This window comes from Punica granatum, chromosome 6, assembly GCF_007655135.1.
Source record: "Punica granatum isolate Tunisia-2019 chromosome 6, ASM765513v2, whole genome shotgun sequence".
NCBI lineage: Eukaryota > Viridiplantae > Streptophyta > Magnoliopsida > Myrtales > Lythraceae > Punica > Punica granatum.
In genome coordinates, this window is record NC_045132.1 from 3,413,100 (window position 1) to 3,483,160 (window position 70,061).

General features: G+C 38.7%; 8 protein-coding genes and 2 long non-coding RNA genes across 15 annotated transcripts; 2 read left to right on the top strand and 8 right to left on the bottom strand.

Annotated features, from left to right (window-relative positions):
• Positions 1–7,563: 7,563 nt before the first annotated feature.
• LOC116209912 (phosphatidylinositol N-acetylglucosaminyltransferase subunit H) lies at positions 7,564–10,289 on the bottom strand. The gene is made up of 5 exons (XM_031543669.1): positions 9,838–10,289; positions 8,872–8,956; positions 8,702–8,756; positions 8,170–8,308; positions 7,564–7,996 (listed from the first exon to the last, which is right to left on the bottom strand). The coding sequence occupies exons 1-5, from the start codon at positions 10,015–10,017 to the stop codon at positions 7,895–7,897; spliced, it is 561 nt and encodes a 186-aa protein (XP_031399529.1). The 5' UTR covers positions 10,018–10,289; the 3' UTR covers positions 7,564–7,894.
• On the top strand, positions 10,071–13,843 carry LOC116211059 (two-component response regulator ARR17-like). The gene is made up of 6 exons (XM_031545253.1): positions 10,071–10,165; positions 10,845–10,915; positions 13,216–13,292; positions 13,396–13,473; positions 13,591–13,661; positions 13,759–13,843. The coding sequence occupies exons 1-6, from the start codon at positions 10,071–10,073 to the stop codon at positions 13,841–13,843; spliced, it is 477 nt and encodes a 158-aa protein (XP_031401113.1).
• Positions 13,844–15,190: 1,347 nt separating this feature from the next.
• On the bottom strand, positions 15,191–16,264 carry LOC116211060 (receptor-like protein EIX2). Its single transcript, XM_031545254.1, has one exon. It carries the CDS (start codon positions 16,262–16,264, stop codon positions 15,191–15,193), a length of 1,074 nt encoding a protein of 357 aa, XP_031401114.1.
• Positions 16,265–16,997: 733 nt separating this feature from the next.
• LOC116210032 (receptor-like protein EIX2) lies at positions 16,998–21,167 on the bottom strand. 2 transcript variants are annotated; one of them, XM_031543824.1, is made up of 3 exons: positions 17,980–21,167; positions 17,821–17,907; positions 16,998–17,262 (listed from the first exon to the last, which is right to left on the bottom strand). In XM_031543824.1, exons 1-2 carry the CDS (start codon positions 20,931–20,933, stop codon positions 17,877–17,879), a joined length of 2,985 nt encoding a protein of 994 aa, XP_031399684.1. In that variant the 5' UTR covers positions 20,934–21,167; the 3' UTR covers positions 16,998–17,262; positions 17,821–17,876. The 2 variants fall into 2 exon arrangements, with proteins under 2 accessions (XP_031399684.1, XP_031399685.1); XM_031543825.1 differs by having other exon boundaries at positions 17,821–17,887; positions 17,980–21,165.
• A 3,118-nt stretch (positions 21,168–24,285) lies between these two features.
• On the top strand, positions 24,286–24,492 carry LOC116210033. Its single transcript, XR_004157398.1, has 2 exons — positions 24,286–24,324; positions 24,428–24,492. It is a non-coding gene; the product is annotated as an uncharacterized LOC116210033 (long non-coding RNA).
• A 4,241-nt stretch (positions 24,493–28,733) lies between these two features.
• On the bottom strand, positions 28,734–31,993 carry LOC116210404 (receptor-like protein EIX1). Of its 2 annotated transcripts, none has more exons than XM_031544271.1 (3): positions 29,692–31,993; positions 29,533–29,599; positions 28,734–29,019 (listed from the first exon to the last, which is right to left on the bottom strand). In XM_031544271.1, the coding sequence occupies exon 1, from the start codon at positions 31,963–31,965 to the stop codon at positions 30,175–30,177; it is 1,791 nt and encodes a 596-aa protein (XP_031400131.1). In that variant the 5' UTR covers positions 31,966–31,993; the 3' UTR covers positions 28,734–29,019; positions 29,533–29,599; positions 29,692–30,174. The 2 variants fall into 2 exon arrangements, with proteins under 2 accessions (XP_031400131.1, XP_031400133.1); XM_031544273.1 differs by having other exon boundaries at positions 29,533–29,619.
• LOC116210405 (receptor-like protein EIX2) lies at positions 31,982–32,717 on the bottom strand. The gene has a single exon (XM_031544274.1). The coding sequence runs from the start codon at positions 32,680–32,682 to the stop codon at positions 32,008–32,010; it is 675 nt and encodes a 224-aa protein (XP_031400134.1). The 5' UTR covers positions 32,683–32,717; the 3' UTR covers positions 31,982–32,007.
• Positions 32,718–36,859: 4,142 nt separating this feature from the next.
• Positions 36,860–40,371, bottom strand: LOC116211603 (WUSCHEL-related homeobox 13). Of its 2 annotated transcripts, XM_031546057.1 has the most exons (4): positions 40,037–40,371; positions 37,978–38,514; positions 37,532–37,587; positions 36,860–37,316 (listed from the first exon to the last, which is right to left on the bottom strand). In XM_031546057.1, the coding sequence occupies exons 1-3, from the start codon at positions 40,269–40,271 to the stop codon at positions 37,574–37,576; spliced, it is 786 nt and encodes a 261-aa protein (XP_031401917.1). In that variant the 5' UTR covers positions 40,272–40,371; the 3' UTR covers positions 36,860–37,316; positions 37,532–37,573. The 2 variants fall into 2 exon arrangements, with proteins under 2 accessions (XP_031401917.1, XP_031401916.1); XM_031546056.1 differs by lacking the exon at positions 37,532–37,587 and having other exon boundaries at positions 36,870–37,316.
• Positions 40,372–47,034: 6,663 nt separating this feature from the next.
• LOC116211650 lies at positions 47,035–51,762 on the bottom strand. Its single transcript, XM_031546112.1, has 4 exons — positions 51,379–51,762; positions 48,547–50,205; positions 48,271–48,442; positions 47,035–48,009 (listed from the first exon to the last, which is right to left on the bottom strand). The coding sequence occupies exons 2-4, from the start codon at positions 50,161–50,163 to the stop codon at positions 47,357–47,359; spliced, it is 2,442 nt and encodes an 813-aa protein (XP_031401972.1). The 5' UTR covers positions 50,164–50,205; positions 51,379–51,762; the 3' UTR covers positions 47,035–47,356.
• Positions 51,763–57,304: 5,542 nt separating this feature from the next.
• Positions 57,305–60,934, bottom strand: LOC116210350. Of its 3 annotated transcripts, none has more exons than XR_004157475.1 (4): positions 60,025–60,934; positions 59,693–59,948; positions 58,567–58,740; positions 57,305–57,839 (listed from the first exon to the last, which is right to left on the bottom strand). It is a non-coding gene; the product is annotated as an uncharacterized LOC116210350 (long non-coding RNA). The 3 variants fall into 3 exon arrangements; XR_004157474.1 differs by having other exon boundaries at positions 59,693–59,917; positions 60,025–60,933; XR_004157476.1 differs by having other exon boundaries at positions 59,693–59,893; positions 60,025–60,932.
• Positions 60,935–70,061: the final 9,127 nt, after the last annotated feature.

Consider the following 70,061-nt stretch of genomic DNA (forward strand, 5'->3'; position numbering starts at 1 on the left):
AATCTCTCATGTCGGGCCTGCTCTTGATAGAGCTGCCTGAGATGCACGATCATATCGTACGCTTTCATGTTCTCGTGTTGCTTCTGAAGCTCCGAGTCCATGGTGACTAACATGAGACATCCGACGTTTACGGCATCATCATGATGCTTACTATAAGCATCTTTCTCAGCTTGGGGGGCATCGTTAGGTGGTGGCGCAAGAAGAGGTTGCTCTAAGACGTAGAGTTTCTTTTCTTGGGTGAGAACAATTCTCAAGTTTTCAATACCAACCAAGGAAATTATTCCCTGACAGTTTGTCCTCATCAAGGATAGATCGCAAACAGAAAATACTAGAAGTGCTCCCTGCCATGGTAACTACCACAGAAATATGCAAAATAAGTATTACGACACAACAATATTTAATGAGGACTTTATTAAATATTGCTCCCACTATTTATATCAAATCAATAACCCTCACCATTGATTCAGAGAATATCATTCTCATAGTAGCTCAAGATCCATATCTCACCAAGCTCTGAGTCAGCGAGGGCTGATTCACCCAGAACTGGCTATTTAGGTAGGGAACTCACTTTCCCAATTGCATCACATGCAACTCTTGATTAGTTGGGTGAATAACTCCTTATTCAAATCTATCTTATAGATCGATGCCCAACTACATGCCTCTGAACTCCTAATCCTATTAGGCTTGCTCAGTTAAGTCCGGCCCACTGGTAAACACCACGTCTTACTAGGATAGATGATGGCATCCTGCGAGAGCAAGGTCTACACACTCATCGATCTTGGTCTTGACTAGCGTTACACGGTGGAAGGATAAGGACTTAATATTTTGAGGGATTTTATTAATATTTAATCAATCTCACCATACACTATTATGTAACAATTACATAATAGTCCAAACGCATAACTATTATACTAACACAACTAGGACATTGTCCATGTCTAACAGTCATGCACCGCAAATATCAAACATAATCACACCAGTACCAAGCATAAAATCGTATTTTATGCTATTATCTACTCGGATTCTAACTAGCTAGGCTCTGATACCAATTGCTAGTTTCACGGGGCGCAACGGAAGCGAAAAAGGAATAGAAATTCAAAATTTCCTACCCGTGAAACTAATTCCAAGACCTACTAGAAGAATAAGAGTAAATAAAAGCGTACCTGGAATATTTAAATTTGTCGACCGAGTGTCCCACGCGTGACGCCTCTACCGGTATCCACACCGACTTTGTCGACGAGTCTTCGAGATCGGCGATGCTAGCGGCCAACACTCGAAAGAAACACCGATGCAACACCCGAAATTTTAAGACTAATGGGGTTAATTCAAATTGAACAATTCAACTTGAATTTCCCCACATTAATGCACGTACACACATATGTATGTATATGCTTATGCATACATATATATCACATATATATGTATATATATAGCACACGTATATCTCTGTACATTTACATGCACACATATATATAAGCATAAGGGGGGAGACTTTCAAGTCTCTTTACCGATGTGGGACAAGAGGAATTAAGAATTCCAAATTGCCATGTGTCCTCACATGGATCGTGCATCAATTGTGTCTATTTAATCTAATAAATCAAGTCTAATTAATCGACAAATTTAATCTCATTAAATATCCGATTAATCGGTCGCACCATAAATTATCTAATCTCTATTAGACAATTTTATTATTTCAAAATATCTCGTCAATTTAGTCGTAGTGTGTGACCCTGTAGGTTCCCAATTACGTTGATAATAATATCGAAATCTCTATTTCAATATTATAAACAGTGAGCGGCATCTAGCAATGCATCACTATTTCTCAAGTAATCGGAAAGTCAATTTCTCGACGAACCTCGTGACCTATATTACCGTGTAATATAATCCATTGTCCTCTATATCTCTATTGAGCCCAAGGCATGGTCGATGACATCCTTGTATGGCTCAATATCTCTCTTTCTTGGTTTACCAGGTAAGTCTATCAGAACAAATGAGCTCGATATCGTTATATCGACTCATTTGGGTATGCATACACTTTTAGACTTAACCACCAAGTGGCCGTGAGATATCGCTCCCGTTTCGTAGGAGGGACAAATCCTATCTCGGTCACTCACATTCCTCTCCATGCTCTGTGATATACCCAATAACTGTCTTTATAACCAACCTGTTACGGTGGCGTTTGACAGTATCAAAGTATATGACATTACATGTAGGAATCCATGGTGACCTCAAGTCAAAGGACCATTACACTATAGTCACTTTGAGATATGCTAATGACAGTCACGTAACAACCCATGTAACAATCTCATGGCGGATCAGTCCAATACACATTACTCTTAATGTATACATGTGGTGTGATTTGATATCTCCATATCCATGACCTATAAGATTTGGTCATCAATCAACACTTACACTAGTCTAACCGTATTATCGTTGTCCTAATTAACGATAATACTTTGACTATGGACATTTAGGAATAATGTTCAGTAATTATAGGATCTCACAATCAAGTCACACTTGATGCCTATTGAACCTACTATTCCAAGGACATTATTGTGTAAAATCATATTTAGCGCAATCTACACAATAACAGATATGCCTCGTAATATAATGAAATACATGTCATATTACAGAACTGATGATAGATTGCATCTAGGGCATACACCAATTCCCAACAATATCTTAAAGGAATAGTGAACTATATGTATGTTATCAAGGAAGCGATTTGCGCTTAGAAGGATTCAGTGATGTTGATTGGGCAGGAGACTTGGATGGGTGCAAGTCGACATGTGGCTATGTCTTCTTACTCGATAAAGGTGCCATTTCATGGAGTAATAAGAAGCGGTCTTGTATAGGCTTACCCACGATGGAAGCGAAGTACCTGGCATGTTCATCAGCTGTACGCGAAGTAATTTGGTTGAAGAGGTTCTTGGAGAATTTGGGAGTTGTTGTACGAGCATCAAATCCTGTGACCGTGTATTTTGATAGCATGGCTGCGCTTGCTTATTCTAAGGACTCGAAGTATCATGGTAAAATCAAACGCATAGCATTAAGATATCATTTTGTCAAAGATGTTGTGGCACAAAAGGAAGTGGTCCTAAAGCACATATCTTCAAAATAGATGGTAGCAGATCCATTCATGAAGTTGATCACTAGGGATTTATTTGTTGTTCATGTTAGATCCCTAGGATTACAGAGATGTGAATTTGCTCATATATTCAGTTGACAAATTTGTAACTTACAGTCTATTTTAATTTAAGATTATTTCTTGCTTTCATGATTCAGCATAAGATTACTACTAGTACAACTAAAATATTTATCAATAGGCTTTGATTAGCTTTCTCATGCAAACAATCACCTTTGGCGCTGATAGAGTGAGCAAAGATGAGACATAATTAAACCAAGGCGCTGAAGAATGAACTTGTTTGATTTCTTTTGATGTCACCTTGGCCAAAACCCAAGGCAAGGCTTGATGTTAGCATTTAAGCCGACATAGATGTTTTTCCACCATTTATGAAGCCTATATGGCGCAGTCGAGAGTGAGCATATTAGGAATCGAGCTAGGCGTTTATAGGGCGACTAAACTAGGACATGTATGGTGTATTGAGAGACATACACTCCATGAAGGAGAATGTTCACCATAACATGTATTTCATACTGCAGGTGCTCATAAATTGACCAACCAGGAAGTAAGTGAGTTAATCCATGTTTCCTTACTGTGTAAGTCCTGGAATTTATATGTTTGATTTTTTATATTTACTCTTATGACTAATGACTATGCTACGAAGTGAACAATTGACGTTCGCTACTTTAGTGTGCTTCCTATGGTCATGAATGATTCGATCTAAAAGGCATTGCTAGGAAAGCAGTTGACTTGAATCTAAATTGCATTAGGAAAAAAGAAATGTAAACCGATGTAACACCTTATTAATGTGTATTCACTGGACGAGCATTTATGCTATTTACTTATGAGTTTATGCTTAACTGGGAATACGTATGAAGTTCAAAAGAGTTAAGTATCGTCTTTGACGGATTAAGAGATATTGGATTCGGTGTAACAAAGCATGCCTATGGTATATGATACATCTCATTTGTTTCATTCATAAGAGAAGGTTGATGTCTTCATTTTGAACCCTTTTAGGGATTTCTAATTTGAAGCTCCCAAATGTAGGTGTATTCCCTCGTCGCACAACTCATTTGTTTGTACAAACTCATGATTGGTAGGTTAGATAGAACTCAAATATTCAATGCCCTTTATGTATGAGTGGGAGATGATGATATATATACACTTATTAAAGAACATGAGTGACTCTTAGAGTAGTCACACCTAACTGATTAGTCACAACCATTAGAAAGATTGTGACCTTTATTGGATCCCTATAAATAAATTGGTTCCCCTAAAAGCAAATGTGATGGACGACGAAAAACCCTGAGTGTCCTACCACATCTATGAGAGAGAGCATTTGGGTTGTGAAAGCATGATTCCGGTTCTAGTAATCGGATTCCCGACTAGTTTCTATGAAGAATATTCTCGAAGAAGGAAAGCCTTGCAAGAATTCGAAATACGTAATTCCAACCGAAGATCCTGTGAAATTTTAATTTATCCGCAAAAGATACGCCACTATCTATTTCCTATTGTGCGTACCACGATAGTAAGACTCGTGTTGTATCCAAGTTTCATTCTTCTAACAAGTGAAGATGGGTATCATATGCAGTTGGAATGTATAAATATCACAAAAAAGAAAACTATAAAGAGATCTTTTGTAACAATGTGTGAATTATATGGTTATAGGACACAACACAACCATTAGAAGGGAAAACTTTGGAGAGTGAAGGTAAACTATTCTAACAATATGTGGTAGATGATTATACTGCAATTGAAGGAGAACGTTTACGTCGGGTTTGAACTAATAAAAAACAACTACTAATTGAACTATACAAAGGAATCAAAGTTGTTAGAGATCATAATATGGATGGCAACCTCAGTTGGAAAAGGAAATGTCCTTCCATCATCATTTACAGGAAGTCCACATTATACGATTCAAAATTATCAAGAAATAGGGCAGGGTCTAGGTAACAATTTAAGGAATCGGCAAAAACAGGTTCCAGTTCCAACTCCACTGTACATGGTACCCGAACATGTACGTGGACCTAATATGTTATAGTAATTTGAATTTCATTTTGATAAATATAATAATGTTAAGTTTTATATCTAAACCAAGAGTCACTAATCATCCTACCTACCTCTTCTTCCTCTTCCCCTTCGGCCTTCCCCACTCGCCGAGACTCATTTTATTGTGGATGTTCAGTTTTATTTTGTTATCATGCATGAATTTTTTTTCTTTTTATATATTTTAATTATTGTGTTTAAAAATAAATAAATAAATTTATATATATATATATATATATATATATATATATATATATATACAGATTTCAACATGATATTCGAAAATTGTGTTATAATACAGGTTCCGAGTATAATCCGATTCTAGGTCTTAAAAGGAGTTTCAAAATCTTGTAATCGATTACTTACAAGATAAGGACAGGATACTTTAAAAAATAGGGAAAATTCCTGGACATAGCACAGTTTGAAAACAAGTATCACAGTGTATCATATTTTGAAAAATTAACATGGTGCATCACGAAAATTTTGAAAATTTTCGCCGTGCATCATTTCCGTCAACTGATGGACGAAAAGCTGACGTGGCACGTTATTTGGACAAACGGTACCGATGTGGCCATGCTTACTCATCATCTAGGTTCCACTTGGCCATGAAAATATGATGCACTGTGAAAATTATTTTCAGATTGTGATGCATGGTGGCATTTTTCCATTTTAATATTTGTTTGTTAACTTATTTCCTAAAACGAAAAGGCACTAACAACCATATACAAAATGCCATTTTTTGTAATATTCGGCACAAGTTTGTTGATCGATCAGAGACATGGCCTCCATTGTCGGCTGAGTCACAAAACCTCATGCGGTGTGTTTCCCTTGCCCAAGACAGGGCCACATTAACGCAACTCTCAAACTCGCCGTCGAGGAAACCAGGCACTTATCTAGAGTTAACCATTCGTCTGTAGTTGAACTCTGTGTTGACGAAAGTGATGTGGAAGCCCTTGCAAGAGCTCTGAGAGTTTGAGAGTTGCGTTAATGTGGTTCTGACCGGGGCAAGGGAATCATACCGCATGAGGTTTTATGGCTCAGCCGACGATGAAGGCCATGTCTCCTAATCGATCAGCAAACTTGTGCCAAATATTACAAAAAAAATGGAAGAAAGATAGGAACAAGATTGTTCATGACATGGAAGTTTGTATATGGTTATTAGTGCCTTTTCGTTTTAGGAAATAAATTAACAAACAAATATTAAAATGAGAAAATGACAACGTGCATCATAGTCTGAAAATAATTTTTACAGTGCATCATATTTGCATGGCCAGGTGGGACTTAGATGCCGAGTAAGCACGACCACATTGACACCGTTTGTCCAAATAACATGCCACATCAGCTTTCCATCTATCAGTTGACGGAAATGATGCATGGTGAAAATTTTCAAAATTTTCGTGATGCACCATGTTAATTTTTAGAAATATGATGCATTGTGATACTTGTTTTCAAACTGTGATGCACGGTGTCATTTTCCCAAAAAATATAGGATACTCGGACCAACACATCCAGACCACATGTAGTTCTACGGTGTCTCTGACATTGATGCAATCATTTTTGCGGAAGATATTTGAAATCACCAATGATCCTATTGGTTATGAAGTTGTCGACCAGCCAGTTTATGATTCATGGCCCTCGTGGAGTACTACATAGTATTCCCCACTATGATTGATTCCAAGTGCTCAAAACATTATCCCAAAAATAATTTTAATGAGGAAACTTCCATTGATGAGAATGGATATGCAATATATATGCAGAAGAAAGAGATGATAATTAAAAGGACTATAAGCGAGGGATATTACTTGACATCAGTTTATAGTGCCCCGTAATATTTCTTTATTAGTAAAAAAAAATACCAGGCACACATTAAATTGAAATGGTGCAATCTTTCCCGATCAATTAAATTTGCAAAGTTTCATTGGAAGTACGAAAACTTTTGTTGTAACAAACGTTCAAAAATGTTAATCAAGTGCAGAAAGGAGAGAGCTCCAGTTCTGAGACATCAACAACCGATCACAGCGAAGGGAGAGCGATCTAAATTCTGAGCAGAGAGAGGGGTGAGAGAGAGAAGAGGATAGGGAGAAGGGCAGGAGAGAGAGAGTAGATCATTTTTAATCTTCTTTTTTAATTAAATTTGAGTGAATTCTTTGATACAAATTTGTGCCAGGTGGAATAATATCAAACATGAGAGTTGCCACATCAAAAAATGCTGTCAGCAAAAATTAACGGAATGCAATTGATTATAACTTTTTTAAACATTTCGAATCAAATTGTTACAAAAAATAAAAATAAAATTTGTACTGCTGGTGAAATTGTACAAAAGTTTTTATACCAATCGTGTAATTTTCCCTATACTGACAACATTATCTTTTTTCTAATTCTTTTTGGTTGTCTTGGGGATGGAAGAGGTAAGAAATAGATAAAACGGTGAAAGGAAACATCATCCCAAATGTACAACATTTATCCGAGAAAATGGTAAACCCTGCCACAAAAGCTTTCCAGCTAAATTACTCCTTTGCAGCAACAAACCAAAAAGAACAGGAAAACCAAAATTTCTCAGCTTCATCTTGAGAATTCCGATTTTCCGAACTTGGGAGAAGAAATAAACGAGAGGATTTCCTCAAAGCTCAATTGAATCTAGATCAGAATTCTGAAAAAATACGACCACCACCGATGAACATTCTATGTACGGGTCTTGAACCATTTAAGCATTGCCTAATAATATCAACCATCGGGCCCACATTCTTCCAAGCCACCTCCTTCGTCAGCGGCTGCACAGAGAGCCTTCCAGATGGGGATTAGCATTTTCAGAGGCGAGCGTATTTCCTATGACAAGACCACAGAACTGTAAGATAATCAACTCATGGTGCACTTGCTATGCCACATTATATGTACACGCTATGTTATTCCGTTTCATTCCCTTATCAGAAATCGAATAGTCAATTAAATTAGCATGTCAAATCAATATGCTATCCAAATTTACTTGAGCTGGCTCGTACCTTGAATACCAGCATCAGCTGTTCTTCATCTCGTAAAAGCAGGGAGAGGCACCAGTAACAAGTGACCGGTGTGACACATTCTTGTAGCACAGGTTTCAGTATCTTCCCCATTGGCACGAATCGGCGAATGATTCTCCCACTGAACAGAACATATAAAATTAAAAGCCAGTTCAAGGTTTGACAATATTTCTGTTGTATGCAAATTCCCGACTAGATAAGTGAACCTCTCAGAGCTCAACTTTTCACGTGGATATAAACTGAAGTTTGCTTCGTAGTTAGTTGAAATTAATAGCAGTCTCTGCTCTGAACTGAGAGAGAAATGCCATAGAAAATTTTGGTCGTGCTTTTGCACAGCTGTTCTTTTACAGTCAGAAAATTCCCGACTAAAATACCAGAACTTACAACCATAAAACACTCAAAACACCTGAAACTGCAACCAGAAACCGTGAACACTCTGACATCGTATGGCTCAGATTCAGGACTGTGACAATAATAAGCTAGAACATTTGGGACATTAATAAGCAGAAAATACCTTCTGTAATGAGTTTCGAGCTGGACTCCAAATGTCGGCATAATCAGAACGGACTCTGAACTAACAAAGAAGACCATATCAGGTTAGATAGGGATGCAATCGGTCCTGAGCCCCTAAAATGAAAAAAAAAATGGCAAGGGAAAAGGAAAACCATCTCCATTTCTCCTGACCTTTCTTGACAGTTCTCCAACACAGCTTCATCATTAGCAATGCACCCAAAGGGATGCCCCAGACTGCAAGAATATTTGGTTTCTCCTGTTTTCATGCACGAAGGTTGCATCACAAGTGAGTTGATAGAGAATAATTCCGACGGAGAAGGAACGAAGCAACTCAAAAATAATATCTACTTTTAATTCATTTCCACTGAATTCCCGATATTAGAAAGATGGGGTTTGTTATGGGGCTGAGGAATTATTAAGCAAAGTTCACGTGTGGGAGTCAAGAAATGTTTGGAAAGATGTTTGCTCATTGACGGGATGAGTGGGCGTGTTTCATCCGTATCCCCATCCCCAATAACAACATCACTATATTTCATAGGGAATTAAGCGTGTAAAAAGCTACTTTCTACACTGAGACAGCCTAATCTATGCTAAAATTCAGACAATAACTACAGAAGATTGGTGCATATAACTAAATCCACCACCAGCCGAAGAGAAAATAGGAAAAACCGGGACTTCATCGTAGAAGTAGATGAACTGACAATCCTGTCTTACTGCTCAGAGACGGACTAATTAAATTCAGGATCAATCCAAACCAGGTGCGAACTTGCACACAATCACTCATAAAGCTTTGCCCCATCTCAAACTTTCAGATGCTTTTACCAATGTGAATACCAAAACTGGATATACCTAAGTTCTGTGTTGTCTCGTACGCGAAATTGAAGCGGAATTTGCTTCCCATTAAGGTCAGTCCGCCTCTTAACATTCCGGAATTTTGCCAAAATTCCTCTATATTCGCTCGTGCCATCGCAGTTTCCCCTAAATTCTATCAATTCTTTCCCTCCAAAGTCACACCAGAATAAACGAACCTATGCATCCAAAATTTTCCGACGACAAACATCATACGAGAAAAAACTGCGAAACGTCATCAAAACCAACAAGAAATTGAAGAAATCAGAACACAGACAGAGGCATTGCCTTTGAGTAGAAAGCGAAGAACGCATAGGCTGAGACGAGGGCAGCAAAGAAACAGGCAGCGACAGGCTTCGCACCGCTTCTCCGGACCTCGACGTGGTGCGCGTCCAGTGGGCTAGGTGAGGATTCTTGGTCGTGAATGTAGTCATACTTCGCATGTACACCGGACTGCTTGTCACCCATTAGGACCCAGAAGTCGAATTTGATCTCCCGGCGGTCAAATCGCGGGAGGAGTGATGGGAATGGTCGAATCGCGCCGGGAATTCATCGGCAGGATGGAGATAGAGCGTACGCTACAGAGAAAAGTATCAGCTGACGAGACGAATATCAGGTGAGTGACGGATCGGCTGCTGAACTGAGAAGCTGGAATCGAGCCGAGCATCAATGGCGGATTGATTCTCTGTTGCAGGTTCTTCAGGGTGGCTGGCAGAGGCCGAGTGAGAGATGGAGGGGAGGAAGTGGAATTGCCTTTTTCAAGAAAATTCTGTTTTGACCCCCTAAAGTTTCTCATTGGGACAATCCAGACCCTTATGTTTCGTGTAATATCGATTTTGCACGCCATGTATTTTCAACTTTTGAATTCGGTACCATTACACCCTGGAGTTTACTTTATGCGAATTTGCACCATATAGACTCCCCCTTTGATTTTATTGCGAATATTGCGATGAATGTCCAATGTTTCAAAAATCGACTAACATTGTTAAGATGCTCACATCACCGCATGCAAATCTAATCATTTCTAAGTGAAACGGACGAAGCAGGATTTTCAAGGATTAATTGTGTATTTTCATTTACTCGTTAAATTGCGTCGATCAATCTAGAACATCAGACAGATAGGAGCTTATAAAGCAACTCCTCACATCTTCATGTGACTTCTAGAATAAATCATACAGTTATGTGATTTCTAGGATAAATCATAAGGTTATGTGATTTTGGTCCTCCATCTTTATGTGCCTTCGACAATTCGCCCAACGCTTGTTTTTCCTAGGATCTCGTCCTTAAAGTTGTAGAAACTGTTGGAGACTCCCGACCCCACATTCTAAGCTCATTGAGAAGCTCCTCCTCAACTCCTCCTGCAAAGGTGATAGTCTATCTCATCTCATCTCATCCTCTCTGTAGTTACAGCTTCAAGAAACAACAGAGCATACATTTCATTCGATTTTCCTGAGCTAGAGTGTCTTGTTCCGAACTACTGTGCTTGATATTGACTTGCATGTAAGGAAATTGTCAGGATTACTGGGGGGAAAAAAGAAAAAAGAACCAGAATCGATTTTGAGCTTTGAGCTATGGCGTAGTAGTTCTCCATGCAAGTACGGAGAACTCTGCTTTGCCCAGATAAAAACACTAAAAGCAGGAAGGATAACTACGTCAGCGTACCAAGGAAGCGGTAAGGATGGCTGAAAATGTCTTGTTCTATATTTTTATATTTCTTACTTTTTATATCATATATAGTTTTATAGGAAAAATGACACTAACAGTCCTAAAAGTTAATCATTTTTTGACATTGGATTCTAAAAGTTTAATTTCGAGAAATCAAATTCTAAAACGTTTGTAAATGGGAAAATAATGGTCATTTCCTTCATTACCTTTCACCTAGCTATCTACATGGAAAAAACATAGTTAATTTCATCCAGATGACCGTTAAATCGATGACGTGGCGCCTGGCCTCCCCGACTAGACCCGAGTGGAAGACCTAGCCACCATTTCAACCTGGCTTGAACGCCGACCTAACATTACCACCAACAAAATCGGATTCCCGCTCTTTCCCCTTTTATGCGTGCCGAGTGATTTTATCGTTTGCCATTTCTCTAAAAATCTTCGAGCATTTCAGTCCATAATCGATCATTATTGAACCCGAATCCCATCAGTCCTTGAATTCATCGTTGGTTTTTGCAGTAATCGGGAAGGTGGGATTTTGGCCCTCGCCACGACTTCCTCTTTTGAAGGGTGACAAAGCTCTGTTGCTGTGCTCCTGCTGAGCCAATTACCCAATTGGGGATTTCGTGTTCTTGTCTCTTTTAGGCATTGGAGTCATCCTGTGAAGCTATCGACTTCGACGAACTGAACTTCCATTTCTGCTGGTTGTAGCTCCTTCCAAGGAGCTTTGAGTTGGCTCATGGTTGTTTCGTTTTCTTTTGGGTTCAAGATTTGGTGACGAAACGAATTTGGGATTTCACGGGGACTTGAAGATATCGTCTTTGGCTATCAGTTGAAGAAGAAGATGGGTTTCTCTCTTTGTGAAGGTGTCGATTGATTTAGCTGTCAATGAGTGCTTGAAAGCGGGAGACTTCTGAAAATCTTGTTTTTCCCAACTTTGTGTGATCTGAGGGACACTTGTTTCTCTTGCTACCTCCTCTCTCCTCCTCCTTTGTTTGTTTCTCTTGTTTTAGCGCCTTCTTCCTATCGAAGAACAGTGCTTTTTCTTTCTCAGTTTTTTAGCTTCATAGATCCGAGTTTCAAGTCGGGTTGAAAATGGTTGCTGGGTCTTCCACTTGGGTCCAATCAGGGAGGCCATGTACCACGTCATCGATTTAACGGCCTCCTGGACGAAATTAATGTCGTTTTCTTCATTTAGGCAGCTCAATGAAGGGCAGTGACAGAAAGGACCATTGTTGCCCCATTTACAAATGTTTTATGACTTGATTTTCCAAAGTTCAACTTTTAGGACCATTAGTGTCATTTTTCCAATTTTTATATAGAAACAAAACAAATCGGGTTCTCGTGAACCGGCTTTCGAGCCCACATGGTCCATTTGGGCTCGTATTGGAATGAGATCCCGAGCCTAGAGCAACGAAGCCCTACACGACCTTAACCAGGGCTGCCGGATCGCCAGTCGGTCCGGTTGTACCTTGCTCGGATTTTGGTAAGGAGAGAATCAGCAGCACTGACTTCACCAACTGAAAGTACACTAGAGATATATATATATATATATATACACACGAGGATTTAAGGCTGCCATTAATGGGGGAGATCCAGTGGCTGATTCTCTTCCCCTGCCGACGGCTACATTGTATTTATTCACTCTTCCATCTTCAGTAACAGCTTCCCTTCCTTCCACTGTTGCAAACACTATGGATGCTTCTCTTCCCCTACTAGCATATCTGCAGGGCTGCATTTACTGGTTTGATGTTACAGTCACTTAATAGCCTCTCGGTTTTCGCATGCACATGAAAATGTGGGCTCATGAATTTCATCGGACACGTATTAAATGCCGGTGGCCTGTCCTTCTCGACGTCGACACATGTCCATCCATTCTTTAATTTTGTCATATGTACCGTAGAATTTGTATTCAATGTTTGGTTTCAAATGGGTTGCTGTGAAGTGTCTCGAAAAATGTTATTACCTACCTGACAATCGGATGTTGTGAAATTCATCATGCAGTGACGACGGCAGATAATGGGCTCAGAGCATTGGAGTTGCTGGGCTTGAAGGATGACCAGCCCAACTGTTCGGCAACGGTAAGCATTGTAGACAGCTGACTGGTACGCGATTTATGCAATACTCGAGATAGAACCATGTGCTCTGCTTTGTTTCGCTCTCTGATTGCGAGCTCTCTTTCAGGGTTCAAAGGTAAATATGATCATCACGGATTATTGCATTCCCGGAATGACCGGTTACGAGCTACGCAAAAAGACCAAGGTAGAGATGATATATGCAACTACTTTTCACTAAAACGCCCGGCGCCATTTATACATGTTGAATCAATGTAATATGCTGATTGTGGGAATTTTCATTTGTTTTTATTTTGTATTGCAGGGTTCATCGATTCTAAAGGAGATTCCAGTTGTAATCATGTCATCCGAGAACGTCCCAACTCGTATCCACAAGTAATTAGCGTCTTAAACCCATGACACTCATGCGAGCTTCCTCAACTCATAATTTTTCCTTGACACAACCTCTAATCGGTATTCGGTTCCCAAGCAGGTGTTTGGAGGAAGGAGCTCAGATGTTCATACTGAAGCCTCTGAAGCAGTCAGATGTGAAGAAGCTGAGATGCCTTATCTACTGAACTTTAGAGGCTTAAAAGGTTCCAGATCTCCACTGTCCGAGATGAAAAAAAACTCGTAGTTGTTAGTTAACCTTGAAAATTAGGTGAATTTGATGCAATTAACAAGATCCTGACTAGGTGTGAATGAATCTTCTAACACATGATAATGTGAAGGTTTTCGCTTCTCTGCCGAAAAATCTCTCTCTCTCTGTTTTTTATTATTATTATTATAAGCTAGTCTAAACTTAAAATAGCGTGAATGTGATCCATCTAAGAGTAAAGTACGGGGTCGTCCAACCCTAAGGAACTGAAATCCACTCGATTGCATACAGGTGGCAGTTGGTAGTGGTTGATTATGAGGGTATTATTATTGTGTTAACAAGGGCAAGCTTTATATAAAAATTCAATTTTATATAAGATTATGTGTTTTTAATTATTGAAAATCATAATTTGTAATTAACAAGATTATATTATTAGATGTATGACTACTAAAAAAAATTTCTACTAAAGAAGATAAAAATGTAATTTAATGATATATTTTTCAATTTTAAGGCAAGCCCATTGAGTTAGTACAATGAAATAAATTTCTCAACAACTAATAAACGAACAAGAATAGTCCCACATCGAGTATCGAATATGCAATCTCTTGATTACCAAGGAGGGCATGTGCCAATGCACTATACTCTCTTTAATTAATTTAATAACATGTTAGTAATTGACACATTTATTGGATTTGAAATGTACCAAGAATACCTTCACCCAAAAAAATGTACCGAAAGTGCCATATATAAGGAACTTACTTTCATGTCTTCTTCTAGTAGTAGTATTTTCTAATGACGAGACTAGTCACAATTTGTGAGTCTTATTTCCTATATAATATGGTGATGGATGCAGTTAATAAATCATACAAAATATTATATACAGATATTACATCTTAGCTTAATGCATTAAAATTCTAAAATTAAAAGTCAGAAAAACTAAAATTTCAAAAAATCTTATTCCAAAAATATAACAAATATTGTAAAAGTTATCTTGTGAGTAACCAAATTTTATAAAAAAAATATTTATTTAAAATTAAAAATTAAAAATTGTAATTATCAAATTATAAAATTTTAGATTAATTTTTTTATAAAAACTTAAAGATAGAGAAACTTTCATCGATTAATCTGAGCCTACAAACTGTTTGATTTGAATGATAAATCAAAATCTTTTGTAGATTATATTAATTCAAAACATTGATGACAAAAATTATTATTATTATTTTTTATCAGACGGCGGGCAAAGAGATTGATGGTGGTAGCAGCAAAGAGATTATCACGAACATCTGATAAAAATATTATTTTGTGTGATCTTTCAATAAGACATAGCCTAGAATAGTGGAGGCCCGCAGAGTGCACCATTCCCAAGATATGATTCATTTGTAAATGTACTCAGCTGGGCACCGGAGGGAATGGGACCGGACAGTTGATCAAACGACAAGTTCAAGTAACTCAGAAAGCTTAATTCGGATAAGCTCCGTGGTATTGGGCCTGAGAGTTGGTTTATGGACAAATCAAGGGACTCCAGATTCTTCAAATCGGCAATCTCTGGAGGGATTCCTCCCCAAAGATCATTCTGTGACAGGTTCAGATTTTGAAGATTGTAGAGCCGTGTCAACCCAGTCGGAATATCTCCATTTAATCTGTTATTTGAAAGGTCAATGGAGAAAAGATACCGAAGTGCTATGGTGTATACTTGGGTTATGCTCTTTAGATGAGCCTCAACTCCAAACTCATAATGGTCTATCACAATAATGAGCACTGGGTTGGACATGGCGATGAAGTTGTCAAAGCAAAGGGGGATGCTTCCAGAGAGGTTGTTGTGCGCAAGGTTTAAAACTCGAAGGTGTTTGAGTTTGCATATGCTCATAGGAATCTCCCCATAGAAGGAATTAAACTCAAGATTCAACACCTTGAGCTGAACCATGCGACCAATCCAGGAAGGGATTCGACTAGCCAATTTATTTCCACTCAGATCAAGCACATCAAGATCAGTAATAGTGCTTAAGCATTTGGGGATACTCCCACTGAAGGCATTGCCGTGTAGCCCCAGAAAGGTCAGCTCTTTCATAGAGCATAAGGATATTGGAACCAGGCCACTAAACTGGTTGTTCCCCAAGTTTACTCCTTCCAGTTGACGTAACCTTTTCCAACACTCTGGAAATGTCCCAGACAGTTTGTTATTTGAGAGGTCCAAGCCTTGTAAGGACTTCATAGTGCACAAAGAAATTTCTCCACTCAACTCATTGCTAGACAGATACAGGATCTCGATGTTAAAAGAGATGTCGTAAAACCAATGGGGGATGATATCCAATATGTTTGCATTAGACAAATCCAGCACATGAACGTTCCTCTGTGCTCGAAGCCATGTGGGAAATTGAGGCCCAACTTTGCAGTTTGACATGTAAATGGAATTAGGAGGTGTGAGCTTCAAGGTGATTGTTTATAATTTATTTATTTGTTTCAAGTAGTAAGGTTATATTCTAAACAGACAGTGGATCAGGATATTAAGGATGCATTTTGACTCGAGCAGTCAAGTCGCTGTTTCTAGAATTGTGAATCAGCTTGCTGTGATTGATGATGTAAGGTAGGAGAAATGTCTTATTATATACTCGTTGGAAATTTTGTGTAGATTAGGCATGGGGAAGCTGTGGGAATCATTGGCCCTTCAGGCACCATTCTAAAGATAATGGCTGGACTTCTTGCTCCTGACAAGGTTAGCAGAGTGGGTTCAAACCAGCTATTGCTTTGACTTTGGAAAGCTTCAGTTATCGAATCAGTTGGTTTCTATGAGCAGGGTGAGGTTTTTATTCGTGGTCGGAAGAGGGACGGCTTGATAAGCGATGCAGTAATTACCTGAGAAGCTGGTATCTTCGGTTAATGAAGCACCTTGGAGGTTTGACGAAGGGAAGCATAATCAATCCTCTGAAGAAAGAATCCAGAGAAAGCGCACTCATCAGGAGCTCTCTTGGCCACTCAATGTCCAAGGCACCAACAAATTCATGGTGTTGCCGGTCACAGCCCATGGTCAAGGCTCTTTTTGCAACTGAGAAATATACAAAAGCCGAGAAAGAGAGGACTGCCCAAGCCTTGGCTATTGGGCACTGCTTCTTTGTTCTGTAGTCATTCCTCATCTATTGTTTTGAGTTACCAGAAATTGCTTTTCATAAAAAGTTCTTGGCTTAGATGATTACAAAAGGTGACAACTGTAGCGACGTGACAACTGATCAACAGAAATACAAAGAACATAAAGCTTTTTTTGCTGACGAAACAAAAGAGAAGCCCTCACTTGCTCACTTATACATAAGATCCTAAACATTACATCACGATGATTAGCCCACAGTGCAATTGCCAGAGTCTTCATAGATGAACCGGGTCTTCACTTCGGACTTCATTTTAGTGCTGAATATCAGACATGAGATGTCAATAGTGAGTACCTTTCGGGGGACTGAAAATATCTTAAGATCTTAGTGCACCTATGTAAAGAAGAAAACATGTCTACGATTACAATTGTCTTTATGCCTGAAGGCCCCTGGGATCAGTTGAGACTCTAAGATAATGGACAAAGCAAGCTTTTAAAATGATGAAATTCCAATCTCAGTGCACATCACCCAGATCTATATCAGGAATAATTAACTATGGATGCTTTCATTACATGGTGAGGCATCCGCAATAACTCGTAAACTAAATATCAGTGCAAGTCTTAAACTATACACAGAACGCAAAAATAGCTTGGTTTTAGACCACTGGGGCTTCACTGTGATTTTTCCCGAACTAAGAAGATTTCAAGCTTCAAACAGGAAGGACTTCAAACTTTCTAGTTGAGCTAAGCTAGAAGAAATGAGTGTGACATTTTAAAGGTTTATTGCAGCAGAGAAAGCCCCCAATGAGAGAAGTTTATAACCAGAAAATGGAAAAGGATGTAAAAAAGAGAGAGAGAGAGAGAGAGAGAAGCAGTACCTGGAGGTACCTTTGTAATAGCTATCGTTGCAAGTGCTTCTCCTTGTTGGATCTTGTCAGTTGTCACCTGCAACATGGCCCGAAGGGCTGGTATAATATCAGAACTGCTAAGGATTTGGGAATGGGGGTAGAAGGAGCGATGGAGAGGCAAAGACTCACCTGATTGGGTTCATTTTGCATTTTCGGGTAACTTTTTGCAGCTTAAGCTCTACCATCACAAGCAATTGGGTAATAATTTTGTCCGACCAAAGAAAGAAGGACCGCCTCCAAGAATGCTTGAAGTATAATGAGCAACAAACTCCCAAGAATCCAGTGGCAAAGCCCGATGTAATGCTTGCATATAACCAACGGGCATAGGACTCATCTTTACCTGCCGAATCATCACCATGTTGTTTGTGAATATCGTCAGATTGACCATGATCTCCCGAGCAATTCTTTGACAGTGGAGGCCCGCAAAGTGCACCATTCCCGAGATATGATTCATTTGTAAATGTACTCAGCTGGGCACCGGAGGGAATGGGACCGGACAGTTGATTAAACGACAGGTTCAAGTAACTCAGAAAGCTTAATTCGGATAAGCTCCTTGGTATTGGGCCTGAGAGTTGGTTGATGGACAAATCAAAGGACTCCAACTTCTTCAAATCAGCAATCTCTTGAGGGATTTCTCCCCAGAGATCATTCTGTGACAGGTTTAGATTTTGAAGATTGTGGAGCCATGTCAACCCAGTAGGAATATCTCCATTTAATCTGTTATTTGAAAGGTCAATGGAGAAAAGATACTGAAGTACCTTGGTGTATACTTGGGTTATGCTCTTTAGATGGACCTCAACTCCAAACCCATAAGGATCAAACATAACAGAGTACTCTGGGTTGGACATGGCAGTTAAGTTGTCAAAGCAATGGGGGATGCTTCCAGAGAGGTTGTTGTGCGCAAGGTTTAAAACTTGAAGGTGTTCGAGTTTGCATATGCTCATAGGAATCTCCCCATAGAAGGAATTAAACTCAAGATTCAACACGCTGAGCTGAACCATGCGACCAATCCAGGAAGGGATTCGACTAGCCAATTTATTTCCACTCAGATCAAGCACATTAAGATTAGTCATAGTGCTCAAGCATTTGGGGAAACTCCCACTGAAGGCATTGCCGTGTAGCCCCAGAAAGAACAACCCTTTTATAGAGCATAAGGATGTTGGAACCAGGCCACTAAACTGGTTATTCCCCAAGTTTATTTCATGCAGTTGGCGTAACCTTTTCCAACACTCGGGAAATGTCCCAGACAGTTTGTTATTTGAGAGGTCAGAGACTCGTAAGGACTTCATATTGCACAAAGAAATTTCTCCACTCAACTCATTGCTAGACAGAAGCAGGATCTCGATGTTAAAAGAGATGTCGTTAAACCAATGGGGGATGATATCTGATATATTTGCATTAGACAAATCCAACTCACGAACGTTCCTCTGTGCTCGAAGCCATGTGGGAAATTGAGGCCCAACTTTGCAGTATGACATGCAAATGGAATTAGGTTGAAATGGAGCAACCACTTTTGGGTCAATCTTGATCGCCAACTCATTTGAGGAAATGTCCAAATAAGTCAAGCTCGAGAGATTAGCCAAGTGAAGTTCGGTCACCACTCCTTTCAAGAGATTGTTGGACAAGTGTAATTGAACTAGATTCGACAGCTGCCCGATGCTTTCTGGGATTCTACCCGTCAATTTGCTATTACTGAGAAACAAGTACTTCAGAGAGGATAGCTGAGGCAGAGACTCTGGAATTGGACTCTCGATTGAGTTTTCCGAAAGGTCAATATACTCTAGATTCGACAGCTGCCCGATGCTTTCTGGGATTCTACCCGTCAATTTGTTGTCACTGAGAAACAAGTACTTCAGAGAGGATAGCTGAGGCAGAGACTCTGGAATTGGACTCTCGATTGAGTTTTGCGAAAGGTCAATATACTCTAAATTCTTGAAGTACCCAATTTCATCCCCCAAACGACTGATTTTATTCCTCCCGAGATCTAAATATCTCAACGTATTCTGGAGGCAGCTGAAAGGATTGCCTAATGCAATATCTCCAGTCAAGTCGTTAACTCTCAATTGCAACTCAACCAAGTGGCAGAGATTGCTGAGATTCTTCGGCAGCTCACCTCTCATGGAATTATCTCTGAGATCAAGGAAGGCGAGCTGATGGAGATTATTGATGATCTCAGTGGGAAAGGAGATGGCTTCTCCAGCAAAACTAGAGGCGAGATAGAGGTGTCTGATGGAGCTTAAATTAAGCAACCAATTAGGAATTACGGAGCCTAAATCATTTCTACTCAGATCAAGAAACTCCAGAGAAGTACTGACATTCACTTGCAAGGCTGCTGGGTCAACATTTGGAAGGCCACACAGAGCTAATCCCAAGAATTGAAGAGAAGAAAGCATGGACATTGACTGCAACCAGCCTTGGGCGTTCCTAACGGAGATGCCAGACAAGTCGAGGTGTTTCAAGGAAGGAAGACCTGATAACCATTTAAGGTTACTGACTGTTTGATCATTAAAGCTGTTGAGATCAAGATACTGCAGATTGGAGAGGTTCCCGAGGTGAAGGGGAATGTCCCCAGCGAAGAATGAATTGGAGAGGTTAAGATACACCAAATTAGAGAGTGAGCCTAGGAACTCTGGAATTTTTGTGTATGAAAAGTTGTTCCAGCTCAGGTCGAGGTAATTCAAATGCTGCAGCTCGATTAGAGAAGGATGTATGTGACCTGTCAAACTGCAGTTCCCGTGCTCCAAAACTGGGTCGAATGGTTCATCATAAAAGTAGGTGGACACAACACATGGACTTCGAAGGTCGAGCTTCAGGACGCGGCCGGTCTGTTCGCTGCATCTGACTCCCTTCCACGAACAGCAGTCATCTCCAACCCATGATGACAGGAGATTGGAGTTGTCGATGAGGCCTCGCTTAAATTCGAGAAGAGCATCCCTCTCCGTCTCGATGCAAGTGGCATTTGCGAAAGCAGCAGCACATGAAGCACGCTCAAATGTCGGAAAGACAAAAAGCGCGAATGACAAGAAAATCATAGAGGCTGTACTGGATGAAGCCATTGGGATAGTGTTATGAGCCAACCGCATCGGGAAATATATATATATGCCCTTATTCAGAGACGACTATCTTCGATAATCACTTTGTATGAAACTGTGTCATCCCAAGTTTGAGTCGCTCGCTATTTGAGAAGTCAGATTACCACTGCAAGGGAACCTTCACAGAAGTAACCTTCTAAATCAATTGCTAGCATCCAAGAAGGAAAGACTTCTTAAGGTCTAGTCGTCTGTGCCAACAAGTCTTTGCCAGCCATCACACATCAATCCTTTATTCTTCTTTTGACGACTCTCCCCAACCTCCGTGTCTTGTGGAGTGGAAGGAATTATGAACCCCATAAATGAACCTTATCCTTGGGGGTGGTTCTGCTAAACTTGAACAAGCACTGCATAACGTTCAAATTGAAGGAAACAAAAATTTGGGGGACTGAGTAACTGTAGACTTGTTCACTACCTAAAATCAATTTTGTCCAAGCAAACATAAATTGCGACCCGGTCATGCTAATGTGCGTGCAACTTTTTGGGCTCTCGATCAGTTATTGTTAATTATAGAAGGAGGTCTGAAAAACGGCATTTTGACATGCACCACAATTCATATATGCCACATATACATACATATATATATATATATATATGCTAGTCATAGAGCCGTGCAACGTATGCAATAAAATGTGATCGTTTTCTTTACTAATTTTATTATATAAAAATATTTGCTATTAAATGTTGAAAATAGTGATTTATAGTTGCACGCCAAAAAAATAGTAATTTACAATTACTAACAATATACTATTAGATATATAATACCAATGGTAATTTAACTTACGAGCGAGATAAAGGAAAAATTGATATAAATATATAAAAGTCCGGGGTCACTTTTGAGAAAGCACCACGATTATCCTTTTTTAAAACCTCAGCTCTTTATTTATTGACGAAGAGAACTTAATAGAAGTCATGAAAAATCAAATATTGTCAAGATTATGCATAAATTTTTTTAGAAAAATTCCAATCATGGCAAGATTGTTTTTGAAGCTTTAATATAGTCACGATTGATATGGCGTTACATATTTTCTTCATAGAAGTAACCTTCTAATGTTGCAGCATTAAGTCAATCACTAGCATCCAAGAAGGAAAGACCTCTTAAGGTCTAGTCTTCTTTATGTTGTGTGGCAGAGGATGTCTTCACGTCGATCCCTTTTCTTCTTTCTGATGATTCTCCACAAACTCCGTGTCTTGTGGGGTGGAAGGAATTGTGAACTCCATAAATCAACCTTATCGTTGGGGGTGTTTAATTTGTCCTAAGCTTGCAGAAGCACTGCATAACGTTCGAATTGACAGAAAGAAAACTTTGAAGGACTGACTAATGTAGACTTGTTCACGTACTAAAATCAGTTGTGTCCAAGCAAGCATAACCGCGACCCTGCTGTGTGCAGCTTATCAACGGAAAACTTTGTATTACATAAATGAAGCACGACAGGATATATAGAGCTTGACAGGAAATGAAGCTGTCTAATTAGATCAACCTTTTTTTTTTTTTTTCAGTGTGCTCCTAGGTATCCCGAAATTCAATAGATCCCTGGCTAATCCAATGCGAGATGGGTCGGCTCACCAACGCGTAAAACTCTTTCGGCGTGAATTTTCTTCATTCGCAAGATTCGAATCTCAGATCTTGTTTAAGGGAAACAAACGCAAACCATTTGAACCAACCCACGTTAGTAGATCAATGGAAAACTTTGTTTTACAAAAAGAGCTATGAAGCACGGACATTTTGACATACACGCCAATTCATATATATGTTACATATATAAATATATACATATATATATATATATATTAATCATGAATCCCGTGGATTGCACAACGTAGAAAATGATCAATTTTTCCTTTTTTGTTATTAAATTGTTAAAAACCATAATTTATAGTAACCGATTTGAAAAAATATATATATATATGTATATTTTGAAGAAGATAAATTATGTAATTTAGTGTGGTAGTAATTGATGCATTTATCAAATTTGAAATGTACAAGAATTACCATATGCAATGAACTCACTTTTACATCTTCTTCTGCTCGTAATAACTAGTCACAGTACGAGTAGGGTGACAGATGCAATTAATAAATCATACAAAATATTTTATGCAAATATTAAATATTAGCATAATGTATGTATTAAAATTTAAAATTAAAAGTTTGAAAAACCAAAATTTCAAAAAATCTTCGAAGTTTGACAAAATCTTATATCGCAAGTATTTTAAAATATTCTAAAAGTTATTTTGTGAGTAAACAAGTTTTATCAAAAAATTTTGTTTAAAATTAAAAATCTAAAATTTTTAATTATCATATAAGAAGAACTAAAAAACAAAATTTATTAATTTATTCATAAAAACCAAAAAAAAAATTCATTGAGCAATCCAACCATATGAACTGTTTGATAAGAAAGTATAATTCAAAATTCTTTTGTGAGGAAGTGGAATTTGTCTTTTTCAATAAAATTCTGTTTTGACCCCTTAAAGTTTCACATTGGGACCATCCAGACCCTTATGTTTGGTGTAATATCGATTATGCACCCCATGTATTTTCAACTTTTGAATTTGGTACCACTGCACCTTGGAGTTTACTCTATGCTAATTTGCACCCTATAGACTCGCTCTTTGATTTTATTGCGAATATTTCGATGAATGTCCAATGTTTCAAACATCAACTTAACATTGTTAAGATGCTCACATCACATTTGTTTCATTCATAAGAGAAGGTCGATGTCTTCATTCTGAACCCTTTTGGGGATTTCTAATTTGAAGCTCCCAAATGTAGGTGTATTCACTGGTCGCACGACTCATTTGTTTGTACAAACTCATGATTGATCGGTTAGATAGAACTCAAATATTCGATGCCCTTTATGTATGAGTGGGAGATGATGATATGTATACACTTATTAAAGAACATGAGTGACTCTTAGAGTAGTCACACCTAATCGATTAGTCACAACCATTAGAAAGGTTGTGACCTTTCCAATGTGCCTATTGGATCCCTATAAATAAATTGGTTCCCCTAAAAGCAAATGTGATGGATGAAGAAAAACCCTGAGTGTCTTACCACATCTATGAGAGAGAGCATTTGGGTTGTGAAAGCATGATTCCGGTTCTAGTAATCGGATTCCCGACTAGTTTCTATGAAGAATATTCTCGAAGAAGGAAAGCCTTGCAAGAATTCGAAATACGTAATTCCCAAATAATGATAAAATGCCTATTTGAGGCCCTAAACGATAAAATTTGCTTTAAATATCGAAAAATCACAGCAAAGCTGCGTGTTTTGCTCCGGATGCCATTTCCGAGTCATCAGAACCTATTTGTCTCCAGGTACCAATTTGTCACTACCTCTACCGCATCACTAGGCTTGAGGGATGACCAGCCCAACTGTTCGGCAACGGTAAGCATTGTAGACAGCTGACTGGTACGCGATTTATGCAATACTCGAGATAGAACCATGTGCTCTGCTTTATTTCGCTCTCTAATTGCGAGCTCTCTTTCAGGGTTCAAAGGTAAATATGATCATCACGGATTATTGCATGCCCGGAATGACAGGTTACGAGCTACTCAAAAAGACCAAGGTAGAGACCATATATGCAACTACTTTTCACTAAAACGCCCGACGCCATTTATACATGTTGAATTAATGTAATATGCTGATTGGGGGAATTTTCATTTGTTTTTATTTTGTATTGTAGGGTTCATCGATTCTAAAGGAGATTCCAGTTGTAATCATGTCATCCAAGAACGTCCCAACTCGTATCCACAAGTAATTAGCGTCTTAAACCCATGATGTAAAAATACTCACTTGGGCCTACACGGACTTGAGCCCATCTGCAACTCAAAAGCTTAAGCTAATAGGTTACTAGACCCAAGTCTCATATAAGCTTGTGGTTTCTTTCTCAAATTTTCGATGTGGGACAACATATTTCAACACCCGCCCTCACGTGGCAACGTGTGGTCCAACACGTGCCATGTGCCTTAAACACCCGCCCTTAACAATTGACCCGAGCCGGGCATCCTCTTCCGTACTCAGGCAAGGAGGGACAAATACCAAACTAGCCTCGAACTCCACACTCGGGCCTAACTAGAGGTGCACCTTTAGCTACCTCGAAACTGGACCGGGCCACTCTTGGGTCTGATTAACATGAGGCACACTCTTGGCTACCTCGAAATCGAATCTGGCGTGGTATGAGCCCACATGAGCGCGCGGAAGCATAACCCGCTCTAATACCATGTAAAAATACCCACTTGGGCCTACACGGACTTGAGCCCATCTGCAACCCAAAAGCTTAAGCTAATAGATTACTGGATCCAAACCTCATATAAGCTTGTGGTTTCTTTCTCAATTTTTCGATGTAGGACAACATATTTCAACACGTGACACTCATGCGAGCTTCCTCAACTCATAATTTTTCCTTGACACAACCTCTAATCGGTATTCGGTTCCCAAGCAGGTGTTTGGAGGAGGGAGCTCAGATGTTCATACTGAAGCCTCTGAAGCAGTCAGATGTGAAAAAGCTGAGATGCCTTATCTACTGAACTTTAGAGGCTTAAAAGGGTCTAGATCTCTAGCGTCCGAGATGAAAAAAAAACTCGTAGTTGTTAGTTAACCTTGAAAATTAGGTGAATTTGATGCAATTAACAAGATCCTGACTAGGTGTGAATGAATCTTCTAACACATGATAATGTGAAGGTTTTCGCTTCTCTCTCGGAAAATCTCTCTCTCTCTCTGTGTTTTTTTTATTATTATTATAAGCTAGTCTAAACTTAAAATAGCGTGAACGTGATCCATCTAAGAGTAAAGTACAGGGTTGTCCAGCCCTAAGGAACTGAAATCCACTCGATTGCATACAAGTGGCAGTTGGTAGTGGTTGATTATGAGGGTATTATTATTGTGTTAACAAGGGCAAGCTTTATATAAAAATTCAATTTTATATAAGATTATGTGTTTTTAATTATTGAAAATCATAATTTGTAATTAACAAGATTATATTATTAGATGTATGACTACTAAAAAAAATTTATACTAAAGAAGATAAAAATGTAATTTAATGATATATTTTTCAATTTTAAGGCAGGCCCATTGAGTTAGTACAATGAAATAAATTTCTCAACAACTAATAAACGGACAAAAATAGTCCCACATCGAGTATCGAATATGCAATCTCTTGATTACCAAGGAGGGCATGTGCCAATGCACTATACTCTCTTTAATTAATTTAATAACATGTTAGTAATTGACACATTTATTGGATCTGAAATGTACCAAGAATACCTTCACCCAAAAAAATGTACCGAAAGTGCCATATATAAGGAACTTACTTTCATGTCTTCTTCTAGTAGTAGTATTTTCTAATGACGAAACTAGTCACAATTTGTGAGTCTTATTTCCTATATAATATGGTGATAGATGCAGTTAATAAATCATACAAAATATTATATACATATATTACATCTTAGCTTAATGCATTAAAATTCTAAAATTAAAAGTCTGAAAAACTAAAATTTCAAAAAATCTTATTCCAAAAATATAACAAATATTGTAAAAGTTATCTTGTGAGTAACCAAATTTTATAAAAAAATATTTATTTAAAATTAAAAATTAAAAATTGTAATTATCAAATTATAAAATTTTAGATTAATTTTTTTATAAAAACTTAAAGATAGAGAAAATTTCATCGATTAATCTGAGCCTACAAACTGTTTGATTTGAATGATAAATCAAAATCTTTTGTAGATTATATTAATTCAAAACATTGATGACAAAAATTATTATTATTATCTTTTATCAGATGGCGGGCAAAGAGATTGATGGTGGTAGCAGCAAAGAGATTATCACGAACATCTGATAAAAATATTATTTTGTGTGATCTTTCAATAAGACATAACATGATAATGTTGATAGCCTAGAATAGATTGTTTGCAGGACACTGTAAATGACCATATTGTGTAATAATCTTGTAATATATATTTACAGACATCTGATAAAAATCGGAATGTTATGGAACTTGCCCTCGAGTCGAGATTACGGATATTGGAATAGTGACTTGCTGGAGTTCGTGACCAGATTCTCCATAAAAAGGCAAATCAAAATGCCGTCGTTCCCCTATAAGTGGGATAGTTGGACCACCGTGCTTGAAAGTTGAGATGCTTAAATGATTAGCATAAATCCTAACAAGAGAAACAACCAGTCGACCGGCATATAATATTGACTGTGCAGTCTACAAAATGAATGGACCCGACCTCCTTTGCCAGCTGAACGCGAGAGAAACTCTCACTTTCTGGCCTTCTGCTCCAAGCAACTATCGGTTCAATAGCTAGATTTGGTTGTCTGCCTACTCCTATGTTAGGCATTCAAATTAAGTTCTTTGAAGCTGCAAGTAGCAGCGAAGGATCTTATCCCCGAGGTAATGCGAGTGGCAGCATCTTTGGTGCCTGATGGTGATGATACTGCTCCAAATCCCAAGCCTATGCCACGAGGTCAGATTGGGAAAGATGTTGGTGCAACTGAGCCATTTTTGGATAAGAGCGTTATTGATGCTGCTCCGTCAAGGGTGGGGAATTGAGAGGCTCAACATTGTGGCCTTCTGATCGTCCTACCCGGACGCAGCCCGTTGCAACAGAACAGCTCCAACCAAACGAGTCAGATATCTTCTCGTGATGGTCAAATATCTACCTGACGACATCTCCTGTCAAAACTGAATATTTTGCGTAATACTCAATTTCCTAGCATTGAAGTTGCATATTGTGTATTACATGTTTTGTCGGTGTTTTACTTCGTATTGCGGCTTTAATTAAGTGCAATTATATTATTATATGGAAAGAGAAATGTCTTGTTCCTTTCATGTCAGTAGCCTAGCAGCAGCAGTCCATTTTATCTTGGTGTTAGGTCCATAAGCAGCATCGGTCAATCTTTGCACGGGTTCTTTTGTATTGCTTTTTACTTGGGTAACCTTTGGCATCATCGCATCTTCCGTTATCCTTTTGTTTGTAGCGAAGGTGTTACCTAAGTGTAAATCTCCCTTTTATGTTATCTTTAAAAATAAAATAACGAAATTGTGTTCCGGGTATGTTTTCTAATCTGACTGTTTTTATAGAGGGATGACTAGCCTGAGGCAAAAGGATCGACCATAACATCATACCCCTAAGGGAATAGTTGTTTCCCCATTAAGGAAGGTTGAACACAGAAATGTTTCTAAACGTTGGCCAAGGAAGATGTGGATCTTAAAGATACTCTGAAGGCTGGTGTGGACAGGTAAATGTATCTTAATGTTGCAGATCTAGGAGAAAATTATCTTGCTTCTTGTGCGATCATCCTCCTTATCGTATGTATATTTTCCTTTTTCATAGCATAGGTTTGGTCAGAAAATTGGAAGCTTATCCTCAATAGTTACCGTCGTATTTTCAAAGAAAGAAAATATGATGCATGTGGAAAGGGTCGTTACTCGTACTTCTCTGTTGGTTGGAATTGTACTGTATTTATGATGGCTAGCTTGTGTTCTGGCTGATCTGAAAGAAAAAGTGGAGGAGTACGATGCAGTAATTACCTGAGAAGCTGGTATCTTTGGTTAATGAAGCACCTTGGAGGTTTGACGAAGGGAAGCATAATCAAACCTCTGAACAAAGAATCAAAAGAAAGCGCACTCATCAGGAGCTCTCTTGACCACTCAATGTCCAAGGCACCAACAAATTCATGGTGTGGCCGGTCGCAGCCCATGGTCAAGGCTCTTTTTGCAACTGAGAAATATACAAAAGCCAAGAAAGAGAGGACTGCCCAAGCCTTGGCTATTGGGCACTGCTTCTTTGTTCTGTAGTCATTCCTCATTTATTGTTTTGAGTTACCAGAATTGCTTTTCATACAAAGTTCTTGGCTTAGCTGATTATAAAATATGACAACTGTAGCGACGTGACAACTGATCAACAGAAATACAACGAACATAAAGCTTTTTTTGCTGATGAAACACGAGAGAAGCCCTCACTTGCTCACTTATACATAAGATCCTAAACATTTAATCACGATGATTAGCCCACAGTGCAATTGCCAGAGTCTTCATAGATGAACCGGCTCTTCACTTTAGACTTCATTTTAGTGCTGAATATCAGACAAGAGATGTCAATAGTGAGTACCTTTCGGGGGACTGAAAATATCTTAAGCTCTTAGTGCACCTATATAAAGAAGAAAACATGTCTACGATTACAATTGTCTTTATGCCTGAAGGCCCCTGGGATCAGTTGAGACTCTAAGATAATGGACAAAGCAAGCTTTTAAAATGATGAAATTCCAATCTCAATGCACATTACCCAGATCTATATCAGGAATAATTAACTACGGATGCTTTCAGTGCAAGTCTTAAACTACACACGGAATGCAAAAATAGCTTGGTTTTAGACCACTGGGGCTTCACTGTGATTTTTCCCGAACTAAGAAGATTTCAAACTTCAAACAGGAAGGACTTCAAACTTTATAGTTGAGCTAAGCTAGAAGTCATAGTGTGACATTTTAAAGGTTTATTGCAGCAGAGAAAGCCCCCAATGAGAGAAGTTTATAACCAGAAAATGGAAAAGGATGTAAAAAAAAACAGAGAGAGAGAGAGAGAAGCAGTACCTGGAGGTACCTTTGTAATAGCTATCGTTGCAAGTGTTTCTCATAGTTGGATCTTGTCAGTTGTCACCTGCAACATGGCCCGAAGGGCTGGTATAAGGTCAGAACTGCTAAGGATTTGGGAATGGGGGTAGAAGGAGCGATGGAGAGGCAAAGACTCACCTGATTGGGTTCATTTTGCATTTTCGGATAACTTTTTGCAGCTTAATCTCTACCATCACAAGCAATTGGGTGATAATTTTGTCCGACCAAAGAAAGAAGGACCGCCTCCAAGAATGCTTGAAGTATAATGAGCAACAAACTCCCAAGAATCCCGTGGCAAAGCCCGATGCAATGCTTGCATATAACCAACGGGCATAGGACTCGTCTTTACCTGCCGAATCATCACCATGCTGTTTGTTAATATCGTCAGATTGACCATGATCTCCCGAGCAATTCTTTGAAAGTGGAGGCCCGCAGAGTGCACCATTCCCGAGATATGATTCATTTGTAAATGTACTCAGCTGGGCACCGGAGGGAATGGGACCGGACAGTTGATTAAACGACAGGTTCAAGTAACTCAGAAAGCTTAATTCGGATAAGCCCCGTGGGATTGGGCCTGAGAGTTGGTTGATGGACAAATCAAAGGACTCCAACTTCTTCAAATCAGAAATCTCGAGGGATTTCTCCCCAGAGATCATTCTGTGACAGGTTTAGATTTTGAAGATTGTGGAGGCATGTCAACCCAGTAGGAATATCTCCATTTAATCTGTTATTTGAAAGGTCAATGGAGAAAAGATACTGAAGTGCCTCGGTGTATACTTTGGTTATGCTCTTTAGATGGACCTCAACTCCAAACCCATAATGGTATATCATAATAAAGGGCATTGGGCTGGACATGGCGATGAAGTTGTCAAAGCAAAGGGGGATGCTTCCAGAGAGGTTGTTGTGCGCAAGGTTTAAAACATGAAGGTGTTCGAGTTTGCATATGCTCATAGGAATCTCCCCATAGAAGGAATTAAACTCAAGATTCAACACGTTGAGCCGAACCATGCGACCAATCCAAGAAGGGATTCGACCGGCCAATTTATTTCCACTCAGATCAAGCACAGCAAGATCAGTCATAGTGCTTAAGCATTTGGGGATACTCCCACTGAAGGCATTGCCGTGTAGCCCCAGAAAGGACAGCTCTTTTATAGAGCATAAGGATGTTGGAACCAGGCCACTAAACTGGTTGTTCCCCAAGTTTATTGCTCGCAGTTGACGTAACCTTTTCCAACACTCGGGAAATGTCCCAGACAGTTTGTTATTTGAGAGGTCCAAGCCTTGTAAGGACTTCATATTGCACAAAGAAATTTCTCCACTCAACTCATTGCTAGACAAATCCAGGGTCCCGATGTTAAAAGAGATGTCGTAAAACCAATGGGGGATGATATCTGATATGTTTGCATTAGACAAATCCAACCCACGAACGTTCCTCTGTGCTCGAAGCCATGTGGGAAATTGAGGCCCAACTTTGCAGCCTGACATGTCGATGGAATAAGGTTGAAATGGAGCAACCACTTTTGGGTCAATCTTGATCGCCAACTCATTTGAGGAAATGACCAAAGAAGTCAAGCTCGAGAGATTAGCCAAGTGAAGTTCGGTCACCACTCCTTTCAAGAGATTGTTGGACAAGTCTAATTCAACTAGATTCGACATCTGTCCGATGCTTTCTGGGATGCCACTCGTCAATTTGTTTTTCTGGAGCTGCAAGTGCTTCAAAGAGGATAGCTGAGGCAGAGACTCTGGAATTGGACCCTCAATTGAGTTTTTCGAAAGGTCAATAGACTCTAGATTCGACAGCTGCCCGATGCTTTCTGGGATTCTACCCGTCAATTTGTTGTTACTGAGAGACAAGTACTTCAGAGAGGATAGCTGAGGCAGAGACTCTGGAATTGGACTCTCGATTGAGTTATACGAAAGGTCAATATACTCTAAATTCTTGAAGTACCCGATTTCATCCCCCAAACGACTGATTTTATTCCCCTTGAGATCTAAATATCTCAACGTATTCTGGAGGCAGCTGAAAGGATTGCCTAATGCAACAGAAATATCTCCAGTCAAGTGGTTATCTCCCAATCGTAACTCAACCAAGTGGCAGAGATTGCTGAGATTCTTCGGCAGCTCACCTCTCATGGAATTATCTCTGAGATCAAGGAAGGCGAACTGATGGAGATTATTGATGATCTCAGTGGGAAAGGAGACGGCTTCTCCAGCAAAACCGAGGTAGAGATCGAGGTGTCTGATGGAGCTTAAATTAAGCAACCAATTAGGAATGACGGAGCCTAAATTATTTCCACTCAGATCAAGAAACTCCAGCGAAGTACTGAAATTCACTTGCAAGGCTGCTGGGTCAACATTTGGAAGGCCACAGTTAGCTAATCCCAAGAATTGAAGAGAAGAAAGCATGGACATTGACTGCAACCAGCCTTGGGCATTCCAAAAGAAGATGCCAGACTAGTCGAGGTGTTTCAAGGAAGGAAGACCTGATAACCATTCAAGGTTATTGACTGTTGAAAAACCACTGGGATGTAGAAAAAAATCATATATGTCTCGAAAGTTGGTGAGATCAAGATACTGCAGATTGGAGAGGTTCCCGAGGTGAAGGGGAATGTCCCCAGCGAAGAATGAATTGGAGAGGTTAAGATATACCAAATTAGAGAGTGTGCCTAGGAACTCTGGAATTTTTGTGCGTGAAAAGTTGTTCCAGCTCAGGTCGAGGTAATTCAAATGCTGCAGCTCGATTAGAGAAGGATGTATGTGACCTGTCAAAGTGCAGTTCCCGGGCTTCAAAAATGCGCCGAGCGGTGCATTAATAAAGTAGGTGGACACAACACATGGACTTCGAAGGTCGAGCTTCTGGACGCGGCCCGTCCGTTTGCTGCATCTGACTCCCTTCCACGAACAGCAGTCATCTCCAACCCACGATGACAGGAGATTGGAGTTGTCGACGAGGCCTCGCTTAAATTCGAGAAGAGCTTCCCTCTCCCTCTCGATGCAAGTGGCATTTGTGAAAGCAGCAGCACATGAAGCACGCTCAAATGTCGGAAAGACAAAAAGCGCGAATGACAAGAAAATCATAGAGATTGTACTGTATGAAGCCATTGGGATAATGTTATGAGCCAACCGCATCGGGAATTATATATATATGCCCTTATTCAGAGACGACTTTCTTCGATAATCACTTTGTATGAAACTGTGTCATCCCAAGTTTGAGTCGCTCGCTATTTGACAAGTCAGATTACCATTGCAGGTGAACCTTCACAGAAGTAACCTTCTAATGTTACAGCATTAAATCAATCCCTAGCATCCAAGAAGGAAAGACTTCTTAAGGTCTAGTCGTCTGTTCCAACAAGTCTTTGCCAGCCATCACACATCAATCCTTTATTCTTCTTTTGATGACTCTCCCCAACCTCCGTGTCTTGTGGGGTGGAAGGAATTATGGTTCTGCTAAACTCGAAGAAGCATTGCATAACGTTCAAATTGAAGGAAAGAAAAATTTGGGGGACTGAGTAACTGTAGACTTGTTCACTACCTAAAATCAATTTTGTCCAAGCAAACATAAATTGCGACCCGGTCATGCTAATGTGCGTGCAACATTTTGGGCTCTCGATCAGTTATTGTTAATTATGATGCCTTGCTGATCTGGATACATAGAGCCTGACAGGAAATGACGTTGCTAATTGAATCAAAGGAAACCTTCGTTTTATAGAAGGAGGTCTGAAAAACGGCATTTTGACATGCACCACAATTCATATATGCCACGTATATACATATATATATATATATATACTAGTGACAGAGCCCGTGCAACGTATACAATATAATGTGATCGTTTTCTTTACTAATTTTATTATATAAAAATATTTGCTATGAAATGTTGAAAATAGTGATTTATACTTGCACACCGAAAAAATAGTAATTTACAATTACTAACAATATACTATTAGATATATAATACCAATGGTAATTTAACTTTACGAACAAGATAAAGGAAAATTTGATATAAATATATAAAATTCAGGTCGCACTTTTGAGAAAGCGCCACGATTGTCCTTTTTTAAAACCCTCATCTCTTTATTTATTGACGAAGAGAACTTAATAGAAGTCATGAAAAATCAAATATTGTCAAGATTATGCATAAATTTTGTTTAGAAAAATTCCAATCATGGCAAGATTGTTTTTGAAGCTTTAATATAGTCACGATTGATATGGCCTTACATATTTTCTTCATAGAAGTAACCTTCTAATGTTACGGCATTAAGTCAATCACTAGCATCCAGGAAGGAAAGACCTCTTAAGGTCTAGTCTTCTTTATGTTGTGTGGCAGAGGATGTCTTCACGTCGATCCCTTTTCTTCTTTTTGATGATTCTCCACAAACTCCGTGTCTTGTGGGGTGGAAGGAATTGTGAACTCCATAAATCAAACTTATCGTTCGGGGTGTGTAATTTGTCCTAAGCTGGATAACGTTCAAATTGATAGAAAGAAAACTTTGAAGGACTGAATAGCTGTAGACTTGTTCACGTCCAAAAATCAATTGTATTACAGAAATGAAGCACGACAGGATATATAGAGCTTGACAGGAAATGAAGCTGTCTAATTAGATCAACTTTTTTTTTTTTCAGTGTGCTCCTAGGTATCCCGAAATTCAATAAATTCCTGGCTAATCCAATGCGAGATGGGTCGGCTCATCAAGGCGTAAAACTCTTCCAGCGTAAATTTTCTCCATTCGTAAGATTCAAACCTCAGATCTTGTTTAAGAGAAACAAACGCAAACTATTTGAACCAACCCACATTAATAGATCAATGGAAAACTTTGTCTTACAAAAAAAGCTATGAAGCCCAGACATTTTGACACACACCAATTCATATATATGTTATATGTATATATATATATATATATATATATATTATCATGAATCTCGTGGATTGCACGACGTAGAAAATGATTAATTTTTCCTTTTTGTTATTAAATTGTTAAAAACCATAATTTATAATTAATAAAAATATATTACTAGATGAATGACTTATAGTAACCGATTTGAAAAATATATATATGTATATTTTAAAGAAGATAAAATATGTAATTTAGTGTGGTAGTAATTGACGCATTTATCAAATTTGAAATGTACAAGAATTACCATATGCAATGAACTTACTTTTACGTCTTCTTCTGGTCGTAGTAACTTGTCACAGTACGAGTATTATTTCCCATATATAATAGGGGTATTTATCTAAAATGGCCCATGGTTTGCCCGTTTTGTCAAATCTATCCTATGCTTTTTTTTTGTCAAATTTATCACATGGTTTACTTTTTGCATCAAATCTATCACGGCGTTATCTTTTCCGTCAACATCTAACGGTGTGCTGACGTGGCGCCTACGTGGCAAGTGTGGCCCACTATCTCTCCATGTGCCACGTCAGCACGGCCGTTAGATGTTGACGGAAAAGATAACGCCGGGATAGATTTGATGCAAAAAGTAAACCATGTGATAGATTTGACAAAAAAAAAGCATGGGATAGATTTGACAAAACGGACAAACCATGAGTCATTTTAGGTAAAAACCCCTATATAATAGGGTGATAGATGCAGTTAATAAATCATACAAAATATTTTATGCAAATATTAAATATTAGCATAATGTATGTATTAAAATTTAAAATTAAAAGTTTGAAAAACCAAAATTTCAAAAAATCTTCCAAGTTTGATAAAATCTTATACCGCAAGTATTTTAAAATATTCTAAAAGTTATTTTGTGAGTAACCAAATTTCATCAAAAAAAATTAAAAATTAAAATCTAAAATTTTTAATTATCATATAAGAAGAACTAAAATATAAAATTTATTAATTTATTCATAAAAACTTAAAAAAACCAAAAAAATATTCATTGAGTAATCCAACCATATCAACTGTTTGATATGAAAGAATAAGTCAAAATTCTTTTGTGAGGAAGTGGAATTTGCCTTTTTCAAGAAAATTCTGTTTTGACCCCCCTAAAGTTTCACATTGGGACCATCAAGACCCTTATGTTTGGTGTAATATTATCGATTATGCACCCCATGTATTTTCAACGTTTGAATTTGGTACCATTGCACCTTGGAGTTTACTTTATGCGAATTTGCACCCTATAGACTCACTCTTTGATTTTATTGCTAATATTGCCATGAATGTGCAGTGTTTCAAAAATCGACTAACATTGTTAAGATGCTCACATCACTGCATGAAAATCTAATCATTTCTAAGTGAAACGGACGAAGCAGAATTTTCAAGGATTAATTGCGCATTTTTTTTTACTTGTTAAATTGTGTCGATCAATCTAGAACATGAGACAAATAGGAGCTTATAAAGCAAACCCTCACATCTTTATGTGATTTCTAGCATTGATCATAGAGTCATGTGATTTCTAGGATAAATCATGAGGTTATATGATTTTGGTCCTCCATCTTTATGTGCCTTTGATCATTAGCCCAATACTTTTCTTTTCCTGGGATCTTGTCCTAAAGTTGTAGAAACTGCTCAATTTGATCCTTCCATCACTCGCTCCGTCAACTCAACTTGAAGAGGAGCTACAGAAGCAATTTTCAGTATTATCTTTAAAAATCTATACTCATATTTATGAAAATTTTGAATAATAGAATATAGGCATTGTTGGTTTGGGTTAGACATCCTTGGTTCAACTCTTATGAATGAGAAGAGAATTTGACATCGTCATAAAAATAAAGGTTCCAAGCCCACAATGAAGAGATGCTCTCAAATCCCGTCCTAACCTCGGATTCAAGCCCCTTGGTCTTGAAATTTGGTTAGAACCACGGTCGCTCGGGGTGCTCTCCGCATTCAAATACTTGGATCCATGACTTTGGTACAATCATTTTGGTCCAATCATTTGCAACTCAGCGAACTCCTTTTTATTTTCCATCAAAAGTAAAGAACAACAAAACAAAGCAGTCACGATGCCTCAAAAAATCGCATATGGTGCGCTGCTGATCTTTAGCATGGGAATGTCACATCTTTATCCATCGATTTGGCCATTGGCAACTGCTAATAGTAATTCACAAGTCAGATGGGCATAGCTCAACCCTTGTTCAGTTTCGAATGAGGTCTGCCACCGGATCAAGTTTTATCTGAAGCTCGAAAATAGAAGAAACTGGGTATTTCCCGGTTATTTTTTTCCTGCCTCTCGCTTTCTGGCTTTTTTTGCCAAACAGCATAGTGATGCCCCGGCCCCTCCCAACGTTATTGGTTATCGGTTCTTACCGATTCAGGAACGAGAATTAGTGTTCCATCATGTAATCAAGAGGCACTTCATATCACGAAAAGAGAAAGAAAAGAAAATTGAAATATATAAACGAGGAGAGTCATCTCAGAGTACACTGAATGGCAAACTTAGAGCAGTTTCACTATTAACAAAACATACCAACTGCGCCGAAGATTGGTCCATTCAAACCCAAACCAAACTATCTCGTAATAGGTCAAACCCTATGATATCAAGCCATCAAGCCATCTTCCAGAAAAGTCTCATATCAACACAAACTGTATACTGATTTCTGCTAATATATGAGAGAAGTAAAGCTCGTTTCCATGGACCAACAACGGCCTTTAATAAAGCATGGAGTTAAAACTTCAGAAGAGAAGAGAGAGATTCCCGAGAGTAAGACACTTCTTACCCGGTCCTGCCATAGTCTTCAGGATGCTGAAAGTCTTCAGGATGCTGGTACAGATTGTAGCCCCCAGGAATTTCCATCTTCCCATTAAAATGTTCGTTTCCTGCATAACAAATCAAGTAGTGTGAAGCTGGCAGAATCAAAGATCAGAGAACAAGCATCTTCAGGTTGAGAATAGCTGGACCATTCCATATGCTAGGATCTATGGGGAACAAAATTCAACAGCATGATTCAATATGTTAAATATATGTAATATTATCATTCAATATGATGAGTGAAGGGAAGTAAATGATGATGAGAAATGCTAGATAAGTATACCATATCAACGATATCACCATTCGGCAATCTGGTAGAGTTTTTTTACAACCATATTTCTGGTAGGACAATGAAAAACAGTTGAGACAGCATCATGAGAAAAGAATAAGTTCAAAATGAGGGGACTATCCCGAGAGCAGGAAAGTTGCTGCACCTACTAATTGGACAAAGACAAAGCAGCCGTAGATCAAGCATCAACATGAAAGAAAAGTCATGTGCACTTGAATTAAAACGTAGTTATGAGATTGAAACATTTAGAATGATTGCAGCACAAACCTAGGCTCTATCAACTTTCTTTTTCTGTTTTTGAACGTAATATCACCAGAAATCATTTCGAGGATCTAACTGGCATCTCTATTGATTTTTTTTTAAAAAAAATTGATAATCTACTTTGTGGATCACATATGGCTTCCCAATAAGAAGTTTAAATCAATCCATACTGCACATACCAGGGTTTGATAGAATTCCATCATAGAAAGGCATCTGCCCGAAGTTTCGAGTCCCAGGTCTTAGACTGCCGTCTGAAGGGAACATGCTCTCAACTTTCGTGGTTTGTGAATCTACAAAGTGCAGCTCAGAGCTTATCTCGGGGCTCTGAAAACACAAGTCTTCCGCCCTAGGAGCTTGATTTTGTTGGGACTGGAACATTTCTGAGTTTGTCTTTTCCTCCTTCGGTGACCTTGACTCAACCTCAGTGTCTGCTTCAGACTCCGCATTGTTGGGGGCTGAATTCTGTTGCTTCCTTTTCGATCGAGCCCGCCTGTTCTGGAACCAATTGTAGACATTAGTCTCAGAAATTTGACCATGCTGGCTCAGTTCAGAAGTGATCTCTTTAATCTTTTGCTTGCTTGGAGTTCCATTTCCTTGATTGAAAATGCGCTCAAGAATTTGAAGCTGCACAGGTGTCGGAGTCCATCGCTGCCTAGCAGTAATTTTGTGCCCTGAATTCACCAATGAGTCACAGTACAAATTCCCAAGCCTAACTCCTGAAAGAGAGACAGAAGTTGCAGCTCGTAAAAGACTCAAAAGAAACAGACAAACTATAACAATTCAGAGGATTTTCCTTGTTTTTCTCTGTGCTGTGAAATTTTGCACCCCTATAGTGCTTCAAAGTAATTTAGTGCCACCTAATCAATTTTGCATCTGTTGCAGCAATCGTGTGAAATTTGGCTATGAACGTAAACATGGGCAAGCTTCCAAATCAACAATTTCTAATCAGCGATGCTTTTTTGAAAAGAAAAACATGAAAAATACCCTATCAATGAAAGCAAAGTGAATTAGTCAACCAAATGCAGCATGGGATTTTACAGATCATGACAGAGAGGTGCTGTCTCTGGCTCAAGCAAATACATTCTCGTTTTTGAAAGAGAAAAACTTGGAGCTTCATGCTATCTCAATCACCATTCTTTTACAAGATATCGGACTCTGCAGTATACTAACCAAAAATTGATGTAAGTAGAGAAATATTATTGTCATCATCTCACCAAAGTAAGAAAGCACGGAGACGGAGCACTGAGTATACCACGACTGGCAAAGAGAGGGGGGCAAAAAAAAAGAAAAAAAGAAAGGTAAGTAGTATACAAGAAACAATGCAGCATCTGGATTAATGGGTGCCTATATCCATCAATAATACATTAAAAAGGAAGAATCTTTCCAAATTAAGCTACAAAAATGGAGATTTGTAAATCTAAAGTATTGTAAATGACTAATAGCGGAAAACACAGACTTGCAAAACCAAGATCGATCCATCAAGCAACCTCAAATTTTTGTCTTACTATATGGCATGTCGGAACAATGTTGAGCTCTACTGCGTTGTGATTATCTTAAGGCCCGTTTACCATTGAAACGTACTGGAAGATGCGTCAGTAGTAGATTACGATGACACGAAGGAAAAAGGGAATTTTTAGCAGGTTCCACAACTGTTCCTCTGGAAAATGATAAATCAGGGAGAAAAATAACCATACTCAAGAAGATTATGACCAAATTAAAGACTGAACATAAAATACCTTTCTGAGATACAACAACAGCAGCAACAACACGAGCTCATTGCCGTAATGGACGAAACCAACATCCAATCAGTAAACAGAAACATTGTAGCACGATCATGCTTTTAACTATGTTCGACGATGAAGACACCCACGCAACTGCTGTTGGCATTAATTACAGAGTTGACGACAGAATTCATCAACGACAGCCATTATCACACGTACATACAGTGAGACGCGATCTTAACGAAAGATCATGAAATCGTGCTCTGCTCTCTGCCCTCCATTTGCCGCCATAAAAATGCAATCAAGAGATCAAAAAACTGACTGACCATCGCACGATCAACCCCTACTGAAATCATAAATCAACAATGGCACAAAATCTCCATTGATGGACACCACAGAGCAGAAACGCACAACGAATACGTACAAAAACGCGTAGGGGAGCGCTTCGTATGGAAAGGCGTATGCAAACCGTTGAATGAGGGAGAGAGGGAAGGAGGGAGGGGGAGAGGGTATATACCGGCGAGATCTTGCTGGGCTGTTAGGGTTTTGTGCATCTCGACGAGCTGCTCGCAGATGGAAGCGTAAATGGCGATCTGCTTCCGGAGGGTCTCGAGCTGCTCGTCCGTCATCACCTTGACGTACGGCACCCCATTGGCGCCGCCCGCAACCCCGACCCCGGCCGCACCGTCGCCGTGCTGGCCGCCCTCACCCACCTGCTGCTGCTGCTGCTGCTGCTTCTCCCACTCCATCATCTTTCACTCACTTACCCCCACCACCAAAGGCAGAGGAGCTGAGAGAGAATGTATGGGAGAGTGTGTGTGTGTATAGAAAGAGAGAGAGAGTCAGTGAAAGGAAAGTGGGGGAAGAGACGACAAAAGAAGAAGGGGAGGGAGGAGAGAGAAAATGTCTACAGTGACGGCCGGAAGGAAGTCTACAATTTATCGTGGAGCGGTCGCGATAATTTGGCATTTTATCGTGGATTTCTCGTCCACCGACCGCCGCGTGGAAGAGTGCGGCATTTTTGGTTCGACGAATGCGGAGAATGTTTCTGACTCGCTCACCCAGGGCTTCGGACAAAAAACAGAAAACCGTTTTCTCATTTTCTCTTTCTTTGTTTTTCCTTTTCTTTTTTTAAAAGAGGAAATGTTTTTCTTTTTTCGGCAGGAAAGTGGAAATGTTTTTAAAATCAGGCAAGACTGAGGAGTCTCTTGGTCTAAGAAGCTGAATATTCAGTCATTATACCCCTTACGAAATATTTTCATATTTAAAAAATAATTTTTTATACAAAGACAATAATATTTCGTACAAAACAAATAGTCGATTACATGTACGAATTAGTTAATTGATATTTTGTACAAAACATTTTCATACTTGGAGAATAACATTTCATATGGAGGTCCCGGCTGAATATTCAACTGTTTAACCCAAGAATTGTTTGTTTCCTATCGAAGATTCACTCGCATAAGGAAAATAATTTTTGCCCATATCGTTAATACGTCATAGCCAACACAAATAGTTTTCACATTTTAAGGAATTTTACGTATCATTTTTCGAACTTTTAATAATTTCCTCACTACAAAGATATGCATTTAATGTTTCAAATTTAAACTACTCAACCGGTCTAGGAAAATAAGAAATCGATCAAAGTTTTCCAGGTTTGCTAAGATTTCATTCGTATTTTGTTATGGTAAATTCTACAATGCAATGCCAAATTATACTCTATGGTGAAACATTAGTTTTTTCTAGTTCTTTTAATATTAAAGACAATATTTTTGGCTCGTAGATCTTTTAATGGTGCTACAAATCCATCGAGCGACATGTAAAGTATAATAAAATTGGATGGTCACTTACATATCGATAGCGTGCTACCAAGGTGTCCATAAATTAAAACTCGCTTACACGTTGATGATGCGTCGCTAATGTGTCCAACTTATATTAAACCGAATTTTCTTTTCAAAATCAATTTTTTAACGTCCGGTTCGGTGACGTGGCAATGATGAATGACGTAACCGAATATGATTGGTATATATGGTGAGCAGATTCGAAAACAATAGTATAGCATATAAAAGACTAGAACTGCTATGAGTAAAATATATAAATAATAGATGGATAAAATAAAAAATTAGTGAGATTCAATTATTAAAATTAATATTTCATCGTAATGCATAAGTTGAGATTTCATTATAAAATCTATCAAAACCCTCACCTCCGCGCGATGCATCTCTCATTTGGATAAATTGGACGTATGCTGTGATGGGAGAGGGAGAGACGATTAAGTGGACCGAGGGCCCGCAAGTTACTGCGCCATTTGCGCCGAGGGACCAGACATACATAATAATTATCATATCTACTATTCTAACCTCATCCATTAGATTCAATGTATAATAATTTCTTTTTCGTCAAAGAGGAAAACATTTCTTCTTTCTATATATATAACTATTTATTTATTTCTTTATGGTTTGGTGGTAATATGCTCATGTCCTTGTCTTATTCTCACGTTCCTACGTGAATGACGGGGGATTGGAAAATAAGATAATTTTCTTGTCCTTATCAAACAAGAATAAACTTATTCTTTCATGACCTCGCAGGTCCATAATCCATGTGAACCCGTGCGCAAATATTAATCTTAGATTGCATGCATTAGGACGTCGACCAGGAACTATTGTTACGGAGCTATACCGGAACCTGAACGGACAAAGTATCGTAAAATGGCAAGGTATATTAGAAATACTAGAGAAGTCGAGTTCAGAACTGGATTTGTAAAAAAATATGGCAGCACCATGTTTATCTTCGTAAGAGCTATGATGTACTGGATATATATAAATATATATGTACATGTATATGTATATGTATATGTAGACGTGAATTGTCATCAAGAAAATGACTGTTTATAGATGGTCTAAGAATGATATCGTCTAACAGTTACTGCAATCAAACAAATACAGTGAATGATGCTTATTGATTAATCCTCGATTTGAGTATCTCTACATAATCTTCGGGGTGTGTCCTCTTGGCCACGAAGCATCATGTGAAGATTTTAGGTTTTTAATTTAATTTTTCTTTGTGAACATTTAAAATTTAATATTTTGTCTCATTCAAGGGAAACATTTGAGTCCTTGAACGACAAGACATATATCCTCACCACAACGAATATTAATAAAACCGATGAGGTCGGCTATGTTTATTGATTAATTAATTAATTTGTTTATTTATTCATTCATTCATTCATTATTATTATTATTATCATATTTTATATATATATATATATATACTATCTTTATTAGTTATTAATAAATTAATTATTAATTAATAAAATTAAAACTGTTGTTTTAGCAGTGTTAACCTAGACAAGGACAACTGTCCCTTATTTTTTCCTTTCTTTTTCATTCTAACCTTTTATTTTATTTTTAAAAAATTTAGCCACAAAGTTTGATTATTTTTCATTTTTATCCATCCTTTTGATTTTTCTTACATCCTCCAAAAAAAAATCACGTCTTTACTATCTATATATTACTTAACCAAAACAGGTCACATCATACAAAAGTGGAATGTTAGAATGTTTCTCTATTATAATGTGTCTGATTCTACTGGATCCCTCAATTCTTTTATCTATCTTTTTTCTAAGCAAAAAATATTATTACTAAATCATTCTCTCTATACATATATATTTTTAGAATAAAGCCATAGCTCATAAGTAATAAATTTATAAGATCTCAACTAATTAATCTTAAAATTTATTATATATGATATAATAAAATGAGTTAATTCCTTTTTTAGTAAGTATAAAATGATATTTAAATTTATTTATAAACTCAATTATTCATATCTATTTTTACTAATAGTGCCGAGCTAAATTTTGTTCGCAAAATATGTTTGGTACTTTATATGACAATATAGATGTTTAGCAAGAACATTATAGTATAGCGTTGTAATTTAAGAAGTAACGACGTAGATATATTTGTGACTAGAAGAATTGTAAAGATTGTAGCAACACTGCCATATAATAAGGTTAAAAGAAATAAGGTACATAATTTTTTTTATTCTCTTATTTCCCCTTAATTAGCTTGATTTCTTTATTTTAATTCTTCCAACTCTCTATTTTTAATCATGCTATATAATATATAGCATAATAATAAATAAAAACTATTTAGATAGATTTTTGACCACCTAATACTTGAAATATATATTTTAAATTTCTAATTATACACAATACCAGTCGATTCTAACCTCAAGAAGCCATGTGACTTAGTGGACTATTCCTTCAAATGACTGCTTTTTACAGTTTTTTTTTTGTTTCATAACTTACTACAATCTTTAATTTGTTGTATTTTTCCTTCTAATCTTGCACTTTTTATTCAAATGCATTCCTTACCTTTTCTCTCCCTTTCATGTAAAACTAATCATTATTTCTAAAATTTCGTATAAATTTTTTTGTCGTCCTGATTATCTTATAATATCATTTAATCAAGTTTCTCATTTATTTTTCCTCCGTGTTCATATATGTACACAAAACTAAAACAATTCGAAAATTAGAGTGTTGAATGAGTTCTAAAATGAGCCACACCACATTAATTACTATATATGTTCTCCAACTTCAATCGAATGGAAATATTAACTATTGACAAAAAGAGTTTTTGAAGACCCGCGGCATAGCGCGGACTCTTCTTAGTTATAGAACGAAGGGTGAGAAAGAATATTTTCTCTAACTTTCAAATTTTAAAGTTTCCCATTTGAAATAATTTTAGAAAATTTAAAACCATTTAATTAATAAAAATTTGGGAATGAAAATCAATTTATTATATCTAATTTCATCAGCATTCACTCCTATATTTCGCTCCTACACCTCATTTTTTTCTCTCTCATCCTCTCCTTTCTCCTTTGGCACGTCCCCCCTGATTAGTGAACAATTTTTTCTTTCTTTTCTTAATTCAATTTTCATCTTATATGTTTGAATCCATAAGTTCTTAACAGAATTGGAAGATTGATTTTAGTTTAATTTTCATATCATATATCAGGATAATCAGTCATTGCTTACCATATCGGTTCAATTATTCATTTATTGCTTTTTTAATACCTAATTTACTCTTTTCGTTAATTTTGGAAACGTTGCACCTCTAATTAATTTTCTCTTCCTAAATATAATAGCAAAATATTATAACTCTAGAATCCTTTAAAAAAAATTATGGTTTTTTGCACTTTATGGTTTTTATGGGATTCTAGGTTTTTGGGATTTTTTTAAAGATTTTTGAGGGTTTAGTATTAGTATTAGGATTTTAGTATTTATTAGTCTGCAAAAGTATGGCTACTAAATTTAGTAATTAAGAGAGACTTAATTAATTAGAGATAAATTATTACCCAAAAAAACGAAAGGGGTACTTTTGGCTTTGGAAATTTAGGAGATGTTCATTAAATGATTAATTTGTTCAAATATGATAACTGATGATTAGTTAATCTATGCCCGAGGGCATAGGATAGAAGAACCCATTTTAATTAGTAGTTTCAGGTGAATTCTATAGTAAGAGCATGTTATTGATGAGTAAAAAAAGGATATGCAAACTATGGATGAGATTTTACGATAAAAAGTTTATGCGCTTATCAAGGAAACTTTTTTTTTTTATGAAAATCCCTGGTGGCGTGGACAAAATCTAGTTATTATTATATATTACTACAATATTATTAATAATTTTTTTAGGGCTGTGATTGTTATTAATTTTTTTGGCAAATAGATAATTATTAATGCGTAAATACTAGCAAACAAGTAGTTGTTTTAGTGGAAGTGAGATTACAGTAAACAAACCAGTCATGATAAAACGAATGAATCATCATCCACAGTCCTTAGACATATGGAGTGAGGAACCGAATTACAATTAGACCAGCACATGATGATGGAGAGAGTTCAGAATTAACTATCTTATCCCGATCCGATTAACTATCTCCATCAAACATAAGATAAGGATTTCTTATTAGATTCTATCTTCCCTGAAATTCAGTCCACCAGATGATTGGCGCGGTAACCTTTTCTGATAAGTGCGGTAGTCTAACTTATAATCTTTGATTTTAAATCAACCAGGTGCAGGCCAACGCTTGGTATGGTTGTATAAAAAAATAATAATGAAATCTAATTTATTCGATATTGATGGAGAAATTCTTTTAATCTATCTAGAGAACATCTCTTTAAGATTGCTTTTTGTATTTATTTGCTATTAGGATTTTTTTATTTTTCAAGAAAATATTTACTATTTTAACTTGTAACCTAATAGTAAATATGAATCTCCACGCTAGCTAGGGCATAGCTATCGGAGGATACTTTGGCCAAACTATCATGTGGTAGGTTTTAATTTTTCTTGGGATTGCTAGGCATTTGACCTTGGGGTTTCTCCGGTGGGGGATGTCTCTATCTATTTCTGAATTGGGCACACACTATCATATAGGCGTTACATCTGACAGAAACAAACTCTAAAGAAAAATAGAGACACGTACTCCATTTGTATCTCTGATTTTCGTGTCTCTGATCCGAGCCCTTATACATATTATATTAATTAAATGCACATAACTACTATTATATATAATTAATATATATTCTTAATAGTTTTAATTAATTAAAAATACAAAAGAAATAAAATAAACTATTAAAATTAAAAAAAATTGGCCGTTGGATGCAATGGCCAGATTCCGGCCGTTGTATCCATTAACAAAATTAAAAGAGGGATAGGGGTTGCCGCATGGGGCCAAGGCCGCCATGCGGCAGCTTGTATTGGTTGCCTCCGCACGCGTCTCCCCTTGCCATGGTGGCAAGTGGAGACGGGGGCACAAGCCCCATTGGAGGTAGCCTTAGAGCCTTAAACTGGACTTCAAAATAAGGATCATAAAGCGGTTGCTTACCGACTTTTTTCGAATTAGGACAAGTGAATCTAAACTTACAACATCACAACGAGTACCTCATAGTAGTGATGGTGCTCTTCGGATCCTATTGTTCCATCGTTCCGCGGTTCGGGTTGCCATTGCTTCCCCGATTTGACCCGATTCATGTGAAGTGAGATCGGACTTGCCAATGTCAAAATGGCCTAATACCCTTCAGGCCCATATGATGACCGTCTTGGTCCAGGCCCTCTCGAGACCCAAACACATGCAAGCCTATTTTGCTAAGGTGGTGGCTCATTTCAAACCCATGTTAAATTTCAAGATAAACTGGTAAGGTATGCAACATGTTGCGAAATCGGAGTAGATACAGGAAGAAGCCGAACGGCACACTCGATGATCTGAGGTCAGTGTATTACCAATTTTGGGTAATGTGTACATCCAATGGTTTGTAGTAGTGAAATAAATGATAGTAAGTATACAGATGGCTATATTATGCAGATTACAAGAGCATGCATGAGTTGGCTGGATTAACTTTTGGTTATTACTTAGAAATTCTATGAGAATATGAGTGTACATGTGTGTATGTATGTATGTCTTAATGTATGTGTGTATGTCTGTGTGTGTGTGTGTGTGGGGATATACGAGTCTAGGTCATGAAAATAATATTCATGTAAACCGTATGTACAATATGAATTCTTCAAGTATTACTATATACAAAATCCACAAGCAAACCCCTTCATTAGCAACGCATTCAAGCCCTATACTACCAAGCAAACTAAAGGCTATTCTTAAATATCCACAAACTCGACTATAACTCAGTTTTGATAATTTGATTCCGCTAATCTCACATTTATCACAACAGGGGGTCTCAAACTAGTCCTCACTGGACCTTGTCGTATAGTGATCGGTTCAGAGCGTTGCGTCATCCATGCTCTAAGAATGACTAGTAATCGGGCGACTGGGACAGTTGAATCGGTCATCTTAACTTGACATCCCTCACAATTTCCCCAATCAAGTCCCCAAGGATCGAACCTTCTATATCTGCCCCAATGGCATTGACTTGCTCGTCCAGTAGCCACAACCAAGGGGCGGGACCAAGGTCCCGTGACACCATGGAATCGAGAGAGGAGTGCGACGAGACATCTACAGGAGGGTACACAAATGAACGAATGAATCCCCAAACAGCATCCATCAGTCTTGGCCCACAAGGATGTTGCAGATCACGAGTAGCTGAAATCTTATTCCTGTATCTCGAGGAGATCACGGGTGGTCTGAGCATATTCGAGAGTGCTTCATTCAATAAATCATACAATAGCCTGTGGTCAATTTCGACTCCCTTTTTATTGTCGTCCATTGTTGAACCATGACCATCCTCCTCCTTGTCCTGTTGCTTGTATGACTCTTCGACTTCTTCGTAGACAGAGGTGGTTATAGGCTTCACGAGAGGGTCTGATCTCAACAAACAGGAACTGGACAGCCCATCATACATGCCTGAAGCTACAAGGAGAGTTCTCACATAGGCAGCAGTGCCATCCTCTAGCTCGGGCAGCTTACATCCACCAGGCTTGTGTTCTCTTATACCTTCTGCAGCCCTCTCGGAATTGGGTTCAGTAAGTTGCCTCTGTAGTTCTGAGAATTAAATGGGCAGGAAAAAAAAAAAGCTCTCGGCAATAAGCACATTAGTAATCACATGCAACAGGTTGGTTTAGTTCTAGAAAGTCAGGATGAAATTTCTTTCGTTCTTTCGGTTTTTCTTCTTTTTTTTACCAAAAGGGAAATCAAAATGACAAGTGAACTCTTCAGCTGTGAATTATAGGACATCTCACAGATAAAATGCTATTCATGCAAAAAACATAGATCTGAGAATGAGAAAGAATGTCGGTTTCATACCATTGTGAGTCGAAGAGGTCTCTCCAAAAACATGAGGGCCATCGGCATTATCTCCCTCAGGTTTTTCAGGGGACAATACAGGGCTCAGATCATTGCTCGGTCTCCAGAACTCTTCCAGAGGACTACTACTACTCACAGATGCAGGACTAGGAGGCACTTCCGTTGAATTCTCCTGGTACCAAAAATACCATAAAATAAACCAACTTAAGGAAAAATATTCCACTCAGTTGGAAATAATAGGAAATAACTACCAGCAGTAAGTAATGAAGCTCTTACATATCTTTCTCCAGTGTTTAGAATAACAGTCGGTCCGTTCATGATATCTTTCATGAAGCTTGGCTCACAAGTACGTAAATCAGCTATCGATGGCATTCTCTTTCTGAACAGCCTCCCTCTCAAAGTGAAAGTGCTTCGGAAGTTGTGTACTTTTTCCCTGAGACTGAACCTCTCCTTCTCCTTCTTCCCCTTCTTTGTGCCTGCAAATAGGCTCTCAATCGAGTGCTCGTGCTTTCTCCTGATGTGGGCACCGGTGATGACATGGCGGTCCTCGAGGAGGAGCTTCCCAAAGGAAGTCCCAGACACCGGGGCTGAAAGGGACCGCATAAGCTTCTTTGGGGACAATGATTCATCCCGGAAAGATCTAGTATGCAATTCTCCTCCTCCTCCTCCTGCTCCTTCTCCTTCTCCTTCTCCTTCTCCTTCTCCTTCTTCTTCTTCAACAATTTCCTCCTGTCTCAGGATAACACTTTTCTCATCCAACAAACCCGGTCGGGAGAAGTTACCACTGACTCCAACTGGAATATTTATGTCTGATTCCCTCTTCAGAACATTTTTCAATCTCTCTGCTAGGAACCTTCTCGTGTCTCGGTTTATGAACTCCGGGGAACTCATCTCATTCAGCTGAGTATCGCTCCTGTGTGACCTTGTAGATTCCGATCGGACCAAACTGGGTCTTGAATCCAAGTCCCTGGTCACACTCTCCCTGACCTGATTGGATATCTGTTTCGCAATCTTCTGTGGATCTGGTGACTTCTCACTTATGGGACCAGTGATTCTGCTTCCGGGGACAATGGGGCCCTTTTGATGGATCTTGCCTTGGAGCTCGTGTTTCAGCCTCTCCCTAACCTCCTCAAGGAAATCTTCGATGCTTCCCCTCTCCTCAGAACTTCCTGAGAAGCTCGTCCATGAGTCCTCGCTACTCCAAATCTTGTCAGGCCCAGGCTTCAGGACCACAATTGTAGTTGGTACCTGTTCATTTTCTCGATATCTAGTCCTACAAGGCAATGAACTGATTTCCTTCTGCTCAGGAGCGTAGATTTCCGATTTTCCTCCATATTTACGTGAATAACTTCTCTCGGCTGATTTTACTTTAACCAATTGACTTTTTGGTTCTATGGAGTTTTCCTTAATGGCCAATGTGGAAGTATCTTCAATTTCTGCATATCTCGAGCATTCCTTAAATCTTGCAGCTTGCCATGCTTCAAAATCTTTCTTGAACTTCTGCAGCTCCTCCTCTTGTGGATGCTCTCGGCGCTTTGGTTTCATGCTTGTACGGTCATAAACAGGTTCTTGCTCGATAGAATTCGAGTTTGAGTAGCTACGATTGACTGGGCCCCTGAGAGCCTTCTCAAAGTTGGAAGATTTAGTCCTTGCAGGTTCTTCTCGTTTCTTCATGGGATAAACGGTTGATTTGGTGTCCAAGGGCAGCATGTCCATTCCCATCAGCCGGGCCACAATGCTTGGCCCATTCTGTCGGCTGTTGGCCTTTCTTGACATCTCATCATTGATCAGTTTCTTCATTGATGCCTCCTCGACTACAAGGTGCTTCTTTCTAGGCCCCATCCAATCTTCTTCCACATCATAAGAATACCGGAATTTTGCTGCAGATCTCATAGTGAAACAGATACTCCAAGATGGTTCAATGAGCTTCAGTACCTGTAAGATATTCCTTTTCTGTGAGGCAAACTATCTATATAGAACTTTCATAATTTTTGGAAGGTTTCAGGATGGAGAAGGCAAGCCCGTTATCACAATACAAAAGAACAAACAGACACTGAGCCACTGTATGATTAGGCAACGTTCATCCAAAACATAAACCATTCCTCTAAACCATAATCTTATGCAGTCAGGAAAAATACTTCCATTTCCGATCTCAAGCTGTCAAAAACTTGCCAGTCAGAGCACGAAGTTGCTTCTATATGCCCAAAGCCTCTTTCCACACATAACTGCTACTCTATCTTTTGGCCCCTTATAACTTATATATTCTAGAGCACCTGATCGGTCCTCGAGGTGTATGTCAGCTCCCTATCCTACAGATACCATGCATTTTTACCAGGATAATACTTCTCCATCTTTTCCAGACATGAAAATCAGAATTTCGTAGCTTTCCATTTTCTTAGACGCGAGTATCCAGGCGGTCTTACAGGTGATATTCAATTCCCTGACAGCGGAGATTTCTAGAGAGGAACTTGTGAAGACATTTTTCACTGACAATCTCAAATCTTCCCGACACAGATGAACAAAGAAGTAAGCTAAAGATATGGAACTTGCAGAAGAGACAAACCACAAGAACTTATGCAAATTCATGAGAAAGATAACAGGAAATCCAATCATGCAGCGGAAGCATAAGGGCTCACATTCTGGTACTGCAGAACCAGCATCCGGGCAAGAGTGAAAATAATCGCGATTAAATCTCGAAACACAGACATAAACAAGACGACACAAAATGGGTGATATTTTGGCCTGTCTCCAGACAAACTGGCCTTCTGCTAAGCAGCTAAGATCAGAAGTGTTCGGAATGAGCTATTTTGACACAAATCGAAAACCGACTACAACAGAGGATTTTTACTCCCCTGTTTGACTTACGGGAAAAGAAAAGGGTGTGCTACAGGAAAACGCAGAGGAACTCAGCTCTAAATCACCTCAACTGTCAACTTAATTAACCACTAGCCGATTTCTCATTACGAAAAGAAGCCAAATTAATCAAGAGACAAGAACTAGCACGGCCCAATTGGTGTGATCCCCTCCTCAATTCCATCCACATTCTCTCAGCAAACGAAGCACACCATTTCACAGCTAACAAACTACCATAGCTCTATTTACACATACCTCTGAGACAAGCTCGCCAGAACTCGATCAAGACCATGACCCATCATTGCCCATACACCAAGAAGGTCATCCCTCCATGAGCAGAAATCAAATGCCAAAGAGACGTCAAAAGGGCATGAGTGTTCACAAGAAAGAAATGCAATGGCAGGACAGGAGGAGGAAATGATCTTGGGGGTGGGGGTGGGGGAGGGGGGGAAGTTGAAGGGAGCTCTCTTCAGAGCTGAGATTTGTACAGCAATGGAGGTTTGGGGAGAAGGGTGCTTACAATAATGGAAAAATAATGATGGGAACAGATGAAAAGGTGAGACCTTTTTAGTTGGGAAGGCCTAGAGAAGATGAGGGAGTCGCCATTGCTGGACTGACTGTAATGATACGATATGAAAGAGTTTACCATTAAAACAGACCAGAAACCGAAGGTTGCCTTTTCTTTATTTCATTATTCCCTTAATCATTCTTTCGTTTTTATTATATATAATATATATATCCATCTGACGAAACGAATTTTCTTTTTTTTTGGCATTTCTATTATCTTTTCTCTCTCTAAACTTTGTATAAAACTTCAATTATTCTCTGGAAATTATTTTTGGAAAGTATGATTTCCTGATGAAAAGAATTAAAAGAATTAAAAGAATTGATTTTTCTCTATTTCGACGGTATCGAACCACCCCGGGTCTTGCCCGAATCCAGAATTTTTTTTATTTCTTATCTTGGTCTAGTTACTAACAAGTAACAATGAAGTGTAAAACCCTCGAATTTCAAGATACCCCGGACCATAGTAAGGTTACTTGTGCTGCCTCGACAAATTCTTGCCGAAGCTCGGGTTTAGGCTAGACAACATCAACTCATTAAAGGTCACAATCGCATTCAATTTGATTATTATCGATCAAGACATAACAAATCTCTTTCTTCAACCGTAATTTTAATTTACTATATTAAAAAAGAAATTCTTATAGCACTGAAAACTGTAATTTTCATTTGTACCGATGATGTTGGCCTGCTGTCAAATAATTACTCCTGCGTAAAATTCACTCGAAATTGCACCACTGAGGAGTCATGTCCGAATTAAGTACGGAAAAAACGAGAACGGTTTAATGAAATATCTTATGATTTTATTCGGTTTCGGAAATCATATGATATTTTTCTTCATCGTAAGCATTTCTCTGAAATTGTCATTATAATAATAATAATTATTTAATATAATTATAAATGATTATATATAAACAAATGGATGGCAAATGTGTTGCTCGTGGCAGGACACAGGGGAACAGCTCACACACGGTTTGCTTTAGCCCACGACGCCTCCATTTGGCGTCCGATCAACCCAAACATAACATGCCGTAAAATTAGAAGAAGCACCTTCCCATCTGTTTTTTTTTTTTGATCCTTTTCTTTTTTAATCTAATTTCGTTTCCCCTTATATTGATAATGAAACAAAATAATTTTTTCGGCGATATCCGAGATATTCTTGAGCCTATTAGTCCATACTAATCCCCATTTGAGCGTCAGTTCGCCTTGACCATAAGCCTACCGAAAGTACTTTAAAGCCGGAATAAGCAAACTTCTATAGGGAATTGAATAGAAAATACCTTATAATTTCATATAACGAGAAGGATTTCAGAATTTATTTATTTCCCAAAAGAAAACAGCAATAATAGAAAATTTGTCAGCATAGATGAACAAACTTCGATGTTCACTATAATTTGGACAAATGCCAAGGACAACGTTGGGAAATGGGAACGGTACCTATTTTTGTAGGCTAATGACAGTGTCGCGCTGCAACGTCATAGTCGCAAATTGCAAGATCCAGTTGTTGATTCTTTTCGAGAACGATCGTACATCTGATGTAAAATCGGATTGTCTAAAAGAGAGACGAATATGCAATATGATATGGTCCCGTTTAGTCGAGGAAGAGTTTTTCTTTCTAAGCTTTTCATTTTCATTTCTAAAGCGGGACGATAAATAAGGTTATTCGTCGAACTGCATACTCTACCAAACATTGTTGGCGGACGAAATTGCATAAAATATGCATTTTGTTAAAACTATGGAAAAAGAAGAAGGCTGGTTAAGAAAATGAAACAAGAAGAGATCGTGCTCGTGATGCATATAAGAGAAAATCATAAGGAAATGGCAAAGCCAATGCATCAATTCTTGATTAGTCATTTCTCTTCGTGCGGCTTGAGAAAGTTCCAATGCAGTTGTGCCATGAGAGAATAAGCACGTACACAAATAGCGTACTACGAGTTTATATGAAGTAAAGGTTTTTTTTTTGGTGGAATGTAAACGGTGGAATGTAAAGGCAATCAATATATAATATATAAAAGTTGAATCGCGGAGTCATGAAGTTCTATTTGAGAATCGCGGAGTCTAGAATTTTTATTTGAGAACCCTTAACTTTATAAATTTTCTTGATTTCTAAACTAACTCTCAACTCTCTAAATTTTCTCTTTTTTTATCATTTTAATTTTAAAAATTTATAACGCTCAATTATTATCTTGAAAAGTATAAATAACTTTTAATATCACGAGAAGATATATATGGACTTCTAACGCATTTCTCAGCCAGTTCGTTTAAAATAAAAAATACCTATGGTACAAGCTTCATATAATAATCCTGAGAATGCGAATTTTTTTTTATAAAATTAGTTGCTAAAATTGATATATTTATTTACATTTATACTTACAATAATCACAACGACGCAGGATGGACGGGTAAAATGTCTAGTTTAGATAATTAATATATAAGAAAATAATGTCCGTTAATTTTGACTCTGGCAATTAGTTTTCGGTTGTCTTGAAAGCTACGGGGAGGGGATTAGTGATTCGTCCCCATGGAATCTCAGCACGGCCTCTCTATGATTGCCTCGGTCAAACAAATAATTATTTATTACCTGCGGATATTTTATCAAATAATGTTAATAATAATTAGTTGGGAGGCTTTCCTCTCAATCCTTATTTTATTAATCTCAACTCCTACGTCTCTCATGCATCGGATTTATCATCCAGACGTTCGCTTGATCCGTGGCAAGGTACGAATTGGAATAAGGTCGTATGTGTTAAGATTCTGAATCGAATAGGCAGTTCCTTTTAATTCGATTAACCCATCTAATTTTTTGTCCGGTTACATAGTCTGATTCGACCATTCAGACTAGGTTTGAATGGAGATGAGATGGTGCTCAATCCACCTATTAGAAAAACGAACCCCAAAAGGACAACATGTCTCTGCTCATCGATCAGTGGAAGGAACTGTTCCATGTGTTGCAAGCCGTGAAAAAGAGAGGTGAGGAAGGAAGGAGTCACCCTCGCTCACTTAGGTCGGCACGGTCCCCGTCTCTCGAACGGGTGTAGAGTATCCAATCGATGCATACATCGAATCACGACGACTCATAAATCGCATATAGAAAAGTACTTTAAAAGGAGATAAGGGATACGTGAGTGAGTTTCATGTTTGGGCATTTGAGATATATATATTAATGAGGGAGAAAGTCGATTTTAATTAATATGATAAGTAATTGCATGATGATGATGAAGGCAATTGTTTAATTATTAGTTAAGAAAAAGAGAACAAAGAAAAACATTATTAATATATAATGTTGTATATATTGGCATTTGGGGGGGCTTTTGAAGTTGTTTGGTGACATGATGGGATTGTGGGGGGACTTTTATCATGTGCATGGAGTCCTTTAAACCATTAAATCAGGCTGTGGGTAATGATCTCAATCATGGCCTATAGCCCATTGAACATTTATCTTATTTATTGTAATTGCTTTTTATTTTTTATGTGATGAAAAATTAATGGAATTGAGTAAATTCTTCTTCTTCCAAAAATAATAATAATAACAACAACGGAGTGAATAATGATGAAGGGGACCAAGACAATTTTTAACCTATTTTGGGGAAGTAGGGACTAGACCACGTAGAATGGGAAGGGATGCATCATGATGAGCTCCACATACGCAAACTTTGCATCATTTTTATTTTGTGAAAAGAAAAAAAAAAAAAAAAACAGAGAGTTTAAAGTCACACTTTTGCCCTCTTTTCTTACTTTTGTGTGTTTAGTTCGAAAGCCGTACTTTAGTCTACGTTTAGGAGCGCCTCTTTGACTTTTAGTTTTTACTCTTATTCGAGCTGCAAAAGCAGTTGTCGATGAGAAATTTATAAAACTATATGATTTCGGTTAAATCTGTAATTACAAATATTATTTTCTCCACTAAATTAGTACGTAATTACTAAAATTGCTCTTTTTTTTTTATCATCAACCGATCTATTTTAATGTCAACATTTTTAGATTTCTATGTCACAAAAATTGAAACATATCCTGAAATATTATGAAATTAATACATATTTTTGGAACAAAAATTTTTTCGGTTTCTTTTTTTTTTTTCATTAGCTATATCACTCCTAAACTAAGTATCAGAGGTGCTTGGTAGGGGCTAATCTGCAAGGTTTTCCAGTGGTTCCACGAGTAATCACAAGAAGTCTCATGTAGTGTCAATTCCCAGCCGAGCTATTCGACTTTGGAATTTCCAAAATGCTGTCCCAAGATTACTCCCAACAGGATAATATTGGTAATCTTGATACTCATCCAAAATGGCTCGGAAATCATATTATTTTAGTGATTTAATTTGATATGTGTTGACGTTTTTGAACAAGATCAATTAGCATCGTACGTATGTATCGGGCGGCTTTACACCGAGGTCAAAGTGCGACTTGCAAGTGACCTCAATGGGTCATTGCCAGTGACTTCGTGCCGTGACTTAAGTTTCTGATTAATCTCAGTAATCACTTGGTCCTTACGAAACACATGATTGAGTAAAATAATCTTTATTATTCCAAAAAAAAAAGAAGGGGAAAAAATGACAGATAACTCTTAACGGAAATTCGGAAGGACGGTTCGGTCTGTCTGTCCTTTGCTTTTGGGCCGTGCAAATTGACAGAACGTCCGTCCGCCACACAAACCGACAAAATGGTACGCTTCTCTCGTAATGATTTTACTTTATTTTTTTCCCTAATAAGAGTAATGATTTTACTGAAAAAACAGTTAGGATGGAGGCGGCTGCCTGCCTGCCTGAATGTGGGGCCCACTGACATCGTCAGCACACCGCAGGCAGCCACGTCGGCAGGAGGAGAGAGAGACAGACAGACAGATTTCAGTGGAGCTCGTACTTCAACATTAGCAGGAGTCTCTCTCTCTCTCCCCTCTTTTTTTTTTTTTGTTATTAATCCAAGAATTAAACTTCCATTGGGAGAATTTCATAGAGACCAACGGGGAAGTGCGATGTCGTAGTGTATCAAATTATTGTCAATAAAGGTTTTGTATATTTAAAATAAGAGTATTATAATTTAATAAAAAATATTATTATTTTTTACTATATTAAGACACACGCTAAATAATAAAAATAAAAAACATTAATTAGTATGTAACAACAGTACTCTTATCAAACAAGAAGTTATTTTGGAAAATAGCAATCTTATTATATTTGGAATGTCCTTCAATCTGCATTCTTAAGGATGCTTTGTACCCTAGCAATCTTAGTCAAAATTAGACAAAATGTTTTAACAAAGAGTCCTGGGCTAGACGTCATACTCGCACAAAGGACCATATTCAATGCTTATTGATGGACCTAGGTACCAAGACTTGGTTTCAAATATTGATTTTGAGGACAATATTGCATTCTAGATATGGGTCGTTGGACCGATTAAAGTCTTGTCCCTTCAAACGATGTTTGACTTGGTAATCAGATGTATCGGAAACTCTAGGGACCGCTGTGTCATTTTATAGTTTACACTAGAAGGAAACTGTAAATGATTGTTATTCGTGATGATGTGTTGAGAAATAACCAACAAAATCCCCTTTTGAGATCAAGGAACGGTGAAGGTAGAAGAACGAGATTTAGATCCTCCTACGAGTCTGATATCGAGGACGAGACTGAATGTGGATCCGACCTGCCAGTTTTTTCAATAATTTTACTCAAGCGAAAGCAGCGTCAGTACAATTACACTGAATTATAAAGAGCTTCAACCTCTTAATTTGAAAAGAATCCGGAAGCCTAAACTCAGCTTCATTGAGAACAGTAAAGAATCCAGATCTGGAGAAAGGATCATATGCTCAAAAGACTAATTCGTTCATCTAAAAGGTCCGGAAAAAGGCAAAAGATCAAAGTGTAAAGCAAAATACACATGCCTGAGTTGGAAGCAGCACATCAAGAGCCTGAGCTGGCATATAGCAGAATTTTCCTTTTGATTCAATCGCCACCAAGCAGGGAAGCAACAGCTTTAGCGATGTGCAGGACGAGCTAGACATTTGAGATGACGAGACTAAGTAAACCCGATGACCAATGTGCTTTCTCTAACGGTTTGGCAGCAAATCCAACAGTTGGGAATAGATCTGCTCTCTCATTGTGTCTCTGTTGCTAGCACTCAAGGTGAAGATTTTTGCTCCAGGATGATTCCTCATCCTTGCCACTGCATTGCGGATTTGGGAGAAATTGATAACAATTCGCTAAGGGCCAGTTTATCGACAAAAAATTTCCAGGAAAGCTTCTCTGCTTTTTCTCCTCAAAAACCTGAGAAAATGAAAATAATTTTCGGGGAAAACGGACTTCCTGCTTTTCTGATTTCGAAATCTGGTCCTTTTATTTTGTGATTTTCATTTTTCTATTGAAATTCATATAATCTTGAATAGCAATTGAGAGGAAATTCCCTCATATGCAGATCAAATTCGGTAAATCAGTGCGAATCTTAAAAAGAACCAACACACCGCAAAAACTTCTCAAGCATTCCGGGTGTTAAAGAATATTCCAGGTTTAGAATGTATTCATCGTTTCTTCATTTCGCAGTACGAATTAATAGTAAAAGATGAAAAATTAAAATGAAAAGAGAAAGTCCTACCCAACATAACAAAAACCAAAAAGATTGTAAAGAGAATAAATCACATAATTTCACAACTTTAAATTTTAATGATAGATTTCACTAACGCACTTCAAAATAAACAATTGATGGTAAACGCAGAATGCGAACATTCTCAAGCTCATTTGTTATTTTTATATTTATATGATATAAATATTTTATTTATACATATATAAATTAAAAAAGAGGCTTGTCAACACTTGATATGATTTTCCAGTCAGCAATGCAGAGGCAGATTTAAAGATGTCCGCAACCTTACAAGACCAAATGCAAGAAATATTACCTCCAGGTATGTCACGCCCAGATTTTGGGATGGGAATTGTTGCCAGCAGTGGGATTTTCGACTTGAGTACTCTCAGGACAGCAGGGAATTGTTGCCAGCAGTGCTCCTTTCCTCCAGGTATAGCTCCATCTTACCAACTTCATCGGTGATGAAGAGATCAACATCTTCCTTAACCTACAACAGAATGTGCATCTTCAGCCCAAAGAACGACTTCCATGATTGTGAAACTACAATCTGGACAACAACATGCATATCAAGATAAAGCAATAATGTGAACTAAAAAGCGTCACCCCACATCCTTGCGGAGAGGTGTACTTCAAAATTGACAATCGATCACACTGCATATTCGCAACCTTTACCATGACACTATAGGACTAGCTAAGCAGAAAGGACACAAAAGCGAACAACAAAGTTAGAATGCTGGCACTGGGCACTAGTATAAAGCTTGCTTGGTCTGTTTACACCTTCTGTGTGATAAGGAAAATAGCTCTACCGCTGATTCTCAGCTGGAGCTATCTTTCATCAGATTTTATGATTAACTGATTCTAGGTTGTCGTCTCTACCTTGTCTTGATTGTGAAATTGACTCCGGGAGGATATTCGCTAGGTAGGGCTTTTGCAGAAACCTATCTCAACTTTTTGTCTAGTGTTTTCCCTTCATTTGAAGAACATGAAAACGCAAAAATGCTGGATTTCGCTCCGAGAAGATACATTTTTTTCCGATGAAAACGCGGAAATAAGAAAATAGCATCTCTCTCGCAGCGAAAACCGAGAGCAGCAGAGTAATCCACAACCAGATGAATGCAAAATTCAGGCAAAAGTTAAAAGAATTCGAGGAATGCAGATCAGTTCCTCAATGCTTGCTTGCAAAAGGTGGGTCCGACAGGTAGACGAAAACGTTTCTGTTCGGTGCCTACAAAGGCACAATCATAGCTCATAGTTTCAATCTATCACTTCCTACCCAGAACTACTAACCCATAGATAGAACATATTAAACCAATTGCCTCAACTTAAAAACCTAACCTGAAAATCAGTTACCTCAACTTCAAATCGAAAACCCTAACTTGATAATCGACTACCCTTAACTTAAAATTGAGAGCTCGGACTCGATAAGCAGGGAGACAAACCTAATTAGAATGGAGAATGGGACAGTGAGTCAACTTCGAACTTTGAACTTCGGCAGAGTGAGGGGAACGAGCTTCAAGCGGGGAATGGGGGTGAAGAGCGAGCTTCGAGCCGCAGAGTGGAGTCGCGGAGTGGAGTCGCGGAGCTTCAAGGGAGGAATCGAGCAGATGCAGCAGGGTTCGAGCACTCCAGTAGGGTTTTTTCTGGGGAGAATGACACTTGAGGTCCTATATGTTTGTCAATTTTTGATATCGAGTTCTAAATATTTCAGTTTAGAAAAACAAGTTCTAAAAGGTTTGAAAAAGTGACACTTTTGGTCCTAAATCTAACTTACCGTTACCGCCATGCCACGTGGCCGTTAAATGCTGACGTGGCGCTTCATGATTGGTCACGAGTTAGTTCGGGTCCGGATGCTAGGGTGAATTGGGTCGGGTTCGGATCTGGACGTCTCCTTCTCCGCCAGACTCCCTCCCCATGTCCGAAACCCTCTGTTCTCTCCTCCACGCAACCCAATGCCGCCTCTGTAAGCAAGCGTGTTCGTCTTTGACATCCCCAGCACTGCCATTAAGAGGATAGTAACCACATTTCCTCCAAAGCCAAAGACCGTGATATTATTGAGGAAAACGTCACTCGAAAAGGAGTTGAACTATTTCCGATTATAAGAAACAAAGAAAGCAAGCATATCTCCCGATTTGTCAAAAGGATATATATCTCCGAGACACTCCAAGAATCGATTTCCATTCTGCCAAGTTTCGATCGAGAACCCAAGTAAGAATACAAGTCTATAAGCAGAAGAACCATTCTCAACATCGCATCAATTGCCCAAAGATGGATTCATATATTTACAAGAAAACTATAACAGAGACCATAATTTCTTGGTTTTTTTTTTTGAAGAATGAATGATGAAAATTCAAGAAACGGGATCATAGCAGCACATTAATATCTGTGTTATGTCATCAGGAAGGAGGAGAAAACACGAGCAGGTGCTTCCTTTCCCAAGTAATCGAAAGGGTAGCGCATGCAAGAAACAGATGTGTGAAATTTCCCAGCTTGAGTAGAAAAAAACAGCATCGACCCTATTCCTTAATTTCAACGAAACATGAACTTTGAAGAACAGACAGAAACAGAGATGGGTTTAGAGGATAATATCGGAGACTGCTGTAATCGAAGAGAGTGACAAGCAGAGAGAAAGAGAGAGAGAGAGAGAGAGGGAGAGAGAGTGGGGAAGCTCCACAACACAGCACGGCACAGAGAGGAGGAGAGAACAGAGGGAGGGAGAACAGAGGGTTTCGGACATTGGGAGGGAGTCGGGCGAAGGAGGAGACGTCCGGATCCGAATCCGACCCGATCACCCCGGCATCCGGACCCGAACTAACTTGTGATCAATCACGAAGTGCCACGTCAGTATTTAACGGCCACGTGGCATGGTGGTAACGGTCAGTTAAATTTAGGACCAAAAGTGTCACTTTTCCAAACTTTTTAGGACTTGTTTTTCAAAACTGAAACATTTAGGACTCAATGTCAAAAATTGACAAACATATAGGACCTCAAGTGTCATTCTCCCGTTTTTTCTGCAACAGGGTCGGGGGAAGCAGGAGATATGTCGATGGCATGAGATTGTAAAAGTGAAGAAACTTGAGGGCATTTTTGGGTTTTCAGGACTTTTTCCGGATGGACAATCCCTATTCCGAAGATTCAAGGGAGGCTTTCATATTCCTTATGAAAGCTAGATTCCTATTCCGATCCGGAATACCTATTCCGCATCTTCAGATTCCCAAACGTTGGAATGGATATTTTGTGCGAAATACGCAGGGAATGGAATACCTTTTCCCACGAACCAAACATGCCCTTATTGCATATATTTATGTTTGTCTCACATATGACTATTGTGTGAGTTTCTTGATGATTTTGGTCCTTATGTCGTCTCCGTTTCAAAACAAAACTTTTGTGCATCTTTTGATTGCGTATTGCGGACGTGAACTGCTCCTTTCCTGTTCCGATGGCAATAATACAGTGTAGGAAAAAGATGGCTAACTGCAGTATTGTCCATCATTGAGTTGAACAGATATTGCAGTCCTAATTAACATTCATTCGGAGCTATATTTGCTTTTCGCCATCTATTCTTTTATTCGGTCCCATCATTTAGTTTGGACCCATCGTTATGTGGAACGAATAGACGTCCATATCCATGTTGTATCGCGAGAATACTTATTTGGTCTGTTGGCAGTATCATTAGAAAGTCATACAATTATTTTCTGAAGCAAAATTGGTTAAGGCAATGGATGCTGAGAAACCTCCTAAATCCAGAAGCATTCTTTATCCAAAAAACAAAAAACCCAGAAGCATTCTGCTTAATTAATGTCCGTATCCCCTTCATCTAAAATTATCTTTTCCTCCCATCCTCTCACTCTAAGTCACCCATTCTCTCTCGCTAGATGCTCTCCCTAATCCTTCATCGAAAACCACCAGCCATCATTACCCCCCGGCCACCGCATTCTCACCTATAATAACAAGGCCGCGATGATGAATTAATGATGTATATAAGACACGAGGAAGAGACAGAGGGTAGATTTTGTGGTTGTCCATTAATTGTGTTTCCGTCAGCTCGTCCTGAATTGCTTTTGAAAATGAGATCAAAGGAGTGATCATAGTCATCTGGCGAATGCCACGAGGTTAGATGATTGTGATGATCTAACATTGGGCCCTTCCCTCTTGTCATTCCATCGTTGGACTAGCCCGCTGTGCGCACCCAAATTCTATCTCGTTGGGGCACGCAATGCGCGCTGCAGTATGGTTTGGGAGTGTTCTACCTTTCCGGGAACACGCAACGGACACACGTGAGAATGAGTCGCCACCTATCATTTTACAACCCGGAAGTCGAAGGCCGGTAAGTTACTCAGGTCTACAGATACCGGGTATACCTAAATGCTAAGGCAATGGTTTTTGCGGAATCGAAAATTCCAAGATCGGGGGTTCTGTTACATGTGGGCCTAAATTCCGCATGCCCTTTCGGCACTCTAGCTTGCTAGGCTTGTCATTTTATTTATTTACCGTGTGGATTAAGTTTTGCTCTCCTTACCTGTTTTGACACCGTAAAGTCGATGAATCGATCGAGTTGTTCCAAGGACTCGAAAGAGGAGTAAGTTTGTGCGTCGAGGAATCAGTTCGCTATCCTCGCGTTACAGTTCGTCGGACCATGGTGTCGACTCTCCACGCGAATCGAACCTACGAGTACTTGGGCTTACTCTTCTTTAGGTAGCAATAGACCAAATTGACCGGTTCGACACTTAAACCTCTTGCTCGCCGATCGGGGATCCTTACAATGAATGAATTAAATATACAAATAAATTTCATCGCAATGTACTCTCGATTAATTTACAAAATACAACTGAATAAGATAAATGGATCCTGATTGGTTTGCGTTGGGCCGCCTCTCCGTGAGATTTTGAATAACTGATAAATAAATTAAGATCACGCGGGCTCAAGGAGCCGGCGGTCGGATCCGATCGAACCGATGGGCAACAAGAGAACCGATTGATTTTCACGATAACCATCGGAACGGTCGAGCTTCCGGGGTGATTGTCAAGCTGCGATTCACGCACCCAATCCGATTCGTCTTCCGCTTACACACTACTCGGAGTGAAGTTGTAACTCAAAGCCAGACCACATTCCGCACTCGGGCTGCGTGCGCTCGATGTGTGTAGGGGCATTGGACCCCGTGATCGACAGTTAAGGGTGTTAGACCCCGTGTAAATCATATCCTAAAGAATCGGGCTCGACTCGCAAGAAAATAGAGAAAAACAAACAAAAGCATATGAAAACAGACAAAACAAATAAAAACGGATAAATACAGACAAGTTGTGCTTTAAATGTCATATTTACGTGATTTATCAGATTATGTACCGGGGTTATTTGAGAAGCAAATTCCTACCATAAACAGACAAACGGATAATGGATCGAAAATCACCCCGGGAGGGTACTTCGCATTTGACGTTTGTTTTCAAAGACCTAGTAGACATGATATCTATAATCAAGTCTCGTGGTTGTGGATTGATTTTAGGATTGTCCTGTATCGTGACACTACGATTGTTACAGGTTATTACAGAACATGAATTTCGCCCATAAACCCTAGAACCTAGTGTCTAACTCACTACTGCCCATTTTGTCTTAAGCCAAGTACACAATTAGTCTAGTGTTTGTATTTTGAGCTAGAATACCTAATCTAACTACCCGAGACTACGCTAGAATAGCAGAAACTCATCGGCCAGATAGAGAGGGCTATACGGATGAACCTGCGCCCAAACAGGTAGCTCTTCCCTACCTTAGTACCGTAATGTTTCTCTTATCCTAACCCTAAAGGTGTTGATAAACTATAAATAGACGATTTTGCCCTTGCGGTGATAATTATTTTTGGAAAAGAGAGACTACATGATGTGGGCCACCTCAGCCTGTAATCGACGCCGATCAATTCCCTGGGTCTTTCAGGATTATGCGAGAACCCTAAAAGAGCCAAAGAACCCGTAAATCTATTAGGAAGTGATCTAAAAAGAACTTCTACGCCCCGACCTGAGTTACCTGAGATCAGATGAGACCTCAAGTCAGGACATGCAAGTCCTTTCTAGACGTCCATGCCACATCAGACCACGTATCTTTGTTTTTGTAAAATTACAAATTTTGAAAAGGGCACCAACGCATGTTTGCAGCTTATCGACTCGTGTTACCGATTAATTACCAATTCGTATAAAATCATTAAGGCCAAGTGAGTTAGTTAATCGAATGAACGTTCCGAATTACCCTATTGGTGGAATTATTGATTATATAATTAAAATTTGCCAAATGCTTTAAATCTGCGGGTTTCCGGCCGTCGAGCCGACTATTGATGGACCGTCTGATACGAACTCTAATTCTCGACCGTCTTAAAATAAAAAAAAAAAAAAAGATTTTAGATCGAGTTTACATGATTAAACTGATTCGTGTGAGATTTCGATCAAAAAGATTTTAGAACGCGTCCAAACACGGATCGAGAGCACAGAATCACATCAAACACAATAAACATACATATTTTACTTAGTCGGTGCCGCCATGATCACAAGAAACGCATACAAGCATACACAAGCCTAATATTAATAGATTCCATAAAACAGCATCGACTCATTAAGGCAGGAAAACGTTAAAAAAAAAAGAACATGTACTGTCATGTTACATACACATAATAAACGAGATGAAAACATAATAAATGACGACATGTTGTCGGTCGGGGACCCAAGTAGAAAAGGTTGGAAATCTTTTGGAAAATGTCCAAGGATTGAATTGAACAATTTCAGAAAAACTGGGGCTGATTTGAAAATTCGGTTAAAATTTCAGGGAATAATTTGGAACAACTCAAAAAGTTAGGGACACTTTTGAAAATTACAAAATACGGCCAGGGACCATTCTGGATTTTTTGGGAATATTAAGGACTGAACTGAAATTCACGAAAAAGCACTCTGGACTGATCTTAAAAGGTGAGAAGAGTTACAGGGACTGAACTGAAATAGAATAAAAAGTATCCTGGACTGATTTAAATGGCCTGAGAAGTTCAGGACTATGCAGAAAATACTGAAAATGGCCCAGGACTTGTTTGAAAAGGATTGGAAAGTTTAGGACTGATCTGAAAAAGTAAAAAAGTTCCAGGGACTGAACTGAAACAGAAATGAAAGTACCCTGGACTGTTTTAAATGGTCTGGAAAGTCCAGTGGCCGAACTGAAAATGTCGAAAAATGGCCCAGGACTTTATTGAAACAGGTCTGAAAGTTTAGGGCTAATCTGAAAAAGTGGAAAATGTCCCAGGGACTGAACTGAGACAGAAATAAAAGTTTTCTGAACTGATTTGAATCGTCTGAAAAGTTAAGGACTACACAGAAAATACTGAAAATGGTCCAGAACTTGTTTGAAACGGATTTGAAAGTTTAGGACTGATCTGGAAAGTGAAAAATGTTCCAGGGACTGAACTGAAACAGAAATAAAAGTAACCTGGACTAATTTAAATGGTCTGAAAAGTTCAGTGTCTGAACTGAAAATGTCGAAAATGGCCTAGGACTTGATTGAAACTGGTCTGAAAGTTTAGGGCTAATCTGAAAAAGTGAAAAATGTTCCAGGGACTGAACTGAGACGGAAATAAAAGTTTCTTGGACTGATTTGAATCGTCTGGAAAGTTAGGACTGCACCGAAAATACTGAAAATGGTCCCGGACTTGAACGAAATACATCTGGAAGTTTGGGACTAATTCAAAAAAATGAGAAATGTTGCAAGGACTGAACTAAAACAAATTGGAAAGTTTGTAAAACCGGGTTCGGAATGATCCCGCACATCCACACGATCCACACACTCATTTCATATCATCACCATCCAAGCAAGCATTAATATTTGAAAATGAAGCCCTAAACATGTCACTAAGTCGGGATTTATACCTAGATCGGGAAGAAAATGGGAGATTTTGGAAGTCGGGTCGAACCTGGTCGGTTCGGACACCCGGTCGGGTCCAGCAGACCACCCGATTGGAAGAAACCACGCGGAAAGAGGAGGCCCGCTGGTCCGAATGGTTCGAACGGCTTCGCCGAGCTGGTGAGGGAGGTTTGAGCTCTCTTGAGGCTCCTAGACACCAAGGCAAACGGCTCCTGGACTTCGGGAACCTGTGCTGACCCGGGATGGACACAAAAAGGGCCGTGAGAACGTAAATTAAAACCAAGAGAGGAAGAGGAGGGTTGGGGCCGTTTTGGCGTCGAGGCCCGACTGCATGCGACCCCGGTAGGTGCCTGAGCGTGGCCGGAGGTGCCTCACGAGTCGAGGGAGCATGGGTCAGCCCGTTTGTGTCGTTGAGCTGAGGGTGGTCGAGTCGTGAGAAGAGTTGTGGGGTGAGAGGAACGAATGTGAGTGAGAGAGTCGGGGCCGGCCCGAGCTGAGGCGTGGAGAACAGCTGAGGGTTCTAGAGGATGGGAATGAACTGATCTTCTGCCCATCTGTGTTGCCGAGCTTGAGGCTGTGTGGGAGCTGAGAGAAGAAAAGAGAGATCCCCCGAGAGAGAGCCCGAGAGGTCAATGAGTTGATGGGTCCTCCCTCCTGCTCTCCGTTCGGGACGTGAAGGGGAGAAAACCGAGGAGAATGCGAAGCTGCTGTTTTTTTTTTTTTGCCAGTGGAAAGAACCGAATGAAGAAAAAGAAAAGAAAAGGAGCTGTGACGGGAGTTGGTGATCGCGTGCTGCAGGCTCAGGAGCTGCAGGGGAAGAAGCAGGTTGCACGGGAAAAGGACAAAAGAAAGACAGCCTGCAGGAAGAGAGGTCAGACGGAAGAGAGAAGAAAAGAAAGGAAAGGAAATTAAAAAAAAAAAAAAGTTAGCCGTTGGAGACAAAAAAGAAAAAGGATTCGTCCACTTGGCATAAGGGGTTGGCTTTTTGCCATGAAGCCAACCCCGCTGACACTTTCAATCTTTTCTTCTTCTTCTTCTTTTTTTCTTTTCTTTTTTTAAATTTAAATTTGACGTGCGTAAAGACTAAAATTTTTTTCTTTCAACTAGATATTAGAAAAGTGATCCGGGACAATCATTGCGTTTAGAAAAATTCAAGGATCAATATTGTGCATAAAAATATTTTTTGGCCTCGAGTTTTGTCTCGAATTTTAAAAATTGACGTTGATGCACATGAGATTCAAAGGTGCTCCCTTAGAGTATTTTTCCTGAAAAATGCGAAATTGACATTAAATCAAGAAAATTCCTTATTTTCAAAAGTCATGAATGTTCAAATAATTAGCTAAAAATACTTTCCTCATGTGGGATGATGCAAATGACGATTTTGCCCTTCTGGAGCCGGCGGACCGAAATGGGGTGCTGACACCCGTAATCGCAGTTGGCCCACACTAGTCCTAGTAAATCAACCACAACTAAACATGATCATATTAATACGATAACGATGCGTATGGCACGCTCACGGGATGTGTCTATCAACTAGGTTCGACAAGAACAAAACTTAGAAACAAAAAATAGTAATTGCAGGACGATCAATCAATTTTACAACCAAAAGATTGGATACACAATCAAGTCAAGAGATGACTTTAGGATGTTCTCATCCACCTTCTAGCCAATGCAGTGGAACAATTTTCGAAGCAGTTCCAACCTATATCATGTCAAAAATACGTACATCGCAAAATTAGGCTAAATTTTCTTTGTGGGAATTGATAATTCAAGCGACTATATGTCAAACATGGAATATTGACATCATATTCCACATCGCTATGTATACTCAGGTGGAATGTGTTGGGAGTCGCTTTCATACAAGAAAAACTATGGTTGCGTTTGGTTTCATAGTAGAATTTTAAAATCAGATTTTGATTTTGATTTTGAGTGGTATAAATGAGGCCCACCCTTTGACTTTGTATGAGTTATGTTGTTTTGTTGTGGAAAAAAGTGGTATAAATGAGGCCCGCTCTTTGACTTTGTATGAGTTATTTTGTTTTGTAGTGGGTAGAGTTAAGTTAGAATTGTGATTCTAAAATAATATTGGGAAACCAAACAGGCCCATAGGTAATATCATTAATGGTTAATACGAAGTTGCAGATACATTGCTACTCAGTTTCGGATATCCTGGAAAATACAAGTGAGTTAAAATTTGATACTGAGCCGAATTGGCCTAGGTCATAAGCCAAGGTATTCTCCGACCTAGGAATCCATAAACATACCTAGTCCGTAAACCAGCTAAGAGTAGAAATAATATCCGTGACTATGCTTCTAATCTCCCACGATAAGAATTGTGGGTGCAAAATGGCATCTACTAATATTAGGGCATCACAACGTAACCAAATCTTCATGAATCCTCTTTATGTAGCTATTGAGAGTGCAAAGAGTACTACTTGGGCCTCTGCTTGAAGTGGCATGTCCTCGTGGGAGATCTTGAACCACAATAATGTTGGAGGACACTGCGGATGTTGTAGAACTCCTGAAAGGCATGAGGTGATGTTACTCCAGGATGCAATTGTGCTGATGATGCACTAGTCAGGCCCTATGGGTTCTTGTGATGGTTCAAGCTGCAAGGGCGGTGTGGATGAGTTTCCTTCTTGGTTTCCTGCGTTGTGTCCTCTTCTAATGTGTTCCCTGTAAGAGCTTTTGATTCTCTTGATGGTTTGGTGGAGATCTCTTGGTTTCCCTGCATGTAAGACATCGTTACGTGAGTTCTGTAACTGATAGAGAATGATTGCTGCATATAAAAAAAATTTAGCATTGTCCTCAATATTTGCTATCAGTGAATGCAGTGGGCAGACAACAAAATTAATCAAGTCTTTAACAGGTGTATTCGGTAAAGCGCTTGATTGAATATCCCAAGGTGATTCTCTCCAAGCAACACGATAAAATATACAACGAGATGATCTAATTTATCGAAACCGATTTGGCAAAGAGGACACAGAGTGTTTTTTTCGCTAAACCAAGGGAGGCATTCACCAGCAATTCTCCAAAGATGGAGTTTGAATTGTTCATGAATTTTCAGATTCCAGATGGATTTCCACACAATCTATTTATTATTTTGGAATCTGTGCTTTTGATATGCTAAGTAGAAGGATTTGACTAAGTGCTTTCCTGACGAATTTGGAGTCCCTATTACAGCATCTTTGTAGTCTTCTTGGGCCAGGAGGATTTTGATAATGTTCTCCACAGTATCTTGCTCAAAGAGGTTAGTGAGTAATGGAATGTTCCATCTTTTTGGATGGAATAGCATTAAATCGCGTACCTTGAGCTACGGATTTGGGATTACATTTAAATTGGGGGAAGGCTTCCGATCCTGTATACCTAGAATCCATGGGTCGAGCCATGCTTAAATCGGTGCACCATTACCTATAGAGAAGCATGTACTTACCTGGATGGTATCCTTACACCACTGGAGGCCTTTCCATATTGGCGAAGGAGAGCTGGGGCTAGTAGAGTTTAAGAAGTTTCCATATTTAGCCTTTATAACCCTGCCAGTAAGGCTATTGTTTGTTTTTATTAGAGTCCAGGCTGTTTTAGAGAGCACTGCCTTGTTTGAATCTTTTGCTCTTCTAAAGCCTAGTTCTCCATCTGATTTTGGTTGGCAAATGGACTCCTAATTCTTTGGTGCATAGTAGCTTCCTTCTTCCTTTGTTGTGTCCCACCAAAATTTTTTAGTCACTTTGTCTATGTTGCTTAGTGTGGATTTCGGTAACCGGAACATGGTATAGATTTGGGTATTGTTGATGACTGAGTTGATCAGAGTAACTTTACCCGCCCATGAGAGTACTTTTGCTTTCCATGATGCCGGTTTGCCTTTTATTTTGTCGATGAGGAATTAAAAGGATTCATTTCTTTTCCTTTTGATGAACAGTGGATTTCCCA

Coding starts and splice junctions, on each gene's coding strand:
- LOC116209912 (XM_031543669.1), bottom strand. CDS start 10,017: ATGGGTGACAAGCAGTCCGGTGTACATGCGAAGTATGACTACATTCAC. Junction 8,957..9,837: donor TCTTCGCTTTCTACTCAAAG/GCAATGCCTCTG, acceptor GCATGAAAACAG/GAGAAACCAAATATTCTTGC. Junction 8,757..8,871: donor TTGGAGAACTGTCAAGAAAG/GTCAGGAGAAAT, acceptor TTGTTAGTTCAG/AGTCCGTTCTGATTATGCCG.
- LOC116211059 (XM_031545253.1), top strand. CDS start 10,071: ATGGGAATGGTCGAATCGCGCCGGGAATTCATCGGCAGGATGGAGATA. Junction 13,293..13,395: donor AGCCCAACTGTTCGGCAACG/GTAAGCATTGTA, acceptor GCTCTCTTTCAG/GGTTCAAAGGTAAATATGAT. Junction 13,474..13,590: donor AGCTACGCAAAAAGACCAAG/GTAGAGATGATA, acceptor TTTGTATTGCAG/GGTTCATCGATTCTAAAGGA.
- LOC116211060 (XM_031545254.1), bottom strand. CDS start 16,264: ATGTCAAACTGCAAAGTTGGGCCTCAATTTCCCACATGGCTTCGAGCA.
- LOC116210032 (XM_031543824.1), bottom strand. CDS start 20,933: ATGCGGTTGGCTCATAACACTATCCCAATGGCTTCATCCAGTACAGCC. Junction 17,908..17,979: donor TGCAAAATGAACCCAATCAG/GTGAGTCTTTGC, acceptor ATATTATACCAG/CCCTTCGGGCCATGTTGCAG.
- LOC116210404 (XM_031544271.1), bottom strand. CDS start 31,965: ATGTCCATGCTTTCTTCTCTTCAATTCTTGGGATTAGCTAACTGTGGC.
- LOC116210405 (XM_031544274.1), bottom strand. CDS start 32,682: ATGCGGTTGGCTCATAACATTATCCCAATGGCTTCATACAGTACAATC.
- LOC116211603 (XM_031546056.1), bottom strand. CDS start 40,271: ATGATGGAGTGGGAGAAGCAGCAGCAGCAGCAGCAGCAGGTGGGTGAG. Junction 38,515..40,036: donor AGCCCAGCAAGATCTCGCCG/GTATATACCCTC, acceptor TCTCTCTTTCAG/GAGTTAGGCTTGGGAATTTG. Junction 37,317..37,977: donor TGGAATTCTATCAAACCCTG/GTATGTGCAGTA, acceptor TTTGTTATGCAG/GAAACGAACATTTTAATGGG.
- LOC116211650 (XM_031546112.1), bottom strand. CDS start 50,163: ATGAGATCTGCAGCAAAATTCCGGTATTCTTATGATGTGGAAGAAGAT. Junction 48,443..48,546: donor TAAACACTGGAGAAAGATAT/GTAAGAGCTTCA, acceptor TTTTGGTACCAG/GAGAATTCAACGGAAGTGCC. Junction 48,010..48,270: donor GACCTCTTCGACTCACAATG/GTATGAAACCGA, acceptor TTTAATTCTCAG/AACTACAGAGGCAACTTACT.